General features: G+C 35.3%; 2 protein-coding genes and 1 pseudogene across 2 annotated transcripts in view; 2 read left to right on the top strand and 1 right to left on the bottom strand.

The window, feature by feature from the left end:
* The window catches only part of LOC109717808 (RNA-binding protein PNO1-like), a 5,321-nt gene extending 153 nt beyond the window's left edge, over window positions 1-5,168 (top strand). The window contains exons 1-2 of the mRNA XM_020243731.1: window positions 1-229; window positions 4,494-5,168. The exon at window positions 1-229 is cut by the window's left edge and continues 153 nt beyond it. Of these exons, the coding sequence (XP_020099320.1) occupies window positions 1-229; window positions 4,494-4,916 (652 nt within the window). The 3' untranslated portion in view covers window positions 4,917-5,168. The remainder of the gene's footprint in view (window positions 230-4,493) is intronic.
* LOC109717495 (DNA-directed RNA polymerase III subunit RPC3) lies at window positions 16,508-47,925 on the top strand. Its single transcript, XM_020243316.1, has 15 exons — window positions 16,508-16,715; window positions 16,795-16,942; window positions 17,041-17,150; window positions 18,262-18,349; window positions 18,506-18,651; window positions 19,700-19,849; window positions 24,838-24,948; window positions 26,538-26,643; window positions 29,169-29,315; window positions 29,417-29,454; window positions 29,539-29,631; window positions 43,591-43,674; window positions 45,112-45,261; window positions 46,739-46,847; window positions 47,784-47,925. Exons 1-14 carry the CDS (start codon window positions 16,647-16,649, stop codon window positions 46,838-46,840), a joined length of 1,542 nt encoding a protein of 513 aa, XP_020098905.1. The 5' UTR covers window positions 16,508-16,646; the 3' UTR covers window positions 46,841-46,847; window positions 47,784-47,925.
* On the bottom strand, window positions 57,683-65,474 carry LOC109717769 (annotated as a pseudogene).

The raw sequence follows: 72,089 nt of genomic DNA, 5'->3' as shown, positions 1-72,089 counted from the left end.
GGCCGCCGGAGCCCCTCCCCCATCCCCCGCCGCCGCCGCCGCCGCCGCCGCCGCTCCGCCGCGCCCGCACTTCGAGGCGCTGAAGCCGCACGAGATGTCGGACAGGAGGGTGCAGTTCCGGAAGGTTCCCGTGCCGCCGCACCGCTTCGCCCCGCTGAAGCGCTGCTGGATGGAGATCTACACCCCCGTCTACGACCAGATGAAGATCGACATCAGGATGAATCTTAAGGTTCGCTCGTTCTTCACCCTCTTTTCTCTCTTCGTTTTTTTTGTTTTCCTTTTAATTCAAGTCAATTTTCTCTTATGTGAATAAGATTAGGGTTACGAATATCCTGAGTTAATTTTTTTTTTCCCTTATATATGATGGAGTAAAGTTCTGTTATTCTTCTGCATCGCTTGCACGAAAGGAAGCTTTTTATTCAAATCGTATCTTTGTCTAGGTTTGTTCACCTTGACAGTGTGGGGATAGTTTTTTCTAAAAAAATTATTGTTTCTGAATTTTGTAATTTGAGATTATAAATTTAAACGCTCGCTTGTGTAATTCAGCTTTGCACCGAAAATATATTTATTTTGGAATCTTCCAGTGATTTCCTGAAAGAGAACATTAAATTTGAGATGTAATGGACTAAGGCTCGGCAACGGGAAAATGCTATTATATGCTCTGAGGGGCGTATTCTGGCTAAAGAGAACTGTTTTGTGCCCTATAAAATGCAGTATCTGGGTTTTGGATGCTCAAGTCGCACATCGACAGATATTAAACTAACTTGCAGTTAATCTTTATCTGGTTTTGTAGAACAAGATAAAATATTACATAGTAAACTACATGACTTTATCGGCGATCCTATGTTGCTTGCAATTTGGATTAGAATCATTAGATCATTAGACGCATCTAGTTTGGGCAATGAATTGATCCGTTAGACCCAGATCCGTTCTTGAGTTAGATGAATAAGGTTGAGATGAAATACTAAATGCGTAGTTGCGTACTAAGTTATTCTACTGTTCTTTGGCCAGTCAACCCTATGTTTTCATGTAAAAGATGTAATCTAGTGATTACTTGCATTAGAAGAAAGCTCATTTTGAGATCTTAACCACTTCCTTTGTTTCTTTTTGGAAGGAGGATCTCTTACTTTTTTCCGCATCCCACGGAGCAATATGCAGTGAAAGTTTGTAAAGGTTGTTTTTAAATATGTCACTTGAGATGATTGGTGATTGTCCGGGATTTAAGCTGAAACAGTTGATTGTGTAGCTTTCGTCAAAACTAAAGAACACATTCCTGTGATGTCCTGTGCTAAAGGGGAAGAGAAAAGGAGTGAGCGTATCACATAAGGTTGTAAAAAGATAATGTGAAAGCTGCATATGCTAGTTACTACATATCAGCTTTAATGTGTCAAGTGTACTGATTTATCATGTACATAAGCCCATGCCATTTAGCGTTTTCCGGAACATGAATAGTGTAAAGAGTATTCTGCCTCTATTTAATTGCTTATAACTTACAAAATACAATCTCTGGGTATGCAGTTGATGTATAATCCTAAATAGAATTTTGGTTGAAGGATTTCTTTATCCTTTAAAACAAGGCAAAATTGCAAACTAGCTGAACTCTTTCATTGTCTCCGTGTGGATGTGGTTCATAAATTTTGGATAAGATGAGTAGACTTGTTTAATTGTGGAGCTTTTTCTATCTTGAGTCTTGACTTGTTAAGTTGATTGAAATTTTGCAGAAATGTCAGTCCCATATTTGAGGTTAAAACTCTAAAACTGGCATCAAACTTGATAATAACTACTTGTACCAATAGATTGATCCATATGACGCTGAAGTAGATGCCTTTAACTAATATTTGAACACACGACAAAAACATTAGAAGAGCTTTGTCCTTGTTTTGCTTTTTTTTTTTCTCTCCCCCACAAGCCGTATGATTTTTTTTCCTCGAGAGGAATGGACAGGATGTTGCATGTAGTTCCATATATTAATCTTGTGCAGTATGATGTTAAGCACAATAGAACGCCACTTCAACCAACTTTTGTTTTGAGCATCTTATAGAAAATTAACTGGATATGCTGAAATTGTTGTTTCTTGCATTCACATTGTCCGTACTTGTCGCAACTCCTATCCTTTACAAGTTGTTTGTATGAGAGAAGTACTATATATTACAAGGGAATGTTAATTTCTCATGATTTCATTTGAAGGGTGTAGATTGTTCCATCATAATTGCATTGCTCAATTTCATGTTCATGTATTTCTTCTTCTCTATTTTTCACTCCTTTGTTATCTTTTTTTTTATTCAATCACCTACCAGCATAGGGGTTAATGCAATGCAATTAAATTTTCATTCACTATATCACGAGATTAAATCATCTGCTTCCTTTCTGCTGGAAGGTAAATATTGACTAATATTGTTTGGTTTTCTAAAGCTCAACTTTTTCTCTTGAATATTTTCTCATAGTATATTGTTCTTTTCATACAACAATAAGCAAATTGCAGTTGCCTTTTTTTTCCTTTCTAATGGATAGCTTTCTACTGAAGGTAATTATGATCTCTACCCTTGGCTGAACTGCTTAGAGAAATAACCTATGCTTTCTGTCCTCTCTATGCAATGTTGAGATCTTGATTATAGACTTGGAAACCAATTTGTCTTACCATATTGCATTGAAGAAAATCCTGTGTGCACAGAGGACATGCTTGCCTTATGGAATTATGATAACCAGTTCTCACAAATAAGAAAAGAATGGAAGTTTGATTAGTTTTGTTTCGACAAGGTAAAGGAGAGCTTAGTTTATAGAAGAGTTGGAGCCTTGTCTATAGAAGAGTTGTTTAAGCAAAGCCACTTTACTAGTGTCCTTTCGTTTATCATGGAATAAGATAGAAATTAAGAAACCAGATTGAAGAGTTATTTTCTTTGGATGGTTCTTTGGATGGAAGCATAGTATATAAAGAAGTGTTAACCTTGCTTCATAAAAACCTCGCTGATTTAAGGAGATATCAAGGTGGATTATGGCTTCTTAAAAAGCTATGTTTCAACTATGATTATGGATTGTAATATAAATTAGTGTGCCATAGGGGAAACAATTGTCTGCATTATTAGAGGTTCATTCTTTTTTATTATTGGTAATTTTTTTATATTGGATTTTTTCCTATCTGTTTTTTACAGTGCATCTTGTGTATGCAAAAATCTTAGTTTTGAGAGTTTTAGTTATCCTTCTATATAGTTTTCTTTTATATCTTGAAATTTCCTTATAAGGAGATTTGAAAGACAAGTCAATTATTAGTCCAAATAAATTTAGGTACCAAAAAGGATCTCATGGAGTTCTTGTTTAGATTTTTCTTTGACTTATTGGGAAATGGAAAGAACTGTCGTAGAGACTTTGGACTATCGGAGAAGGGAAGTGCCATTATTGACCTTCTGCTAGAAAGTCATTAACTTGATGCATAGGCCTGTGTCAGCTTATGCTCGTGGCACGTGGCACGGGGCGAGCATTTAACATCGTACTGCCATGCGGCATTAACCCATGCTGTGTATGTTGTAATCTTCTCGTAGTTTCAAGAAGTTTCTTTTGCACATTGTATTATCAAAACTCAAGGGCTCTCTGGTATGCTACATTGATTACTTGAGTACGTAGTTGACAAGGAATTTTTCATGTTTAACTCTCAAAACTGCTTATTTGTATCAAACAGTACATGAAATTCCTGTCTTCTTTTCTTATATCTTCTGAACTTGGTATGTTGTAATCTTCTCGTAGTTTCAAGAAGTTTCTTTTGCACATTGTATTATCAAAAAAACTCAACGGCTCTCTGGTATGCTACATTTCTGTTTTTCAATATTTTCCGACTTTTAGTTTCTATGTGATTAAATGTGCCAGCAGAATGTATAAATGCATACTTGTATGACTACCGAGTAAAAAATTTAGGCCCTGTTTTCTACCATTGCCGTTGTCTTTGTTTTTTGAAGCTCAAAGTCTATCTGATGGAGTGTACTGGTGGACAGCAGATTACTTGCAATCTAAGCATCTATAGGGTTTGTTTGGGAAGCGGCAACAAATAGAAGAAACAAAAACTCAAATTACATTTTTTTGCTCTTCTTTATTTTCTTGGAGAAGCTATTTGCATCCTGTTGAGGCGTGTCTCAAGCTAACCAACAATAAGTCCATCCGCTGATGCATTCAATCACACACCATTTGTGTTCTGAAAATCAAGAAAAGCACAACAATAATGAACGGGACCTTAATTAGTGACTCTTTTCGCTTCTTTGTTTGTTTCCAAGAAAAGCGGCTAATCAACTAGCAAAGTCCATCTGTTAGTGCATTCAATTTTGTTGAGTTTTGAGTTTGGGAAAGGCCCCAACCCCCAAAAAAATACACACACTGACAAACGAGGCATAATAGTTCCTGTTTAAGTGCTATTTTCGTCAATATTCTTCTCCTACTCGTACTTTTACATTCTTCCTTGTTTTGGCTCAACTTACATCTGTTCTGTCTTTCTTACAACCCTAATTCAGGCTCGAAAGGTGGAGATGAAGACCAGAAGGGACACCCCAGACGTGAGCAACCTACAGAAATGTGCCGACTTTGTCCACGCCTTTATGCTTGGATTCGACATTGCCGACGCCATTGCCCTCCTGCGCCTCGATGACCTCTACGTGGATTCCTTTGAGATTAAGGATGTGAAGACCCTTCGCGGCGAGCACCTCTCTCGCGCCATTGGTCGGCTTTCAGGCAAAGGTGGGAAGACAAAGTTCGCCATTGAGAATGCTACGAGAACACGAATTGTGATCGCGGATTCTAAGATCCACATTCTTGGATCATTTGTAAACATTAAGGTGGCTCGCGACTCTCTCTGTAGCCTTATATTGGGATCGCCTGCTGGGAAGGTGTATTCCAAGCTTAGAGCTGTCAGTGCTAGATTGGCTGAGAGGTATTGAATCTAACAACAATTTTTATTCCTTTTGTTTTTCTTTTCTTTTTTGGGTTTCTGAGAGAATAGTATGAGTGGCCAATTATTTATGCATCCTGTAGGATGTGATCTTTGCGAGTTTGCTGGTAGTAATTTTTGTCAACTCCTGAGCGAATTATTCAACAAGTGACTTTCTGTAGAATGTGTTGTGTTACTTGTTTTCTGAAGAACATTAATTATATCATCATTACTATGCATTGAAATATAGTTTTACTGGAAACCATGTTTGGTTTGCTTGTTTTTTAATTTTTGGTTTGTATCATATGGATAGGGAAGGGACGTATTGGAGAAGAGTTCTTATTTATGGGAGCTTTGGATGAGAATCGTAGCAATATATGTTTGATAGACTCATTTAGTTGTGTCGCTTTCTCATCTTAAAAAGTTAACAACCAAAAGGAAAATCCTGTCCCACTTACAAAATAATGCTGTTTTTTACAAATTATTTTGGTTATTACAATCAGGTAAAAATATATGATGCTTATCATAGCTATAGATCATTTAGGATTTAGCTATCCGAAATCTTTTATTAAGAAAATTAAAGGAATATGGCAGTGGCTGTTAGTTATTTTAATTGCTATATTATCTAAAAATTATTTTTAATTCAATCATTAGATTATCTGAAAAAGATGATTTGTCAAATCATTTTTGATAAGATAAATTTTTAGTCTTGTTTTCTCCAGAAGATGATATGGTATTTGGACAATTTCATTGTGTTTGCTAATTATATGAAATTCCGCAAAGTAATGTCATTAAGACATAAATTAAATTTAAGTACCTCAATTGAAATAAATTGAAGTTCGACAACCTAACTGAAAATTTTTTTAAAGTTCAGTGGCTATTGCTTAAATTTACTCAATAGCAAAAAAAACGCAAATACAACCTCAACTGTAGGTAATCATAGAAATTTTTATTATTATTGTATCACTTTCAACTATAAACTACCAAACAGACCAAATAATCATTTGATTGGATGTAGCAATAAATGCAGTGCAGATGGAGATGCATATAATTGAAATTGTAGTAATTATATTTATTTAGTTGAGTGTAGTTGAAAATGTTAAATCTATAAATAATGCGTGTGGTTGGAAACGGTATTTATGAATTTTATTATTATTATTATATGTGAGGTGGTAAGATTACCCCAAATGTAATTTTTTTTTATTTACAAAGGTGGTGGTTAGGCAGTTAAACTTATTTTTTGTTTAAAATTACTCCCCTTAAACATTGAAATTGGAACTGCAGCAAATTCATGCAACGTACCATAGTTGAGCTTTCTCCTACAGTTCTAACTGTATAGTTGGATGTTAACATAGCAATCTAAAAAATGAATTGGCTCCGCATGTAATTTGATTTACAATACTGCATAACTACCGTCAAATAACTCCGAAACTATAACTATTCTATCTCTAACTACACCTATTTCTAATAATATTGTATTTATAATGCTAAATTACAAAAAACCTCCTTGTAAATATTCATTTTTTTACTTTTCCTACATTTTGCTCCCTTAAAATTTCAAAAATATTTCAGGGATACGACATTAATGGAAAGAGCAAAATGATTAAATTACCTTTACTTCTTCTGTAATAAAAAATAAAATTTTAATATATTATATTTTTGTCATTTTGAAGGGCATTTTCAATATAAATTATAAAAAATTGATGGAATTAATGGAGAGAGCAAAATGACTAAATTACCTTTACTTCTTCTGTAAGAAAAAATAAATTTTTAATATATTTTTGTCATTTTGAAGGGCATTTTCAATATAAATTATAAGAAATTGATGGAATAATAATGAAATTTTGATAGAAGGGAGCTAAATGCAACAATTTAAAATGTTCAAAGGGTAAACTGTAAGTTTTTAAAAGTTAGAAAAGAAAAGGTAATTTAGNTTTTTGTCATTTTGAAGGGCATTTTCAATATAAATTATGAAATTTTGATAGAAGGGAGCTAAATGCAACAATTTAAAATGTTCAAAGGGTAAACTGTAAGTTTTTAAAAGTTAGAAAAGAAAAGTGAAAAAGAAAAAGTGAAAAAGTAGGTATATATATATATATATAAATTTTTTATAATTTAGCCTATTTATAACTACATAAAAATGTTGAAATAGCTTTTTCTTTCTTTCCAAGGAAGGAAACTCAGTAAAAGTTAACTCGACTCATAATTTATTCAACTAAACATAATCATTTCTAAGTAAATCAAATCGAACTCTTCTGTGAAGTGGAATGATTAATTGAACTCTAATTGATAGAGTGCTAGCTCACAAGTGTATCACTAAATCCATGCATCTTCTCAACTCATCAGTGATCTCGCCAAGTCAATCCATGCCCTACCATCCCACGAATCCGAGAAAACTGCAACAAAGAAATCAAAAATCAAAACTATAAAAAAAAAAATAGGTTAAAAAATCTATATATATTTTGTCTACTTTAAAATTTCAGAAATATTTTCAGGAGGTACGATGTTAACAGAAATGGCAAAATGATCAAATTATTCTTACTTTTTTATAAGAAAAAAAATAATTTCTAATATATTTTTGAAATTTTAAAAGATATTTTCAGTATAAATTACAAGAAATGAACGAAATAGTAATGGAATCCTGACGAAGGGGGCTAAATACAACAACTTAAAATATTGAGGGGTGAAATATAGGTTTTTAAAAGTTAGGGAGCAAAATTAAAAAAAAAGAAGATATTTATAAGAGAGTTTTCTGTAATTTAGTCAAAAAATAATACAAAAATTTATAGGAGTTTAATTGACTTGTTTAGATTTATTATTATTATTTTTTTTAGCTTTCAAAATATAAAAATAACGGCTTTAACAACGTAATTCAAAATTAGGCCTAAATTGATTTTAACACAAAATGATATCATCCACAGCGCTGTTTAGATGAAATTACTAATACAAAAGAAAAAAAAAAAAAGAAAAATACTAAATTTTGTGTTAGAAGAAACAAACTAGTGGATGCGAATTTCACGAATTTTTTACGATTTGGAATAATTAATTCCAGCAACTACAAGCAAATCCAATGATTTGGGATGGGATTTGTGAGGATTTCTTTTGGAAGTGGACAATAGAGTCCTTTACCCAATTCCACTGATTCGAAGTAAAAGAATATTTTCAAGTTAAAAAAATCAGATCGTTTGAATTTGCGAAATTCAATTCTTTTGCGTGATTGGGTACTATGAAGAAGGTTTGAGGAAAGAAGTTGTATTGCCTGAGAGATCGGAAGAGGGGGATGCGACGGCAGAGGAGATGGAAGAAGAAATTGGCGCCGTGGAGGACGACGACGACGCCGGTGCAGCCCAGCAGCAGCAACTCCAGCATCTTGTTTTTCTCCTTTCTCTTCTTTTCCTCTCCTCTTCCACCTAGAAGGACCCTACCAATGACTCAACAAGAGTCATATATAAGAAAGCTCTCTGGTTTACTAATTCTACGTAACTTTTTAATTGTAAACATAGATATTTGAAACTTTTATTTATCAGACAGTCTGAACGATAAATGATTCACCGCTTTTACGTAACTTATATATTTTTTTTTTCTATTCGAACTCCGAAAAATATATAGTATTAAACTTTACGAGTAATTTTAATATTTTTACGGAAGCTGTGAATGCTCTACCGCATTTAGAAAATAGTAATTCATTCACCGTTTTTTTTATAAATAGTTCTTTTGCCGAACTATCTTTGTAATTATAATGCTCTTTAATAAAAAAATTTAATAAGAGTTACAAGATATTAATTAGAATGAAATAGTGGTTATTCTTCAAAAATTTAGACAATGAGAGAACGATATTTTTAATACTCATATTTAACACTACCCTTCTTGACTAAGTTGCAGGCGTAGACATAATCGAAAACTAAATAAAGCTAGGAACTTGACGATACTCAAAAGTAAGAGCACATACGTTGATACTTATACTAAATTATATAAAATTTTATTTTTTGAAAAACTTAAACTACGAGAGAACCATAATTTTAATATTTATATTCAACATAAGTTACATTCTAATAGAGGAGGGGGTAAGAGAGAGAGAGAGAGAGAGAGAGCGGTACTTATCCGTTTCACTTATATTTTTCTTTTCCTTTTTTGTGGCTAGATGGGTTTATATTATTATATATCTAATCGTCTGTTATTACCTCTTTATTTGACCATAAGAATTTTATGTGGAAAATAATTTTCAATCAAATTAAAGTTTAGCAATTATTATTATTATTATCAATACTATTGTTTGGTTATTTAAAAGTTATTGGCTTTGGAACTGTATTTATCTTTGTATTTATTTTATTGAAATTTTTTAAACTAGTATATAAAAGAGTGAAATTTAGTTCTGTCACTTAGTTTATTATTATTTTATACACGTCACTCTCATAATAGACGTTGCCACCACCTCAGGAGGCTAGGATGAAGTCATTTATTAAAGAATTTTAAAAATGTAGAGCTACAAATAAAGTTAATTTAAGGTGAACAAATAAAGAATGTGGGCACTTAACGGCCAAAAATAATTTCACTCCCCTCCACTTTTCGTGAAATAATTTGTTCGATTGGGACTGTTTAATCTAATATATATATATTTATAATAAAATTAATTTTTAATATAATATTATATTAGAATAATACTTTTGAGACTGTATTACGACAAGTGATAATTGCAAAGTAAGAATTTTACCATCGAAGCTAATTTATTCAGATCTTAAAGTTTAAATTTAGCTCTATAATACGCCTAATTTTTTATATAAATTTATTTATTAAAATTTAAATTACACTCTAGATATGTTCTGATATATTTTACTAAAACAGTACGGTCAAAATTTAGTCCAAACTAAAAATTTAAATTTTAAATTGTCTAGACCTAGGCAGTGCACTTCTCTACTTTATTGTAATCCTAAATTTTAATAAAGTAAAAGGATAGTGGTGATGTGACTGGTTAACTGATAATGTACCAATTATGCACTGACTCAGCACCAACCCAAGATTTATTGTGTACATGCTCTATTTAGTTGGCCACTCAACTCTTTTTCTTTTTCTTTTTCTTTTTTTTTAAAATTTTAGTTGTACTTTGATTCGCGAAATTCTTAGTTTGATGTTAGTTGTGTTTGGTTCAAATATAAGTAAAAATTATTTATTTCAGTAATAAATATAAGCTCAGATATAATGTAAGTAGGAATTAAATTAATTTTGCGTTTTGATAAAAATTAGATTGTTTCTAGTGATAAAGTAACTAATGTTTGGATGGTTAGATTAGAATAAGAGGAATAAGAGATATAATTTTAAATTAAAAATATTTTATCTAATTAATTAACATCAAAATATTAATTAAAAATTATTTAATAAATCAATAAATTTATTAGCTATGAATATTGTATAAGATAATAAAAATATATTAATTAATTAATTAATTAATTATAAAAAATAATTTATCTTTTTAATTAGTTAATAAATTATTTTAATTATGGAACTAGTAAAAAGTTAATTAGATGATAAAAATATTAATGGTTGATCAATATAAATATTAGTTTATGAATAAACACATTAAATTATTAATAATTAATTAGCTAATTAATTATAAATAATAAATTAATTAATTATTTTATTATTTAAGTAATAGATAATGATTTAAATATATTAATTAGATAAATTAATGATTTAATACTATAATTAAAATTAAATTTAGACTTTAATTATCCTTATGCCCACTTGGAAACAAGTTTGTTACAAAAGAAAGGATGGAACAGTTCCAGACTTATACCGGATTATCAGCTTATTCCAGAAACTCAAGAACTACTATTTACGAGTACCAAAAATTACGTTTAGGAACGAACTAAACGCCTCCTCAAGGATTACATATGTAAAAAGATAACTTTCAAAGGTTATGCGCATATAAATATATAATTGTCACTAGGGGTGGCAATCCAGCTCGCTGTTCGGCTCGAAATGAGCTCGAGATCGAATCGCTCGTTTAGTAAACGAGCCGAACACGAACTGAATTTTTCTGGCTCATTTATAAACGAGCCGAACACAAGCTGGATCAGCTCACTCGTGTTCGCTTGATAACAGCTCGAATACATATATTTTATATTTATATAATTTATTTAATTTATATTTTTATATATAAATAAATAATTATATATAAATATATTTTTATTATTGATTTTTAGCAAATAAAATTTAAATGCTAGCTTAATTATAAAAAAACTCATTTATATGTAAAGTTTTAACTATTAGATCAAAGTCTAATGGATAAGATTTTATAAATTTATTTTTTATATATTCAATCTAATTTTTTTTAAATTTATTGTTCGTTGGCCAGCTCGTGAGCCAGCTCGTGTTCGGCTCGTTTATTAACGAGTCGAACACGAGCTGAATTTTTCAGCTCGATACTTTAATGAGCCAGCTTGCGTTTAAACAAGCCGAACACGAGCCGGCCCCAGCTCGCCCGTGTTCGGCTCGATACACCGCCTAGTCAGTAGGGATGTCAATGTAGGATACCCGAAATTTCATCCGAATTCGAACCCGAATGAAACGGATATATCCGATGCTAAATGAATATGGATTCAGATATGGATATTAAAAATAAAAATCCGACGGATATGGATTACGATATGGATTTTGACTGTACCCGACCCGAACCCAAACCCGACCCGAACCCGAATTTATTTTTGTATTATATATAATATATATATTAAAATTTGATGTTATACTTGAATTTGTATTTTAAAAATTTAGATTTAATATAATATATTTTGAAATATTGAAAAAAGAAATAATTGTTTCGGGTTCAAATTTTCGGATTTGGGTTCGGGTTCGGGTTCGGGTTCGGGTCTCGGGTTTGGAGTCGGATTCGGGTTTTGAAAATCCGCCCCGAATTCGACCCGTTGACATCTCTACTTGTCAGGAGCTCTCTTTCTAAGGTCCGCCAGCAAATCTTAGGATGTGTGGTTTTGGCCATTGGACCAAAAACATCTCTCAATTCATCTTTTTTTTTAAAAAAAATATTATAATTTTTTAAAAAATTTAAATATATTTATTATTTTATAATTATTCTTTATAAGTATTAAATTTTTTAATTAAAATATCAATTTAAATAGAAATAATTTATTATTTATATTTTAAAACTTTACATCTTTTTAAAAAGATTCTAAACAAATCATGTTATGCCATATGAAAAGGTAAAGANGCCTTCGCAGCCGTAGGGCCATGCTGAGCAAGAGGCTTCGTAGCTCCGGACAGGCACACCGTGGCCTGGCCCAGATTTGAAGCTGAGCTAGGCCGAGCCAACCTTTAAGCCATTTCGCCCTGCTGATGCGGACCGTGTTAGCCTAGCGCTGCCCGCATTACACCCCTAGGTAGATAGTAATAAATGTTATCAACGAGCCGAACACCAGCGAGCCTAAGGGGAGCAAAAAAGTAGGAAGAAAAGACGGGAGGTTTTATATACTGGACAGTCTTGCGTGGGGCAAAAAGGGTAGATAGCATTAGGGCGGTTAACGAACCGAACACTAGCAAGCATGAAATCGGGAGAACCAAATGATTCAGATCCACCAGTGTATTGTCAGATTAAGTGCCGCTAAATTTTCGCTTACAGGAGAAAATGATTTCGGCAGCATAGAGGGAAACCATCCAAGCCTCATTATATAGACTCTGAAGTAATGTAAACGGCATGAAGAAATCCTTCGTAAGCAACACAGTCACAAAATCAAGGCGGCGATGAAAGCAAACCAAATCGGCAACAAAAGGGATCAAAGGGATCAAAGGGATTGAATGGACGGGGACAGGATCAAAGAGACGGACGGAATCGTCCGGGGCATTAGAGGCAACAGATGGGATCGTAGATGGGATCGAAGAGTCAGGAGCGGGATCGAAGCGGCAGGGCGTAGACGGGATCGAATCGGCAAGGCATAGACGGGATCAAAGAAGCGAGGCTATAAAACAAACTATATAAGTGAAAAATCTATTCCCCCCACTACTCTTCGGCATAGTTTCTACCTTCACATATGCTATTTATATAGCATATGTTCCAAAAAGGAAAAAAGTTGGGTCTTTAAAATAAAAAAATGAAGAAGAAGAGAACTAATATGACATAATATGTGCATCAAATATGATAGTGGATAAATTATTGGAATATTCTCACATACTTTGCACATGATGCATCCAGAAACAAGATGAACAGCCTCTTTTCCTTCCTTCTCGCGTGCCATAACCACATTAGGAACCCACCAAACTTAAGTATGATTAGTTATGGTAGGAATACAAAGTGACTTCTGCATCAACAAATCTAAGCATGCAGTGAGCATCAATAGAGAGACCAAATATTTAACTTACATCTTAGAGCAAAAGCGATATAAAACAAAAATAATTTTACTTACAAATTTAGCGTTTAAAACTTGACTCGTATTTCAATTTCATCCTCATTTTGGTTTGCAAAATCTACTCCATGAAATTTGGCCCTGGTTTCACTTCATTCTTAAGAGAGAGAGAGAGAATTTTAAATTTATAATTTTAAATTTATTACAAAATTTATAATTTTAATTTTAAAATTAAAATTTATAATTTTTAAATTCCAAATTTCAAATTTGATATTTTATATTTTTCAAATTTAAAATTTGATATTTATAATTTTTTAAATTTTAATTCGATATTTTATAATTTTTAAATTTAAATTTGATCTTAAATTTAAAATGTAAAATTTAAAATTTACAATTTGAGATTTTAAATTTTATATTTTAAATTTAAATTTTGAAATTTAAAAATTAAAATTTAAAAGTTAAAAATTGAAATATGAAATTTAAAAATTCAAATTCAAATTTAATGAGAGGAGTAATATCATTATTTTTTATTTATAACTACAAACTATTTTTCTTATTCCATCTTATCCATCCAAATGCTATTTTTCTTATTCTCGGAAAAAATTTTCATCCAAACGTTATTTTTCTTATTCCCACGAACAATCCAATTTTCATCCACACGTAAAATTGGTTCAGTTCTTACTTATACCTGAACTTATACATATCCCTAAAATAAGTAGTTCTTATTTATACCCAAATCAAACGAAGCTTGAATTCTATACACTCAAATTGTAAATAAACACACGCCAATTAAAATGCAACAAAAACCACCATTCTTACAAATATCAGTTAAATAAGGTGAAAAAACAAGTTTAAACCTTTGCTGCAATTAAGACAATAATGTTTCTCTGATCGAGATAAGTACATATGCAACCTTTGAAAGTTATCAAGTTATATACATGTAGCCCCCGAAAGTTATTGTAGTGTCCCTAATGTTTGGCTGTTTGTGAGACTTCAGCATCTGTGACTTGTTAACACGTCTGGTGGTTGCCGGGACAAGTCGGAATCGTTTTGGCGCGAATTGGATGCAAAGCAGACTCAGCGCAGTGTGAGAGTGGAATTCTGACACTGAAATCTGTAAAGTGCAGGATTTCAGTATTCAGTACCGGTATCTCGGAGGAGTACAGGTATCCCAGAGGGATTACAGAACTGAATGTTCTCGGGTTTGCGCAGTTTGATGCTGAGTACCGGTACCTGTTGGTGAGTATCGGTTCTAGAACTAAGTACCGGTACTGTATCGGGCTAGTACCGGTACCCAGCGAGCGAGGTTGCAGAATGAGGGCCGAGTACCGGTATCCAAGTTGAGTACCGGTACTCCAGGTAGCAAAGTGAGTTGGTAAGGAGCCTTTTGGCCATTTTGCTGTGTCGTTCATTCCAACAGACTCTAACTTATTTATATGTGTTGGAAGCTTGGAGAAGCACAGATAGCTTCTCCTCTCTTTCTCTAGCTTCTTTCCTCATCTCATTGGGAACTTGAGGAACGAGCTGATGTTCCTTCTCATCATTTGGAGGTTCGTTCGTGTGCCGTGGTTGTTTCCAGTGGAACCCGTTTGAGGTCGAGCTAGCGTAGGATTTCTCCTATCGACTTCTAGCCGATCTTGGACGAGCGTTCGAGGTGGGTTAATATTTACCGAAATCATCGGATTTCCTTCTAAGTCATAGAGTTCTCAGCATGTATTTCTTGGTTGTTCATCATGTTTAGTAGCTCGAATTCATCAATTTGTATATCTTTTATGAAATCTGAATTTGGAGCCTTAATTTTAGAAGATTTGTTACATGTTGAACTGAGATTTGACTTAGAAGAAAACTCGTTAAACCTACACTGTCACTTTTCGAAAAGTTAATCGAATTAGCTTCGGAGCTGTTGTTCTTTTGTATCACCGCTGTTAGTGCGTAATGGATACTCAGATTAGTGTAGCTTGAGTTTACGCTCGTGCTGGGAGGCCGAGCTCGTTTTACAGTAGTGTTTGGACTGTTCCTTACTGTCGGGTACCGTCGAGCTTGACAGTGAACCCAGATGTTTAGAGCTTGTTTCAGATTGTACCGAGGGCACTTGAGTTTTGGTTATTAGACCAGTTGACCCATTTGCATTGACTATAGCTTGTGTAAGCCTGATTGAGCTCGACAGAGACACGCTTGTATACTCGGTTGGGTCGCGCCCATGGGTGCCGCTTCGGAGTGAGGCTTACTTGCATTGATGTCACAGCAGTCCTGTTTGGACAGTTTACTTGGACCGGCCACCCCAGTGGGTGGTGCGCGGTGTAGCTTGGATACAGGCTGAGCGGGTCCGTTTGGGCAGCCCTTGTGAGATTAGGTCAGTGTAATGCATGTCTATGTCTACAAATAGCCTGTGTTGGTTAGCGATAGTATAGTGGCATATAACTGTAGAGTCCTTTCCAGCTTCCCTTACTATCCTTTGCATATTTTTACTGTAAACTTAGTGGGTGGGCCATTGAGATCGGTGGCGGTACCCACTGAAAACTACTTTGTTTTGCAGTAGTTCTCACACCCAGTTGTTGCCACCCTTTTTACAGAGCCGTCCGCTGCTACTGCTGTTGTGGATTCTGACCGAGGCAAGCGAGTCGCTAGCTAGAGTCGTTCCTTCCCTGGTCGTTTGCTAGATGAGCACACTTCAGAGGTAGTTTTAAGGTTTTTATGTACATACCGTTATATTGTTGTACTCGCTGGGGCGAGGTTGTTTCGTGGCTTTTGTACGTACAGTGAACCCTTTATGTTTTATATATACATATTTTAGTTTAGCAGCTCTTTACTTTGGTTGTAGCTCCTATTTATTTTGCAGGTACAGCTATCGCTTCGTATACACGAAAAATTTCTATATATACGGCGGGTCTGTTGACGTGCCAAAAAAAAATATGGTAATTCGGGGCAGTACTGACAAGCCATTCTCTGCAGGACTTTGGGCCTTTAGGTCCGGGCTGTGTTAGCTCGGCCGGCAAGGCCTTGTGAGCCGTGTTTGTGTCTCTCCTCGGCGTGACACGGCTGACCTGGTTCGGCCCGATCCGTGTCGGACTGTCGGGCCCAAAGGGTACGCTCAGTATGGCCCGAAAGTACCGGCCAGGCCGGGCGGCACTGTGCTACAGCCCGGCCGGACGCCATGCCAGGTCGGGCGGCCGACGGGCCTCTCGGCCCATTTAACATCCCGATATCTACCCCTTCTGCCACGCTCGACTGTCCGGCTTATAAAACCTCCCGTCCCTTCTTCCCACCTCTACGCCCGCTCAAATAAACTAAAAAAAGACGCCGAGCCGACGGGCGGCGGCAGCATCATCACCAGCAGCAGCAACTGCTCCCGAGTCTCCAAACCGCTACCGAAAAACAAAGCCACGGAAGTGATGGTAGGCCAGAACGGCCTCAAGCTCGCAGTCCACCTCATCACCGCCCACTTAGGCGACCTCGTCGCTGTAATCCCTCCCCTCCTCTTCATCGCCGTCTTCTCTCAAACCCTAACCTACTCCTCTCACCCTTTCCTCCCCACCGCAGAAGGTATGCAGCTGCCTCCTCCACCGCGGCGCGCTCTCCCTCCAAGAAGTCGTCCGCTTCACAAAGCTCTCCATCTCCCAGGCCAAGAACTGCCTCCTCGTCCTCATCCAGCACAACTGCGTCCAGGCCTTCTCCGTCCTCCTACCAGGTCCCGCCCCCCCTCCAAAACCCTAGTTCCTCCAACTTCACAGAAAAGAAAAAGGAATTAGGGCTTGATGGTTTTTGGTGGTTTGATGTGTTTGATAGGGAGCACGACGAAGACGATGACTCAATACATCGCCCTCTTCGACAACATCCTCCACCGGATGCGCTTCCCCAAGTTCCTCATGGTCGTGAAGTACGACTTGGGTCATGAGGTCGGTGATCGGTATTCGCTTTGCGTTGTCTAATTGTTGCCCTTGTCGGTCGGTTCTTTGATGATAACTTGTGGGTGTGGGAGTTTATTTTGTGATCGCTATCGTGGAGACTGATGTAAGTTGATCATAATCATGATATTTCAGGATGGGTGCTTTTCACTCGCTAGGTAATTTGTGATGCTTCGGATAAGATGATATAGAAGATACGTGAATTGTGTTGTCCATAAAGTAATAAACCAATTATCACATTCTTTCTTGAGTACATAGAAGAGATATTCTGAACAGTATTTAGTTTCTCTGGTTCAAGAATATTTGAATAGGACGAACCGGCCTCCAGCTTCAGAACAAAACAATTAGAGTGAGGCTTGGTCAGCTGATACGCGTATTATGCATATGGGAGATCTTCCCATTGAGAAGATCCATCGACCTGAATAACTAAAGAAAATAGATAGAATGTGTATTATGCATATGGGAGATCTTCCCATTTAGAAGATCCATTAACCTTTGGCAAAGAGAAAAATCTCTATCTTCTTTCTTCTTTTTTTTTTTAGCTTATTCTAATATTTTCTTTATTTACTTAGTTAAATCAAGATATTCATGCATCCAAACATGCCCTTTTTTACTCAAGAAGCTTGCAGCATTATGGTTGATAAGGGTATGATCAAACGTCTAGGAAGGCATACTATATTTGGCTTCCAAGTCATTTTCCGCCCGGAATAAGTTAAATTACCTTGTAGGTGAAATATGCGATCCTAAGGAATCATGGTGCCAAGACCTTCTGAGGTGCTAAAACCCTACAATGCAATCGCTAAAGAAAAATCCTCGTAGTGCACATATTATCAGGGGATAAATTGTTCTGACATTGTTCCTATTGGGCTTGGTCTGCACTAGTGGCTCTCATGTTCACATTTTCAAAAGCCCAAAAGCTTGTTAACTCTTATGCTTGCAATGGCAGAGATTAGATTTTCTTTTTTCCTAACCTTTGTGCGACCAAAATCAAAAGTAAATTACATTACTCTTGATTAATTGTACATCTTTAAGATAGAGAGCCATCTGATTTCTTATGACTATGTAGTCGGTCTGCCTGTGAAAACTTGTGTGCTGATTGCAGGGTGAGGTTCTTCTCGAGGGATTGCTTCAAAATGGTAGGCTAACTTTTGACCAGCTTGTGGAGCGAACGCTCTCAAAAACAACCGAAGGTCTGAACTTATTGTTCTCTATGGAATCATCATTATCTAGTAGTTTTAATTTATCCTTAAGTTTTGGCTCCTTTCAAATATACAGCCAACCCAATGAGTCTAGTTTATAATAATAAATCTTGCTTGCGACTATCATGACAATCATGCCTTTCTTAGCCAGTGCATCTATAAGAGAAGAGATGCGTGCAAACTTCAACAATCTTGTGCATTCACATTATGTGGAGCGCTGTCCAAAGCCAGAGCCCTTTGTTGGACCAGATTCAGAAGATCAATCAACATTTGCAAGAAAACGTCGTGCCAAGGTAAGTTAAATGTGTCAAAACCTGTATGTTACAATAATATAATGCAGCTGTAAATACCAACCGTCTCTAGTGCAAGTGGCAAAGGGCTTGATGGTTGGTTTTCGAGGTCCCAAGTTCGAATTCTTATTGATTCACATTTTCAGTTAAGTTTATTTTTAAAAGAAATAAATGAAGCGGATAGCATGCTATCTTTCTCTCTCAAAAAAAAATAATGCAGCTGTAAATTGGAAATTATTAATTTTGACTTACAATACCACCATGTGATGTTATTTACCTTATTATTTTCTTGACCTCTAGTTCTTATTGCTTCATTAAGGGTACTATTGATTCACATTGTGCTATTTTAATGTGCTTTCAAGTAACTATTAACACCAACTTAATTGTCATTTCAAAATGCTTATTTGGGGATAACATTTATTTCTGCAATGCAGATTAATGCTTTTAGCATAAATGGTCTTTTTGACAATTAGTCTTTGGTAAATAAGCATGAGTTTCTTTAAGATTATAAATGAAAGAATTAAATAATATGACTAGAAGGAGTTGAACAATTAGCTCTCAACATGATGATAAGACTCTTTGACGGGTATTTTTACATGGCTTAACTTACATGCCTGGCTGTATTGCTCTGACACGTTAGTACCTTAGAGATCAGATAACCCTTAGGTTTACTTTTGGAATAGGTATATGATGGGAAGTGTACTGCAATAATTTGACTTATTTACTGATGACTTTATTGATTTTTGTGATGGGAATGTGTTACCAACTTGCAAATATAAGATATCACTGTGTTGCAGATAATAACCAAGCATATACTTAAGGATATAACATGACTCCAGCAATACATATATAGGATTGTTTTTAGCATAAATGACAGCTATATAAGCTATATGATCTGTATTGCATTGATGCATTAGTGCTTACCATATATTCAATCTTGTCATGCAAGACTCTTTAGAATACTTTATTTTGGTTTTGATCAACAACATTATTCACGCTTTTTCTAGTTGGTTTTGACATATTGGAGCTGATAAGTCGATTTATATTGCAGACTGTGCCAATCTTATCTCTGGAACAACAAGTAATGGTGGCTGCAACTCTTTCTAATGGTGAAAGATTTTCTGAAATTTCTAACGGTGGTAAAATGACAGTAGATACAGTTGTTGCAGATCACCATGTTGCTACTTTTTCTGGTGAGAAGGTTGGTGCTTTTAGCAACATAAACATGATTACTTTTGACATATTTGATCCTTATTCAAATAACTTCTTCTATTACTGAATAATGAGCCTCTGAATGGTGTTTTTGCTTCCTAAAGTTTTTGTTCCTTCTGTTCTGAAGTTCTGTGCAACACTAGTAATTTGCTGTGTCACGTTCTTTCTTTTTAAATTATCTGTTACTCATCAAATTAAATCCTTTTCATATTAATAAATGAGATGAAGCTGCAGCATTTGGTTGCTATGATAGATTTGCCTGTCAAAGAGATCAAATGTGATAAGTCGAATAATATAACTGGTCCATTAAGGAATCAAATTTGATCAAAAACTAGTTTAGCCTATACTCCGGAGCTAACCTTTTTGTCAGATGGCTCGGATCCTTTTCTAACTAAAATGCATGACCATTTCAGTTTCTAGTTGATTTTTGTGCATAGTTATGGATTGGCACCAACCTTTTTGTGTAGGAGTTTTTGGCTAAATTTCGAACTATTGTTCTGATGAACTTAAAAGAATTTTCTCCAAAGAAACAACAACGAAAGGATTAGGTTTTCAATCGAATCAAACTGAAGATCAGGGATTCCATATGGACTATTAATTTGCATGGCCATTGTATGTTTTTGCCTTCTCGAAATCTTACATGTGCAATAAATTTCTGGTTGCATAATTACTCCACGACCTATTGCTAGAATTTTTTTTGATTTATGTAGCCAAGTTATTAATAGAACTATTGATTTAGTAAGTATTGGCAAATGTTGTCATTATGAATGCGAGTATTCACAATCATACATCCTTCCTTGTACTAGTTCATCCTTCCTTGTACTACTTGTTATCTTTATTTGGTTATTGAGTTTATGCTTGTGCATATTTTAGTTATAAGCTGTACATAGCGAAATTGCTGATTTGTTATATAGCTAGGTTGGGGTGCTATTAATAGCATGAAAGCCTTGGTGCTATATGTTCAGGTATTTGATTCGACGATGAACACTTTTAAACATGATCTATAGTATTTGATTCTCTTAGGGACCAAATTTGTGATTTCTTCATCATTTACCTAGTGATCAAGTGGCCCAGAAATTGGCAATTTTAACGGCCTATATGAGGTGCTTTCTTGTTTAACGCTGTAGGACAATCCAATCAGTTGAAGTTTTGATTGAAATTTCTTTTAACAATCCAGATCAAGATCTCGACAGTGGTGATCATGGTGACGATAATGTGCTGGATTTTTTTTTTTTTTAATTTGTGGGTTTATTTATTTTATTTAGGATGCTTGGAGAGAGTGGGGGACCCATCTGACCTATGGCAAGGAGGAAACCAAAGGCTTAAAAAAAATCTGCCTATGGGTTTTGAATAGGTGATTCCCGCACTAATGGGTTGTCATTTCCTCACTCATTTTATGGCCACTTGATGAACTAAAAAATGATTTTCCAACAATATGAAATTTGGTTCCCACTAAGTTTAAATTTTCTAGATGATAGTTTGATCGAGTCCATCATCAATTCAGACCCTCTATCATTGAAAACAACTCCTATAATATCATCCTTATTCAACCCCTATTATATTGACAATAAAACCGGTATATTGGATAAAATGTGATACCAGCTGCAAATGGATCATTTGTGATTAACTTCCTAATAATTATGGTTCTGGCCTTCCACACTTTCACATTTCGGTGGCATCTGTTTGTGACTTCATCTATAAAGATAATTCATAAAGGATATTGTATTCAATTTTTCTATCAAAAATGCCATTATTATCTTGTACCTTTAGGTTAGGTTTTTTTCATATCTAGGCATAATAAAGTTCTTCTAAAGGTGAAGAAAATTTGGTGCTTACTTAAATCAATTTCCATGGAGGATATATTTAACATTTCATATACTAATGATTTATAACACTTAGGAAATAGTGTAATAATCTTTTACAATGTTGGGTCCAGTTGTCCGTTATTTTGCCAATCTAAGTGGGTTTTTGGTTTCCTAGTAAAGTGATGTTGTAGACAATGCAAATGTATGCCGTCTTTTGCAAACTTTGCTACAAGTACAGACTCTTGGGCTGTTAGTTTGAAAGATTGAAAGCTGGATTGTTAAGCATCCTTCACCTATCATTTGCAATAACATTACTTGGTGGCTTTTGTGTTTCCTTGGATTCATTCCTCAAATGCATAGCTGTGCTTGTGCTTGCTCCCACTTTACATGATTTATAACTTTTACCTTAAATTAATAAAATATGAAATCCTATCAGTAATGCATTCTAGTAAAGGATTTAAGTGTCGTGCCATAGGATCGCGCCAAGCATTTGCTGACACGGTATAACACGGTGCGTGTTGTATTGTGCCGATTTGTGCTATTCACTAAAATACCTGTGTGCTGACACACTATGGCGTGAGATATTTATTTTCTTTGGCACCAAAATATTTATTTGCTTATTATATTTATTTATTAATTTTTTTGCACTTTATTGATGTAGGTACTAGCTAATTTCAAAGAAAACATGGCTTGAGCTGTGCTATTGTCATAGGCAAGGATTTAAGTGCCGGCCGTGTCGGTGCGGCACGTACTGTGCCACCAAGAAAGGGGCACGGTACAGGGGGGGTCTTGGACCCACCCTCCGTGCCGCGGCACGCGGGGCCGTGCTGCACGAGACAGAGCGGCACGGTGATGCGTATCGCGGATGGCGCTGTGCAAATTTTTTTTTTTCTTTTTGTTTTTTTTTTGTTTTATTTTTTGGGGTACCCGAAGCATTCTGGATACCCTACAACCCCAAAAAATATTGCAAATCGAAGATTGATTTATTAGGCAAGTCACAAAAATTATAATTAAATTTTTTTTTTGTTTATCAATATAGGGCAAATTTTTAATTTACATATCCAATGGTCCAAGGTTTAAAGTGCCGTGGCACGGGGGCGTGCCACTGTCTGCCTGGCACGGTACGGCACCGGCACGCTTCCGTGCCGACACATGGTACGTTTACGTGCCGATGGATACGCATGACCTCCTACTGGCACACTTTGGCACGGACTTATTTTAGTTTTTTTAGTTGTAATAAACTCTTATAATATTATTTTGAAAGATTTATTCAAATAATTATGAATATTTGCTATGTATAGCTTACTATACTCATCAATTAACATACTTGTAAGCTTTCTTGTATGTAAAGTACAACTATATCTGATGTAGAATAGAAATTTTTACATGTTAGAGTTTTTAAAATGCAAAGACATCTTTTTTTTCCTTTTTTCTTTTGACCATATTACAGTCTTTCTTTTATAAACTACAAAAAAATAATTTTAAAATAATTTTTAAAAATTATTTTTTAATTAATTTTTTCAAAAAATTAGTAGATCTATCAAAAAAATTAAGCAATAAATTATATGACAAATAAATTAAATAAATTTAAGTATCAATTAATTTAATTTAACTTTTAATTTTACCAGTATTTTCAATCTTTTAATGCAAAAATAAAATTTTATGTTTGATGTGTCTTAAAATTTATTTATTGAGTTCGATTTTGTTTCCCTAATTTGGCAAAAGTTTCGCGGTGCGACAAATTTTGATAAAATAATTTGTGAAGAAAAAATGAATGTTTGTGGTGAAAGCGGAGGGATTGGAACTCATAGGAGTCGTATCATGCGATATCTTGTCGGTACAGTACAACATAGTGGGCATGGCCAGTGTCTATAGGTACTTAAATCCTTGGTTCTGAATTTTGATGGTATTTCTAACCATATATAAAGGGAAATCTTTAGTGAGGATTAGGGGTGTCAACAAGCGGTACACAAGCGAGCTGGGGCCGGCTCGTTAAAATATCGAGCCAAAAAATTCAGTTCGTGTTCGGCTTGTTAATAAACGAGCCGAATACGAGCTGGCTCAGGAACAACAAGTTAAAAGATTAGAAAGGATATATATAGGAAATAAATTTTTAAGATCTTACCCAGTATACTTTGATCTAATGGTTGAAACTTTACACATAAATGGACCTTTTTATAATTGAGTTGGAATTTATATTTAGGTTGGGATAAAAATCAAATAATAATCTGTATTATATATATAATTATTTATTTATATATATAAATATAAATTATATAAATTATATAAATATAAAATATATGTATCTGAGTTGTTATTGAGCCGAACATGAGCGAGCTGAGCCCAGCTCATGTTCGGCTCGTTTATTAAACGAGCTAACAAATTCAGCTCGTGTTTGGCTCGTTTACTAAACGAGTGATTTGATGTCTAGCTCATTTCGAGCCGAACACGAGCTTGCTCGCGCATAACGAGCTGGATTGCCACACCCTAGTGAGGATTACTGATTTTTTTTTGGCTTTTTTTTTTTTTTTGTGATTTAAGACTCTTAGACTGAAGATAAAGTAATTGTTGAGCTGTTATATACTGCTATAACTTTTTCCTTTGACACAATTTAGGACGCTCTGTCTGTTATTAAGGTAAGTTGGTTCTCAAGATCTTCTAAAGATTGTTCTATTTGATTCCAGCAACGTTTTGATTTTAATTTTCTTTCTGGCTTTTGTGGTAACCCATGAGTTGACTTTGACAAGTATTAAATTTTCGTGTGGATAACTTATGTGAGAGTTCTGTTGGGTAGCCTGTGGAGGTATTTGATAGGAAACGACTGTCTTGATCTGGATGCTTGCAATACATTGTAGTTCTTACAGATGTTTTTGGATTAAGGGTGTATTTTATGCCTATCACTAATTATTAATCTTTAACTTTTCTATTATTTATGGAGACTAGGCAGCTGAATCCTATCCCTTTGTCCCCTCTTCTGGTTAACAGAATCTAATATGGCAGTAGATGCTTTTGAAATCCTAAATTTTAATTTCTACCTAAGCTGATAATGGTTTATGTTTTGTGCTAGTGTCTTCTTCTCTTTGTTACCTTAATTTTCTACATTTTTAATGAGTAACATAGTCTTTTGTTGTTTCTTCAATAAATTGTTATTATGGCTGCAATACTTTAACAGCGCAAGTTCGAGGCTTTAGAGATGGATCAAGAGCTTCAATCTGCAATTACCGAGAATGAAGTCCTTTGGCGGGCAAACTATGAGAAGTTTATACAATGTCTGAAGAAAAAGGTAGAAGTCCTGAACTTCTTAAAATTGTGGCTGCAAAAAATACATTCACATTGTTTTGTACTAGTCTGTTGAAGTTTGTAATCTCTTTTTGTTATGGCTTTATATTCTCTTTACTTTCAATTACGAAATCCTTTGATCTCAACCTTACTTTTTCCATCCATGTGGAAGACCCAATGATTTTTGTCTAGTTACAGGGATATGCTAAGCATATTCTCTTAATTGCAGCAGCACGTGGTGAGGTTGATAATAGGCTTTCAACTTCTTTTAGCTAACTCTTTGACTTAATTTTTTTACCTACTATGCACATTTCTAGAAATAAAATGAAGCAGAATGAAGGGAAAAAAAAGCATACAGTTTGTTTAACTAGCTAATCTGAGGGGGCATTTGAATAGAGAAGTAATTGGAAGTGTTTGGTTAATAGAACCTTATACAATTGCGATGTATTAGTTTTTCCTAATTTTGATATGTTCCTTATATCCTCCATAGAGGAGAATAATTTGGCAGTGGAAGGGATCAGAGTTTCTCACATTGAGGAGGTAATAAGTATTTGGAATAAGGATGAACACTGTGTATGCAAAAAATGCTATATAATATGTGTCTGTCCTGATTTCTGCAGTGTTGGAATCTAAAGAAATCAAGATAAAACGAAAAAAATATCGTTGACACTGATGCCAAATGTAGGGTAATGGTCTACTAAGTTTTCTAATTTACTTAATGTGCATGTGATTACATTTGTTATTCCAGAAGAAAGAAGAATATATATTTTGAGTGATAAAATACTCCGAGAGCATTGGTAATAGTCTCTGATGATGGCAGTTGGTTAGTAGGAATAGTCGAATTACCTTTCTAACTATGAAGTAATATGCAGTGTTGGGTATTATAATCGAAATTCAAACTTTTGTTTTCCCTTTGTATATTAGTTGTATCTAATGCTTTATACAAAACTGACTCTGTTATCTCAGGTCTGACGGCCTAAGGTATTTATAATGCAATTTCCTCAAAACAAATTTTTAATAACCTTTTAGATTTTTTATACAAATCCTATGGTTTACATTCTGATTTTAGGGCCTCTATGGTTCAAATGTACAATTGTCTAAAAAGTGTGTAAATTACACCAATATCGACGATCAAGGACTCGCAACTATTTACATTTTATTAAGAGGGCCTGTCTCAGCTTAATGACATTTCTTGGCCCTTTTGTTAAATTTGCTCTTTGCCATCCTATAGAGTTACAGTGCACTTCCATTTTATAGTTTGTTGGCAATGCAAGTGTTGGAATTGTGCCAATACAATTCCATTCATAGTCCTTTAATACAAAGTATTTTGCCCAAAATCCTATTGACTGCTTACTAGTGGCTTTCTACCTTTTGGGTAAAGATTAACTTTTCTTTTTCTTTTTCATTTTCTTTTTTCCTCCTCTTTGGTGGTGTTTTGGGGATGGGCGGTAGGGTTATGCAATGAGAAGTTCTTAGTGTACTAGCACCTAGCACTTCGTTTCTTTCAATTTTTTGAGCTTTTTATTACATTTATATACTTGTTAACTTTTAGTATGCTTTTCGTATACTTTGTAACCTTTCTTCTATTTATAGGCTTGCGTTTTAAATGTGAGATCAAGGCTGGGTCTTGATGCTAGTACCATTTTGGAAGCAATGATTGAGACTATTGATCAGGAGAATGTTGAGAATAAAAACACAGGTAACATCCCATAAGTTAGGTTTGTACTTGCTAAATACTGGCGGGAATTCTGGGAAATTTAGTATGTACTAAATTGTTAGATTTATTAGAAACAACCTACTAGTTCTCATCCTAATTGTCATGTCCTATCCTTAGCTAAGTGGCATTGTGAAAAATCACATGTTTTCTTATCAATAAAGCATCCAAAAGCTTTTCAAATCTGGGAACATGTTTGCTACTCTGCTCGAAGTTTTCAAGCACAAACTAATTATATATCACTTGTTGATATTTTATGATGCAACCTTGATCATAACTACTTTTGTCACTATGTTTTGTGTTTTTCTACATGTGTTGTGTTACAAATGTATATATATATATATATATATATATATATATATATATATATATATATATATATATATATAGATGCTCGGCTAGTATGCTTATGGAAGCACGGAGGCCTCCGTGCTTCCAATTTGTTTTCGGTGTTGGGATTTTCGAATCGACGATCGGCTTCGTTAGACTTGATCTAGAGTATTTGAAGTATCTAGAAAATAAATTTTGCGATTTTTCGATATCATTTGCTAGTGTCGAAGGGGCTCAAAATCAACGGCTGAAAATAAAAATCTCACAAAATGTGATGATATGACATTAAAAATTTAGATCAAAGATATTGATCTTATTTTATACAGTATAAAGAATTTTCTATCAAAATTTCAAGTGATTTGGATATTTCTACACAGTTAAACTTGCAACTGGCTCACCATGGCCATTAAAATTATTGATTTGAGACCTTTGATCATTAGGCAAATGATATCGAAAAAACGCAAAATTTATTTTCTAGGTACTTCAAATACTCTAGATCAACTCTAACGGAGCGATCGTCGATTCGAAAGTCCGAACATCGAAAACAACTTGGAAGCACGGAGGCTCCGTGCTTCCATAACATACCAGCACAACTCTATATATATATATATATATATATATATTATATATATATATATACAGAATCCGCGTTACTATACTCTTATGAGTACGATCGCCCTCGTACTCATAAGTTGTTTTCGATGATAGAGCTTCCGAATCGTTGATCCACACCGTTAAACGTTATTTAGAGCATTTAAAACGTCTAAAAATCAAATTTGGTAATTTTTTGACAGCATTTACCTTACGATCAAAAGGTCACAAAATTGACAATTTTTAACGGCCGGTATGGGATACTTGCCGGTTTAACGGTATAAAAGAATCGGAATTGGTTGAATTTTTGATAGAAAATTCTATTCACTACATAGATAAAGATCAATAATTCCGATCTTAAATTGAAGGATCCGATCATCCATTTTTAAGACGTCGTTCGATTTTGACCGTTCATTTTATCCGATCATTCATTTTATCAAAAGGTCACAAAAATGATAGTAGCCCTGGCCTATATATATATATATAATGAAATTTTAGCATGAAATACATATAATTTTAGCATGTAATTTTAGCCTGAAATATTAACCATTCCATATGACTATCAATTTTTCTGCAGTTTTAAGCTATTTTCTTCTCTTTGTAGTGGTGTATTTGCAAATTAATTTGATTATAAAGGTACATAGATTTGACTGATAAATTTCATACAACACTCGCAACTAAATTTATTAAAATAAATAATTAACTTAAATTTTATAAATCTTTTTTTATTTTTTATTTTTTATTTTTAATGTCGGGGTTGGCGATCATTGTTGGAGCATAATCTACTTTCTTGTTCTTAATCTATTTCTGAATCAAAAGTACACATCTCTCTTACTAATACTTCATACATCACTAAAATGAATGTCATGTCGATTGCTGATGTTCTAACACATATGATGGTCTGTCACCATAGTCCATGATAATCTTACCTAAACCAAGATACTACTAAAACAGAGTGCACAAAACCTTGGCAATTCCATTCCTTGTAGTGTAAGCAAGTTATCTGTAATCCAATTATTATTATTTTGCTTTAAATCTGCTGTACACTTGTAGACAAAGCCTTTTATTTCACTGTCCTTCAAATGTTCTCTAAATTTGCTGTACTTCTGTTGGACAGATCTTTTGTTTTAAGTCAAAAATTCGCGGATGGTAGCATTGAAATTAACTTTAATGAAAACTGTTTGATGTGATCAACAACTTCTCAAAAGGCTGAATAAAAAAGTTTTCAGTTTTTGAGTTTTATCTTTCTCATGTCAAAAAACCGCGAAAGCAATTATTTATATTTTTCCTCCAATTAGTCAATGATTGGATAATTATAATATGGATGTTTAAAATACTGGAATGTTTCTTAATGTAAGGCAAGGGTTTGATAGTTTTATATGCATATACGAGTATGCGATTGGAAGATGTATAGTAGTTTCAGCAAGACAGCGTTGACACAATCATTTGTCATTGCTATGACCTGTGAGTTGATTCCATTCAATGCCGGAGTTCTAATGTTTTTTTTTTTCATTGTCTCCTGTCATATATCCCTAAAGACAAGTTATATTAATTTGAATAATTTGCATGGTGAGTTTTTATATATGCAGTTTTCGCATCAATGGGTAGCATCATTGAGAGGGTGAGAGAGAAGCCTGGAGGAATTTCCATGACACTAGAACATGTCAGAACAATCCTTGTTGACCAACTTCTCTGTCATTCTTCTACTGAGGATACCAACACATGGTACACCATTGGTAATTGGCATTATTGCAATATTACATAGTTTGGAGTCCTTTATTTTTCAATGTTGTTGACTTAAATCTTTTGAGATCACAATTTGTGTTGTTGAATGTAGATTTGAACGACATTATTGAAAACTCTCAGAATGAAGAGGTACTGGTTTTCCAATCTTTTGCCTTAAATACTTTTTTTTGTTTCCTTTGTTGACATATTTATGTTATGTCTTCTTTTTGTTAGGTAGAGACATTTATACGAGCAAGATATGGACTGGAGGCTTATAGGATATTTAGGTTGTTGATCAAGTGTGGACACCCAGTTGAGACAGAGCAGGTAAGAAATGAGCTACCTAAAGTGGTTATCTGATAAGTTGTGCTCTAGGCTCTTTTTAAGAAGAACAATTGTTTTTCCATAAAACTTATATTGTTGTGTTAGTAATATTGTAAATACACCAAGCCAATGTTCCAAAAGGAGGCCTAGGTGGCCTATGTGGTGCTGTCAATAAACCGAATTGCTTACACTGGATGCGGTTCTATATGCGTAGAGCCGGAGAGGTGGCCACTAGTGTTTAGAAAAGCCCAAGGTGCACCTAGGCGCAAAGGCCTGTTGGAGCCTAGGCGCAAGGCGCGGGCGTGCACCCGAGAGAGGTCAGGCGCACACTTTCATAAAATTTTGAAATAAGTAAATAATCAAGAAGTTACCACAAAATCATATTACCACAATAAATATTCTATAGTTATCCAAATAATATAGATAAAAGTAAAGAACAAATTACCTTTTTATCTCAAAATAAAGGCCAACATAAAGATAACTATTAATTCACAAACACATAGAAAAGTTAGATGTGAAAAGCATATAATTATAAGCACAAGATCATAAAAAAGTAATATGTATAAAAGTTAAAAGGTTTAAAGTTTCAAGCCAAAAATCATTAAAAAAGCATCATGATCATGTGAAAGATAAGTGTTCAAGACCCCAAGCCAAAATATGTCATATTACAATGTTAATTAGTTCTCAATCCCCATTCTTTAATCATCAACCATCATATTCATCACTTGATGAAGAATACTCCTCTCCCTCGTCAGATTTGTCGTCTTCAATGTCTTCTACTTCTTCATCTTCTGTGTTGAGAGTCTCATCAAAATCAGGCTCTTCATCATTTATAAATTTACTAATATTCCGCGATTGAGAAGATGAAGCTTTTGCCTTTCCTTTATCACTGTACTTGGTGGAACTACGTGATCTAGTATGATGGGTAGGCTGATGCACCCCTGCTGCTTTAGCTACCATATTCCATGTCAATGTGTCATCTTCCCAAACATCCTCATCTTCTCTCTCATTATCGTCGTCTTCATCCATTTTTCCAATCAACCTTTCATTACTGTCATCAATTTCACTCATTGAGATAGGATCGACAGTGTCACGTAATTTATAACGCCGCCTCAATGATCTATTGTACCTCACATACACCAAATCATTTAAGCGTTTTTGCGTGAGCCTATTCCTTTTCTTACTATGAAGCTGCAAAAAAAACGAACAACTTTATTAAATTAAGAACTTAAAACTATCAAATACTGAAATACCATAACTATACTTGTATAAGATGATTTAATATTGATAACTTATATGTTCAAATACACTCCAATTTCGCTTACAACCGGAAGCACTACTAGTGAGGCTTAGAACCCTAATTGCAAATTTTTGCAAGTTTGGTGTTGATGATCCAAACAATTTCCACCATTTAGCCGTCCATATAAATATTATATTAACAATAATTAATGATGTATTTATTAAAATGCATAATGCATAGATTTATAATATTACTATTCTATTAGTATTTAATAAGTACTAAGTAGTATAGAGTAATAGAACTAACATACCCGGTGACTTTGTTTTCTTTTGGCGAATTGCCATATTAGTTCCGAAAAGACCATGTGCTTCACGATATACACATAGTTGATCTCATATTTTATCTTGCTCTTGAGCACTTGAAACCAATCTTTGCAAAGCTTGATATAAACCGGTCATAATCTCCTCATCTCCGTAAATTTCTATATTTGAATAAAAAAATTTAGGGTTCAAGAAATGACCGGCTGCATGCAAAGGGCGATGAAGCTGGCATTGCCATCTATTATCAATGATCTTGAATACTTCACTATATTTCTCCTCCCTCTCTTTAAAAGACTTGGCAATTGCTTCCTTTGCTCTGTCCATAGCCTCGTAAATATAGCCCATTGCTGGCCTTTTTTCTCCATCAACTGGTCGAAGCACACGAACAAGAGGACCAAAAATTTTAAGAATATAAATAATGCTAGTCCAAAATGTGGGCATCAATACAATGCTAGCTGCATTTTTGCCTGCTTGTTCCTTTGCCCACTTACTTTTGGTCCAATCATTCGATGTGAACATCTTTCTAAAGTTGCTCTTATGCTTATGTAACCGTTGAAGGGTAAGAAAGGCCGTTGCAAATCTTGTTACAGCAGGCCTAAGCAACTCTCTTTGGGCCGTAAAACGCCTCATCATGTTGACCACGCCTGTGCAGGCATAAATAAAACCACTCAATGTTGTTGCCCTTTTCACTGTTCTATGCACCTCAGGCATCTTTCCAATGTCCGCAAGCATCAAATCAATGCAATGGGCTTCACAAGGTGACCAATATAAATTTGGTCGTTTTGCCTCCAATAATTTCCCTATTAAGATTTCACACATATTTCAAGTTAAAGAAATATTTCATATAAATTATAATAACGTAAAATTAAAGTATATACAACAAGGTTTAAAGTGCCGTGGCACGGGGGTGTGCCGTTACGTCCTTGGCACGGTACGGCACGGGCACGCTTGCGTGCCGACACGTGGCACGCTTGCATGTCGACAGATAAGCATGACCTCCTACTGGCACGTTTTGGCACGGACTTATTTTAGCTTTTTCGGTTCCAATAAACTCTTATAATATTATTATTTTGAAAGATTTAAACAAAATAATATGAATATTTACTATGTATATCTTACTATACTCATCAATTAACGTGCATGAAAGCTTTTTGTAAGTAAAATACAGCTATACCTGATGTAGAATAGAAATTAAAATATAATAATAAAATTCACAAGTACAATAATTATTTAAATTTACATCTTTACATAGAGATGACTGCTTAATTTCACATAGATCGTCGCGCTGGATCATATGGCATATTGTTATCTGCAGATACAAGATTTATTTGGCAATATTGATATAAGTATTGTTGGTATTATAAGAAATTCATATATTCCCAATATTACATCTATATTTTTTGTTTTTTTATTCTTTTTAAAAATATCTGCTCAAAAGTTGTTTAGGAAATCGATTTTTGTTCCTTTGATTCATCGAAAGTTTCGCGGTGCGACAAAATTTGATAAAATATTTTGTGAAAAGAAGATGGATGTCTGTGGTGAAAAGCGGAGGGGGGGGGGGGGGAGGCGGGCTCCAAACCCGAGAGGACAAAAAAAAAAAACCCAAAAAAAAAAGCCAAAAAGAAAAAAAAAAAAATTTGGCGGCACGCACGGTACGTGCCGCCGGCACGCACCTGCGTGCCGCTTTGTCTCGAGCGGCACGCAGGTGCGTGCCGTGAGACAGAGGGGGGGGTCTCGGACCCCTCCTGTACCGTGCCCCCTTCTGGGGGCATGGTACGGCACGGGCCGCACTTTAATCCTTGATATACAGGAACAAAATTAATATACTTTATACAAGATTTCTTACCAGTCAACACATTATTCGATGTACTATCAGTCACAACCTGAACGACATTTGCCTCTCCAATACGCTCCACCATGTTATCCAATAACTTGAACATTTCTTCTCCAGTTTTTGAGTAATTGGAGGCATCAATAGATTCGATAAACACAGTTCCCATTGGAGAATTTACAAGAAAGTTTATAAGGGTCCTTTGTCGCTTGTCCGTCCAGCCATCACACATTATACTACATCCTCCATGTGCCCATTCCTCCATGTGCCCATTCAATGAATTCTTCGTTTCTTGAACCTTCTTTTGAAGCAAAGGAATCCGTAACTCATACATAGAAGGTGGCTTAAAACCAGGACCATATTCTCCAACAGATTCGAGCGCCACATGAAAGCTATCATAATTAGCAGCATTGAAAGATATTCTTGCATCATAAAACCATCTAGCTAGTTCCTTACACCTTTTTTCTCTCAACTCTTTTCTACAAACTTCATTGATTGTAGTTTGTTTCATTTTTCCATCCTTTCTATCTTGAATTACCTTCTCTGCATTGGGAGTGAAATATAAGTCCATTGGTCCCTTTTGCCTTGGTTTTTTAAGTGCACTTTTACTACTACCAATACTACATCCGCTACTTTTGCTTTGAATTCCTTTTCGTTTGGCACTCAATTCCACGACATCATCTTCCTCTTCATTATCATCGAAGTGATCTACATCTTCAAAGTAGGGCATGAACTCATTTTGTTGTTTCTCCACCACTCTTTTCATCATAAAATCTTTTATTTCCTCCCTCACATGCGCGGACATGTCCCGCATGCTTTTGCATTTCGGAAACCTCCAACAATATGTTGCTTTGCTCGGTAAATCCCTCATCTTGTTACTTTTCCACAAAAATTACAAGTAAGATTATTTTTGACTTGCTTATCCGCTAAATGTACATACTTCCATGCAGGATCTCTTTCGGTTGCTTTCGAATCCATTCAAAAATGTTAAACTGTAATTCGGCAAATATGTATGATCATTTTTTATTTTCAAGGAGTTTTTTTACTTTTAAAAATGTTCATCTTATCAACTTATCAAGGTAAAATGTTGTTTTTTTTAAAAATAAAACAAAAATTCTACTTCAAAAAAAGGCATAAAAACATTGCTTAAAAAAAAGAAGAGAGAAATATACAAAAAAAACTAAGAGAGAAACTAGAGAAAGGACAAGGGAGAGACAAAAAAACCTTTGAAGAAGCAAAGAGGAAGTCTAAGAAGCAGGGAGGAAGTCCGAGAAGCAGCGGACAACCGGAGTGGGAGTGCTAGGGACAGCGGAGAGCCAGACAGGGGCGAGCGGGAGGAGCGGGCGAATAGGAGGAGAGGGCGAGCGGGAGGAGCGGGCGAGCGGGAGGTGAGGGCAAGCGAACAGAGGAGAGGGATTTAGTATAGGGTTTAGTTTAGGTTTTGGATTTTATTTTAAATATTTCAACCTGTTAGACCCATAAAAACTGGATCCAAATCCATTAAAAATGGATCCAAGCCCATTAAAAATGGATCGAAACCCTTTTCTGTTACTCTCTGAGGCGCGCCTTGTGGGCGCCTTGTGCCTTGGCGCCTAGGCTGCCTAGGCGTGCACCTTGGCCATGGCGCCCACCTAGAGGCTGCCTAGGCGCCGGCCTTGGAGCCTAGGCGCCTATGGCGCGCTTTTTTAATCAATGGTGGCCACATATGCGTACTGCCTTCTATTAGGCAGCCGTATAGGAGTCCGCATGCGTTTTTCGAGTCATGGGTCCATTAACGGTTCGGGTTTAGACTAAAAAGTGAAAGGAATCCCTTCTCCCTCTCGATTCCCCTTCCTATTTTCTCTCTTGAGCCTTGATCTAGTAGCAGCACCAAAGCAGCAGCTTCGGCGACCACAACGGCAGTGCTGAGCAGGAGTGGTGAATGGTAGGATCTCTCTGTGTTTGTGTGTGCGTGTGTGTATTGAAGGCCCGTCGGTTTCTGTTAGACCATTTGGTTGAAAAAACAAAATGCAAACACCTTCTTAATTATAGGCTATTTTGAAATAGGCCCCTCCACGTTTATATTGTAGGTTAAATGCCTTCAACTGCATCTATTTTTGAGTTAAGGAGGTGATTTAGAATTTAAATAGCCTACATTTTAGAGGTTATACATTTTTATCAATTTATAAGTGAAAGATTGGGTAAAGTTGTAAAGGCTGCCAATAGGGTTTCCATTGGATATATATAATGAGACAATTACAAAAGTACCTTATAGTACAAGTTGTTTTAAACTAGGCCCCTTACAAGTACAATTAGCAATAGTGCTAATCACATAAATACATAAATGATTAGATTCTAACATCTCCCCGCAATTTGAGCATCCAAGGTTGAATGTGAAGATAGATACGAGGTGCAGTAAAGTGAGCAGTAGACAAAGGTTTTGTGGAGATATTAGCCAACTATCTATCGGAAGGAATGTAAATTAAAGAGAGATCACCTAGTTGCATTTTCTCGCACAAAAAATGATGGTCTAGTTTGATATGCTTTGTCCGTGCATGTAATACCGAATTTGGCTGCTATTTATGTTGTACTGAGATTGTCGCAAAAGATAGTGAGAGGATGACGTAGTGACACACCAAGATCCCGAAGGAGATCCAAATGCTCTCAACAAGAGTGAATGCAACACTACGAAACTCAACTTTAGAGCTAGAACGAGAGATTGTCGGCTGTTTCTTAGCAGACCGCAAAATTAGATTGAAACTAAGAAAAACATAGAAATCAAAAGTTGAACGTCGAATGTTAGGACAACTAGCCCAATCAGCATTAGAGTAGGCGATAAGAGAAGTACAACGTGAAAAATGAAGGCTATAATTCATTGTCCTTATGATATAACGTAGAATACGCTTAACAGTCTGAAGGTGAGGGCCCCGAGATGCTTGTAGAAACTGAGCAACCAGATTCATGGCATATGAGGTATCCGGTCTAGTGAAGGTAAGGTGTTGGAGCACACCAACAATCTAGTGGTGGATATAGGGATCCTCAAGTAGGCGACCCTCATGAGAAGACAGCTGAGTCGTAGATGATAGCGGAGTAGAAACAGACTTGCTGGAAAGCATACCATGCCACTCAAGAAGCTGTTGAGCATATTTCTGTTGAGTCAGCCGAAGACCATGAGCTGAAGTAGTCACTTTCGCTCCAAAAAAAAGTGAAGAGGTCCCGAATCTTAGATAGCAAATTCTGTTTGGAGTGTGAACATTAAGGGGTTAAACATAGAGGACGAGCTGTCTATGATGATGATATCATCAACATATAGAAAGAGAATGAGAATTCCTTCTTTATTATCGAAGTTAAACACAGAAGGATTAGCCGAACTCCAGTAAATCCTAACTCAGATAAAAAAAAAAGATGTAAACGTTGAAACCAAGCTCGAGGTGCCTGCATAAATAGCCTTGTGAAGTCTGCAAATATGATTAGGAAATGAATGAAGAACAAGCTAAGGAGGTTGTTTCATATAAACTTCTTTGTTTGGAACACCATGAAGAAATGCATTGTTCACATCAAGTTGGCGAAGAGTCCAACCAGAAGATAAAGCAACAGAAATAACTATTCGAATAGTAGTAGGCTTCACGATAGGAGAAAAAGTCTTATCAAAATCGATCCCTAGTTGTTGCTTGAAGCCTTGTGTAACAAGATGAGTTTTCAAACGCTCTAACGAACCGTCTGCTTTCTGCCTTTTGCTTCATAAACCCATTTACATCCAATAAGATTAACAGAGGTTGGTGGTGAAACTAGGTCACAGGTAGAGTTAGAAGATCTTGGAATTCTTTTTGCATGGCCTGACACCAACCAGAATCCCAAAATGCTTTAGAAAAATTGTTAGGCTCAATTGGACGAGTAGATTGTGAAGAAGCCAAGAGAGAGGTGGAAGTATCCCGCTGCTTAGTCATGGATCGTGTGAGCATATCATGGGTTCTGAAGGATATAGGTAGGGGAGGTGTGATTGGTGGTTGGTGTTGAAGTGTTGGTTGGTAAAGTGGATGTAGAGGATACAGGGTCGACTTATAGTAATTGGGGGTTGAGTTGTGGTGAGGAAGGTAATTGTTCAATAGTAGAATATTTGGAAACATATTTTTTGGTGTACACTCGGAGCTATTTCTGACCAACAATGGTGGGTGCACTTTTAGTTTCGGTCAATGGACCAAAAAAAATATTGTTGATATTAGTGATCTCTATAGCTTCAGAAGCAAGTAAATTGGAAGTGGAGGAAGAATGAATAGTAAAAGAATTTTCAGAGGGAAGAAAACTAAAACTTGCAATGGCCTCAAGAGTTGAAAGATCATTTCCTAACAAAGGAGGGTTGGAAAATCTTGAAACATTTGAAAGTTAGAGCTATCAGTTTGAGAGAATTTAGCTAGGCAAGGAAAAGGAAAACACTCAATAAAAGTAACATGACGAGAGATAAAAACTTTATCGATCTGTGGATAAAAACATATGAAGCCCTTGTGTTTATTAGAAATGCCAAGGTAAACACAAGGTAGGGAACGGGGGGAGAGTTTGCGACTCGCAATGTCCTATAAGTCAGGATAACACAAGCATTCGAAAACTCTCACAAGTTGCAAGTCTGTCGGATTAAGACCAATAAAAGTTGATATGGTCACTTTTCTTTAAAAACAGAAGGCTAACGATTAGTAAGAAAAACAGCTTGCATAAGGACATCTGTCCAAAAATGAGGAGGCATACAAGAATAGAAAAGAATGGTTCTCACTACATTTATCAAAAGGGCAAATGCTTATATATTCCTGAGAAGTTCTCAACTTTCTGATTTATCCCTCTTAGGAGGCTAATATTTAAAATACCCTTTTTACGTTTCAAGTTATTTCAAATATACCCCTAGAGTTAAATTCTGTTAGTGAACTGTAGCAATAGCTGTTATCTTTGTGAACTTACAATTTTGCCCTTTCAAAGATACCTTTTTACCATCACCAACTTTTCATATTTGCCCTTTAGTTAGGGGCGAAAGAAGTATTTTGATTTTTGGTCTTTTCAAATATATCGCTCTACCATCACCAACTTTTCTTATTTGCCTTTAAGTTAAGGGCAAAAGGGGTATTTTGATTTTTTTTAACTCTGGTAGATATTTAACGCACGTTTAACTTGAGATAACTTACAGGTGGTAACTGTGGAGGTATTTTTGAAAATGGAGGAACATATCAGGGGTATATTGGAAATAAAAAAAAGTATGGGTAAATTAGATATTTTTGAAGTTTTGAGGGGTATACAGGCAATAATCCTGTCATCAAATGTCTGTGTTTGTGTTCAGCTACACCATTATGTTGTGGTGTCTGAGGTCAAGAAATACAATAAATAATACCAGTTTGACGAAAAAGAGATGAAAATTTCTTATTGACAAATTTTTTTCCCCCATCAGATTGAAAAAGCTTAATTTGATTATCAAAATTATTTTCAATCATAGCCTTAAATTCAACAAATTTATCAAAAACCTCATGTTTATGTTTCAAAAGATGTATTCACGAATAACGAGCAAAATCATCCACGAAATCAACATAATATTTACAATCACAGATAGAAGAAATATGTGATTGCCAAACATCAGAATGAATTAAATAAAATGGAGAAACAGACTGAGATTGTGATTTATTAAATGGAAGTTTAATATGTTTAATGACATTACAAGAATTTCAATGAGAAATCTTAACTTGAAATTCTCTTATTGTCTTTAACAAATTTGGATAATCTTTTATGCCATAAGTCACCATTTTAACTTTTGAGGCAACCAAAGCACATACAAAATTTTAGAAAAGAAAGCAAGTTTTTCTTAATTTGAGAACAACAAGAATGTTTGTGAGACGAAAGGATTTGGATGAAGTATTCAAAGTAGATTCACTTGTATGAGTAATAGGAAGCAAATGATCATTACTAACAAATATTTTATCTGTTCCTAAGTAAGATTTACAATGAAGTATTCAAAGTAGATTAACTTGTATGAGTAATAGGAAGCAAATGATCATCACCAACAAATATTTTATCTGTTCCTAAGTAAGATTTACAATTAGAAAGCATACCTGCATCCGAGGTCATATGATTGGATGCTCTAGTGTCAGTGTCAGGGTACCACGCCTCCTCAGAAGGCTCTTGAAGGCTTATGGTAGCAAAAGTTTGTGGTATGTCATCTACTCATCCGCAATAAAGGTATAGTTGAATCTCTGCCTATTGAACCGCTTACACTTCAGAGCAGTGTGATTGAATTTACCACAGATTCGACACTGAATCCCAATGCGAGGCATCATTGATTCAGGACGATACTGAGGAAGTTGTATAGATGGGTATTGTTGAGGATGCCTAGGTTGTGTAGGTGGAAAATGTTGATACGATGCTTCTCCATGGCTCCATGCTGTCCACGCCCAGGCTGTGGATGATGACCACCTCGCTGTCCTCGTCGTTCTTTAGATCTATCTTTTGACAACACAAGTGGGGGCACTGATGCGTGTCGTCAATACTTTGGTAGAGGATCGGCGTGCAACAGCATCAGAAAGCTAGGAGAAAAAGCAAAAGCTTGCTCGAAACGACCCCCTATAGGCCCTGAAAGGAGAAGAAAAGGGCCTCCCCTCGGTCACGCTTTTCATACAGGGCACTATAATCTCTGGAAGGGGATGTTGTACGGCTCACAGTGACGCTGCACTTCTATTTCCTTTTACAATAGAAGAGACGAAGTTGATCAAAAATTAGTTTGGTTCTGTGAGTATTCAATGCACTCATAAAACCGTGATGCTCTTTTGGGAGCCTAAGGAGAGCATTCATCACCTTCCTTAATGACTAGAAGTGCGTCTTTGATAGATTTGACCTTCTGCTATACTCTGACATAGTTATTAACCTATTCATAATGCTATGCAATTTTGCCTTAAGAGAAAAGGCAGTAGAGGTGGTCTTGTCAAAGAAGTAATTTTCAATGAAGACTCAGGCGTGGTGAGCTGATTTCGACAAACTAGATATCACCATCTGAAGAATAGAAAGGGATAATGTTGCATTGATCTGTGAGAGGATCATTGTACTAATCAGGATTGGGTGTTAGCTTTTTGTTGACCTCTACCATCTGAGATGGTGGTACACCTGTTCCATCAATATGTGAGGCTACTCCGAAGCCTTTCAACACATTGAGGAACACTTGTTTCTATACCAAGTATGTAGTGTTTGATATCTCTGTAGGGATAAGCGTATTGATATTCACCACAGGTAGAGAAACATATTAGCCACCATAAAAAATAAAGACGAAGAGTACAAGGAATAATTCTGTGGCAACAGCAATTAAAAAAGATAAGAGAACCCTCGAGAAAACCATCAAGTAATAACCACAGATCCAATGACCACAAAACTGTAGTTAGAGTTTTGAGAACGTAGATGAGTATAGACGGCTACAAGATAACTACCAGTAAAGGGAAAAAAGGGTGGCATACTGTAGCAATTAGCAGAGCATTGTAGCGGCAGTTTTGCAGAAAAATACTGTAGCAGCAGTACTATAGCGAAATATTGTAGCAGTGGTAAAACGATAATAGAGAGGAAGAAGAAAAACTAGTGACGGAAAGGAAGAAAGAAGGATGGTGGTTCTGTTGATTTTTCCTAAAGGGGTTTATGGCTCTGATACCATGAAAGATTGGGTAAAGCCGTAAAGGCCCCTTCTAGAGTTTCTATTGAATATATAGTGAACACAATTACAAAAAACACCTTATAGTACAAGTTATGTTAAATTAGACTCAGTAGAAGTAAAAGTACAACTGGCAATAGCGCTAATCATATAAATGCATAAATGATTAGACTCTTAACAATAAGTTGTAACCAAAGATAATACTTGAATATTTGATAAGATGTATTTGCAGATAATTTCTAAAATGTAAATTGTGTTTGATTGCTTTTATATATTTCAGCTTTGTTAGGAAGAATTTATATATATTTTTATTAACTATAAATATTCTGTACTATTTTAATAGTTGGATGGCATAGGTGCCCACATATTGTATATGCACTATATGTATATACGCTATGTGATGGGTAACCGCATGGATACAGTGTACCACCTTTTGGACATTATGCCGAGTTATAGTATCTATTTATTGGAAACACAAATAAGAAAATGTTTACTTTAAGCTGCAATCTCATATGCATATTAGTGTTTGTTGGTAAATTTGTTTCGCCGGAGGGGGATTGGAGGTGGGGGCTGAATAGGTCCTAATTTAAAATCTGTGTAAACTGTTTGCAAAACCATGATAAATAGATGAGTAATGCAGTATATAAAAATAAAGGGAGAGAGTGAGACAGAGGGTGGAAACATAAGCAAGATAAATGAACATAAATGGATAGTATCATAGTAAATGTAGAGGGAGACGGTGGTTGTGGGTACAGAGGGAGGAAGGCCGGGAGAGAGACTGTTAGATATTGCTCTAGCCTTCTTGCAGGTCAACTGGTGAACTTTCCAAATCAAGTCCTGGGCGCATTTGAATTTCATGGCACTGATTATTCTCTCAAAGTTCCTATATCAAGCAAATAAATAAAGGGAAAGAGTGGAAACATAAGGACGACAAATGAACATAAATGGAGAGTAAATGTAGACGGATGGAGAGAGGGAGGTGGGTGGTGTGGAGGGAGGGAGGCTGTGAGAGAGACTGTTGGATATTACCCTAGCCTTCTCCCAGGTCAACTGATAAAATTTCCAAATCAAGTCCTAGGCAGATTTGAATTCCATGGCGCTGATTATTCTCTCAAAGTTCCTAAAAAGGCACTGGTCAACATCTGGGTTATTCAATCAGTTCATCTAATATTTATTTAAATGTTTCGACTATGCTAAGATCAGTTGCTCATCAGGCAGTTAAATTAAAAGAAATAAAAACTAAGAAGGATGAATGTCATCCATCTTTCAGCTTTTGACGATGAATTTTCATTGTAGTCCATTCTGCTTGAGAGTATTACTAGTCTACATCATTCGTATATAATAAATTAGTCCTGTCTATTTGTTTGTAATCGACAAAATCAACAGGATATGGAACCTCTGTCGACAAAAATTAATGAGTTAGAATGCATTTTTCAATGCTTCAAGCAATAGTTAATTCATGATGTGATTAGGTGCCTATGGCATCAGCTGTACTACTATCTTTTGACTTTTTTTAATCAAGTTTATCTGTATTTTTGCCTTCAGTTTCTTGATTTATTATACTTAATATACTAGGCATTTAATGTACTTCATTATTTGTGAGTGGGGGACATCTATGTGATAGTCAACAGTAGCTAAGAGCTCTTCCCTGTGAAGCCTTCCTAAATACTAGATTCTTTTCAAGGAAATAGAAGTTTCTTTGTACTTGTGACTTGTGAGAGTATTTTCTGATCAGTCCGGTGTCACGAGAGGTTCATATTCGTTAGAATGCATAGGTAATTGCAATTTTTCTTAGACATCATATTTATCCTTCAGTTTTTCTGGTATATTAAATTCTAGTATTGTATCTTTTTATCTCATTGATCTGCTGAGTAATCCTGTAGGTTTGTTTCACTTTATCTTGCAAATAGAATGGAGGGATTGTTGTGAACGAATGCCATTTTTACCTTAAGAGAGTCTTTGTGCTCTGTTGCTTGGTAGCCAGTGTTTGAAAAGGCGCAAGGTGCAAAAAGGCGCAAAACTCTCTTGGTGCCTAGGCGCGAGGCGCACTGCGAGGCGCGCCCCTCACGAAGGCGAGGGACACATTTACTAAACTTAATTTAGTTTGATGTTCTACATTAAAAACTCCAAATAATCATACAAAAATAAAAATAACTATCAAAAGTAAAGAAAATACATGCAAACTTGAAAACTTTTGCAGCAGATTACTTTCTTTCCGCCTCAAGAAGGCGTGCGCCTCATGCTGGTTCTTGTCTTCTTGCTGTCGCTACTCCTGTTTTTGCTCCCGCTGCAACTTGAAAACTGCTGCAGCAGGTTGCTTTTTTGCTACAACGGCTGCTACTTGCTTGTTCCTGCTGCCAGCAATGGCTGATGTTGCTGCTGGATGCCCATGGACAGAGAGATAGGGGAACACGAGCAGGAGAGGAGAGGGGGGGAAGAATTGGAATTCACTAGGGTTTTTTGGGGTTTTTTTTTTAGGATCTTTTATTTATCTTATCGGGTTAAAATATAAAACTAAAATCCGAAACCCAACAATCCCGAAACTTGGATCCAAAAACCCTATACTATTAAATATTGCGAGGCGCGCGCCTCGCGCCTTGCCTGAGGCGCCTGCCTAAGGGCCTAGGCGTGCGCCTTAGCAATAGCACTGCGCCTTGCTATTGCTGAGGCGCTAAGGCCCGCGCCTCACGCCTAGGCGTTGAGGCGCGCACCTTAGGGGCGCCTAGGCGTTGAGGTGCGCGCCTCAGGCGTGCCTTTTCAAACTATCTTGGTAGCTGCAGTGGAACTTTAGGTTGACGCTTTTCAAATCTTGATGCTATTTTTCTCACTTATTATGTAGGTTATTCTTCCTTATATCATGAACATGAGGACTTCTTTATGTCTTGCCCTGCTTATGATTTCCTTCCTTTTGATCATTATATTCATCTTTCAGATTGTAGAAATTACATTTATTGAGAAGAAGAATGCTCAAGAAATTTTGTACAAACTCTGGAAGGACGAATACTTGGAAATGGAGGTAAGGGACATATTAAGTTTCGAACTTCGATTCACTGCTACTTTTTCAGTTCCCTTCACTACTACATTTCTGAGCTAGGAAAATTACATAGAACATTAATCTTTTGTCTCATTTGCCATAGAATTGTGCTTCCTAATGTTGTTACATTCGTATGAATAAATTACCCTCTGCTTTATGGACTGTCTTCTCTTGACAGCTACTTCCTACATTGTGTTCACTTAGAGGCTCTACAAATGGTAGCGGTAGTATCTTTTCATACTCCTTATTAACAAATATACTTATTATGTCTCTTGAGTAAATGATTGAGATATGCTGGACTAGATATTCATCATCCTAACTGGCCCTTGGGTATCAAAAGAGAGGAAAGACTTGTGTCGTTTGCTAAGGTCTAGGCACAGTATGTACTGGCCCAATTTGGCATGTCCATGGCAAGTTAGCATGTATTTGCCTGGCCGTGTTTTCTTTGCTGCCGTGGAATCAGCTTGATATGTTTGATGTACGGAAGTATCAAGGTCCCGATGATCATTTGGACAGTCACTGCTTACTATTATGTGATGAGCATTCTATGTATTTCTGGCAAAAGAATTGTCTTGAAGGAAGGATTGCTCTGCTGGTTGGTATAGTGGACACGTGCCAACAGTGCCAAATGTCGGCAGTACTGTGGCATGACATGTGCCATTCCAGGGCCCAATCAAGATGACGGCCAATAAATGAATCAGCAACTCTAGAACTTCCGGAATATGTTGTTTTATTTAATTTGAGGGTGTGCGAAGAAATCATGGTATAGTGATTTTGGAATAGATTTAGTTAAGAATGAGGGTTTGTTTTGATTGGAAATGGTGAGACCTGAGCAGATTACTTTTCTTCTTTCAACTGAATCATGTTTTTCCATACAATCCTGATTTGCTGATACAAGTAAATTTAGTGCAAATTTGCTTAGGATTTTTTTCTCTATAGTTTCAGGTCAATGAAGGGTTAATTTGCTTTATTGCAGCACTTGGGATGTAGAAAAATGATTGCCACAAACTGTTTAAAATGGATTACCTATTTTATCATTTGCTGCCTAATAGTTTCTTATCCTGTTGTTCTAGTTTTTTTCCAGTGGAAATTTGTGGAATGGGTAAGTTATGGCAATTGCTAAGTCTTGTGATTCAGTTTGCGCTAGTGATAACTGTATTGAAAGTTATTATCTGTAGCCAATGCTTATTTTTCATTGTTCTTTATTTTATGCAGTGACACACTTTACAGTGGTGATCAAAGAGTTTGTTGTCAATTGCATGTTGCAAAAGAAATATCTTACTGTTGCATAAAGACCCTTCGATGTCTGCTTTTGCTACAGAAGAAGATTGCTAAATCTTTTGTTTCGGCTGCTTTGCACAATTTGATATTGGGGAGTCGGAAATTGTTGACTTTTGAAATGTTGACTGTTTCTTGCAGAAAGTTGTTATGCATGGATCAGGCCAGACACAGCTTTTCTTGTGGAAATTGAACAAGAGGGTGCTTAGGGAACATATCATAGATGATATGTATCATGCTTCTTTGAATTTGAGTCAGAAGATATCTCAGATTGCTCAGCAGCAGCGTGAGGTCCATTTTATTACCTTATAATCTTTTCCTTCTTTTTCGTAGTTATTTTTGTGTACTATGTTCAACATAGCCTTGGCACTTGTGCTTGTTCTTAAATAATTATCCTTACTTCTAGTTTCATAGAAGTGAGCGAGCTACATCCCTCATAAGTTGATTTCTCTTTTTTTTTTTCTTAATCAAAATAAATTGTTTCACGCTTGTTGCTAGCGATTTTAAATGTTGCATTTTTCTTGTCAGTTACCATGACGAGTAGCATAAAAAATATTCTTGTTAGTTTTAGCAGTTATGTTGGACATTGAAATGCTTGTCTTGCTCTACATTTTGGTTGCTCATTATGTGTATGGCTAGCCTAAATTACCTATGTAAGACTGATCCCAATTCTATGGAACCATCATTTGTCTGTTAGTTAGAAACACAGAATTCTGGTATTCTATAATATGTTTCTTCTATTTTAGTTGTGTTTTTTTTTTTTTTTTCATAATCTCCTATGTAGCCTTGTCATTTTAATATTGCATGTGTGCCATTCAAGTTAGTTTTCTGCTAATAATGTCAAACCGGTCCTCATGTTGAACCTTCCATTTTTGTCTTCTCATCCTCCCACCATCTCCTTAATGGTCATGGTCAAGATCTGATGATTTCCACTATCATCATTCTTTTATCCTTTTCTTATTGATGGGATTTTCTCCTATTTTTCATCGTCCATACTCTTCATTCAATTTAGAGTGCATGTAATATGGCAATAGACCATGTCCTATTTTCTCTTTAATCTCTCTTAATTGATAATTCTTCCATCCTGTCATACTCGTCCGTCGTTTTCTCCTCCATTGCCACTAAGTAGCTGTTTTGATCCACTACCACCTTTTTCTTTTTTTTTTTGCATATAAAAAAAAGCCTAATAGTCTTAATTTAAAGAGAATAGAAGAGCAAAGAGGGATGGAAGGGTCGAAACACTTTCTGAAGTTGCTGCTTATAACTGAAATCTTTTATGCAGATTATATAAGTTAGTATATATTATAGAAATTAGAAATCTGAAACAACAAGCTTCCTTGTAGTTTTATTATAAAGAATGTAATTATGCATATGTGAGATTAAAAGTTTTCAGTGGCAATTATGTGAAAAAACTACTCTCGGAGGTTCTCTTGTTTATCTTTATTATGATTTTGAGATATTTGTGGATGTCTGGATAAATGACTGCCAGTGATCCATGATGAATATTACTCTATTAGAGTACTTGCAAAATGAAACAAAGGACACCTTGATGTATTATCTTAGGGTATTTTATATTAAAAAAAACATCTATGTTGTTGACTGCTTGTTCTTGTATTATGAGTGTTCACTTCTCCTAGGATTGTTTTCAGTGGGTTTTCCTTTTTGATTCTGTAGTACGGTGTATACTTGATTTTTCATTTTGCGGCAGAGCGTAATTAGCTATTAAATGGCTTTGCATTTACTTCGTCACATCTCTATCATTCATCAGGTTTCCCCGCATGGTGACAAGAAATATCAAAGGGTAAAGTACATATTGCAATCGTCCCTCTATAAACTTGATGACGCCCTCATGCTCTTCCAATTTTTATGAAATTCAGGTAACTGTTAATTGGATAATATTTTTGAAATGTTGAATGATTGTTAAGAAAAAAGGGCACAAAATCCCTTATTTGTTGAACAAGTATGATGTGCGCTTGCTGTTGAACTTCGAATTACTGTGGTTGTTCATGTGAAGGACTAAAATGCAAAGAAGACTCGAAAATCCTATATAATAATCCTGTAGCAAAAAATAACATTAATCAGGAAAAAGGTTCCTTTTGTTAAAATCAACAAAAGCAAAAAAAAATTAGGGTTTTTTTTTTTTTGCATTTGGACCCTCAAAACATTTTTTTTTAACAAACAGCTTCAGCGATGTTATATTGGCATAAATGACCCTCTCCTTGCTACGCAAGCACCATGTTGGATAGGTTAAGCTGAACATGGTGATTGGATCACTGTGTTCATATCCACACTTTAGTACTTTTTTTTTGAGTTAGGGGCGATGGGAATTAAAGTAATATGGTGAAAAACACAAAATGGAACAGGTATTTCAGTTACCGTGTTTAAATATGGTGATCGGATCACCGTGTTCAACTTAAAAACGCCCACATAGCCCTACCTTGTCTATCATGGTGCTCGCATGGTGTGAGAGTGCTATTTCTGCAAATATAAATTTATTGGGTTTATTTATAAAAAACAAGTTTTGAGAGGGCTAAATGCAAAAAAAAACAGCCCCAAAAATTAAAGTAAACAGTATGAAGAAAGTTTGGTGAAGGATTGTTGATATTTTTGGATTTGCGAGTTCAGAAGAGAAAATTTAGTTTTGGTTGGATGTCAAAGTAAATTAAATGCTTCATTTCTTGTTTAATGCTTCTTATATAGATCATATCTAGATACTTCAGTTATTATTATTAATATATATTTTCTAGTTTAATGCTTCTTGTATAGATACATATCTAGATACTTCAGTTATTATTATATTTTCTTGTTTTCAGATGAACTATTGAGTGCAGCTATTCCTGATGGCAGAAAACAAACTTTGGCTAATTTCAGTTCTCTTTTGCAAGCTACCTTGTAAATTTTAAATCTCAGATTTTCCTTCGTTTGGTATTAGGGAGTGCATTTTGACATTTCATTTTCGGTGGTTTATTTAACTGTTAAATAATCTGTAGGCAAGAATAATATATTTGTTGATTTAGGATATCCTTAGAGTCTTCTGGTTTAGATAAAGAAACCAGAAAAATCTACAGATATCCTAAATCAACAAATATATTATTCTTGCCTACAGATCTGGTTTCTTTATCCAAATGTGATTGTATTAGCAGACGCTATTTCGGTTCAACTTTGCTTATTTAATTATTCTTCTCAGTTCACTTTCGAATCGTATCTTGCGCTTTATTCAGTTCATAGCTCGTGCTTATAGAAGAGCAGATTACTAGTTATTTCATCGCATCTGCATTTAATCTGGTCGAATTGACCTGCGATCTGCATCCAAATCCTATTAGAGTTGTAGGTAAATGATCCATGGCAGCCCACTACATATCATAGTTCCAACTCTTGACTGTCGGACTCTTTTGATTTCTGGTTGTGTGGGAGAAGTGTTGTGCAAGTTGTTTCTGAAGTTAAAGGAATCTTTGCAATGTTATGTCAGATCCTGTCATGTTGGATTTAGGATTTTTTACCTGATGTCACCGATTTGGCCGAGCTTTAGAAACAGCATAAATAGAGAGGCATTATTCAAACATCTAGCAAATGGAAGTGTCCGAAGTTTATGGTTTTGAGTTTCGAAGATGGGAGCGCATGAGATCACCAATCCTCTTCTTTATCTTGGATTGGCGTAGTACCTATTGGACATTAGGTTTTACGTTCAATTTGTCAACTGTTTGCCAGATATATGCTGTGTTCTAAACCTGTTACTAGGCTTCTTAAGATGTTGAGAGATGTAAGGATCACTTTGCCCCTCTATGCTGTTCCTTGTCACAAGTTATGCTGGACCTTAAATATCTGAACTGTTATCAATCTGTGTATTTTCAGTGAAATTTGAGGCAAATCCAACATAACTTTGTGCCGAGATTGCTTTGGTTTTTAGAGTCCTTTTGAGTGTAGCATCTACAGAAATAAATCAGGCTTGAAAAATTACAGGGAAACATCATTATATTGAAGTGGTATCTTTATATATTTCTGAACCGAACTGTGTTTTAGATCCAAAGATCACCATGTAGGCATGGTATATTTCAATTTGAGTGCTAACTAAGAGGTGCAAACCCTACTCTTTGATACAAAAGATCATACTCCCAAGAGTAGCCCTTCCGCAAACTGTTGCCGATTATTGAGCCGTCGCTTGCGCCTATCGGCCGAGCCAAAAAGACACTATTACAAGTCTGAAAGAACTCGGCATAAAATTCGTGTATTGCGTGAAACGCGAATTTGGGCACATAGGTGAATCTGGTCCCTGTATCCAAAATCACCCCTCCTGTATCATTTTGGACATCATATTTCCAAGCATCCTTGGGGATCTCCAGTAGCTTATCGTCTATAAACAAGAACGAAACCTCGACGGAGAAGAATAAGTCTGCGAACTGGCTCTATATGCTGCATTCGGTTTCGATCGAAGTTAGATCCACCATGTTATCCAAACACTAACAGATTTTGCCCTAGTTTAGCCTTGTTATTGGAGAGGGAATAAGAGAATATGGATCCAAATTCAGGTGCTATCTGCGCAATGAAAGAAGGGTGAGTGGGAGATAGTCCTAGGATTCCATCACCATCAGTAAGATTAGTGAAAGCTGGGGAGCTGCAACCAATCATCACAGCCTTGAACTTGAAGTCTAGCCCTTCTGATGACCTAAATGTCAGTCTCTCTAGCCCAAAATCCTGCAGCCTGAGGTCCCGTCGACGTATTCATGCGTGTAGTTACGAGTCGAGGGAGTAAAGGTGTTAGAAAGAGAGTAATGGAAGATGCGATAGTTTGATTTATCATGATCAGTTCGATAATAAGGTTCGCGATCGCAGTACACCCAAGAGGTGTTGCTACCCGTATCGGGTATTAGGAAACGAGTTTGAGGGGGTTCGCCGATCCGGACTCGTACTAGGTGAATTTCCGATGAGCCCGTGCTGACAGAGATTATCGGGATCCCGGTTGCTCCGTCGTTTGATCTGTAATAATCATTTTTGTGTTGTAAAGGGATTTGCAAAGTTCTTTGAGAAGATGCAGGGATAAAACTGCACAGAATAAATAAAGTAAATGAATTGTAGAGGAGGTATGAGGTCATTTATAAAGAAGAAGAAGAAGAGAGTGGTGAAACTGATGAAAAAATCAAGTACTTGGAGAGAATGCAAGTGTTGTCCTAATAGTTGTAAAAAGATGCGGTGAGTTGTAGTTTTTTCAAGAAGCACTCTTTCAATGTGAGCTTCTTTTGGGGTGTGTTTTCATCTTCATGACTTTTCTCCCCATGCAGTAAGTGTGAAGAAAAGAAGTTGGTTATAAATTTTTTTATTTTTTTATTTTTTTATTTTTTTATTTCAAGTCTGAGCCTTTGCCACAAGCATGAGTTGATGGGCAGTTGGTTGGGAGTTACAAATATTGATGAGCAAAGCCTCACAATTAGGGTGGCAAATTTGATATAACCTGACCCGCTTGATCGGCCAATTTAGGCTTTTGAGTAATAGTTGGATTCAGGCTAAAATTCCCTCTTAAAAAACATCTTGTGCCTTGAGCTTCAACCAAACTTAGAAATAAACTTGACTGAAAATGTTAATCAATTAGAATTCGAATTTGTGGCCTCGGATACCAATCACCAAACTCTTTGCTTCTTTTTTTAATAATAATTGGATTCAGATTAAGTGGGTGTTTGGCCTCTCTTAGAATAATTAATTTATTTTTTTTAGGCTACAAATTCTTTTAATATAAACTAACAATTAATTTTTTTATTTGGAATTTCTTTCTCCGAACNCTCTCTATATATATATATATATATAGAGAGAGAGAGAGAGATATATATATATATATATATAGAGAGAGAGAGAGAGAGATATATATATATATATATCACTCTCTCTCTCTCTCAGGCCGATGATATGATAGTTATCATAGCTCCAGAACTATAATAGCTTAAAAGATGGTAATCTAGATGGGAAACTAGTAAAAGTGGGCAATCTAATACAATGAGTTGGCTGGTGGATGAGTTGGGATCCCCTGGTTATAGTAGGATTCGTCCCTAGTGATAGTAGAATTGGCGTGTACGAAAGGAGATTGCCGGCTTTTGAGCTATCATGGTTCACAAATCGTGATAGCTATCGTGTCATTATATATATAGAGAGAGAGAGAGAGAGAGAGAGAGAGAGTCCGGTTTCTATACTATCAATAGTATCGAGGTCTTGAGGTTATCGGGTTTTCTGCCGTTAGATCTACCTTTTGATCATTTTCACTTGTTAGATTATATTACAGGTGTGAGGGTCTTCATGCATTTTTACTTTATTGTTGACAATAAACTTTCAATTAATTTTTTTTTGTTTGAGTAGGTCATATAAGAAATACTCTAATATCAAGAATTTTGATATCAAAATATTTTTAGTGCTAGGTATGTGAGTTAATTAAATAAAATTTTAAAAAATAAATCTTGAAATTGAATTAGTGAAGCTGCCCACGTATTGCGGCGGGCTAATACTATAGAAGATAAAAGATTGGCAAAGTTAAAATTAAAAATTTTTTTGACTTGACATAAGATATCAATAGATACAAATTGAAAACATAAAATAAATATGTACAAATGTAATAAAAGTTACAACAATAAATAAATTATAATAACAATAATAAAAGAAGTGGTAGCAGAGTTGCTATTCCATACGTACCTTGATCGCCCTGTCAGATCGAAGAGGCAATTCCCGTTCTCCGCATCGCCTCCACCGCTATTGCCGGTGTCGAGCCTCTCCTTGATCACGACCACATTGATGCCGTATGGATCCCCCCACACCCACCGCTTCTTTCCCCTCATTGACTCCAAATCCATCGCACTCCACCTCGCCGCGCTACCGCGATCCTCGGAATCCTAATTTCAATCCTCACACACGCCGCGCCACCGCGATCCTTTGAATCCTAATTTCATTCCTCACACAATTTTAAAAAAAATAGCAAAAGAGATCAAGAAAAAAACAAAAAATTGAACCCTTCTTGTGCACAAAAACAAGCAAAAAGAAAAAAATATGATAAAAAAGAGTACGAAAAAATCTTATTTTACTTTTTCTTAAAGCAATTTGTTTAAATGAAAATGGATCATGTGAATTTATTAATTAGAAAGTGGGTGAGTAGGAAGACAAAGCATTAGACAGAGATTGGGTGGGAAGGCGAAGCATTAGGGAGTGAGAAGTGGATTGAAGAAGAAATTGCCATGTGGCAAACTCTATGACAAATAATATATAGGTATAGAAGATACGCATTACAACTATGTAAAATTTAAATGCCAAAAAGCATAATGAGATTTAATTATTATACTTAATCGACTATAGATCTTTAATTGTACGATTTTTTTTAAAAAATGTTAAATTATTATGTGATTCAAATATTAAACATTGATTATTTAATTAATCTTAAATTATTATACTTAGTTAAATTAGTGCTAGGAATAAAAATAGTATTTAAAGAATATTGGATGATTATTTGACAAAATGTTAACCTTACAGGTGCATTTATTTTGCGCTATCTCTTTAAAATTTCCAGTAATTCAATAGGAATAAGAAAATATAAGAGCGTTTGGTTAAACTCACTAAGTAATTTAGTTGATAATATTAGATTTACATAGAAATGAGATTTATTCCAAAATATTAATCTTATTTTTTTGAAAGAGGATAGTTATTCTTATATTAATGGATTAGGGAAAGTACAATATGTCTAATATTTTTTTTTCTCCCTAGCTGCCAGCTAGTTTGTATTGTTCTTCTTCACACTCTAATCTTATATCTCTTTCTAAACTTATCTTTCTTTCTCTAAATTTCAACTCTTTTTTCCTTTCTAAACTGAACCCTCCCTCTCCCTCTCTTTTTAAAATGTCAACTCTCTCGCTCCCTCTTACTACGACTCTATCTCTCTTTCTATTTTTTTTTAATTATGCTCTCTCTCTCTTTAACCTGTATCTCTCTCCCTTTTTTTAAAAGATGTTAAAATTTTTGATAGTATCATACAAAATTAATTAACGAAACAAATACATTAATTATATATTTTTTATAATCTTAAATAATATGGTCGTACGAACCAAATACTGGAATATCACAATTTTAATAATAGGATGAGTAGGAATAAGATTTTTAAGTATCTTTTTATTTCTAATAATCTTTCATAGTGCGAACCAAACATGCTCTAAGTGTATCTGTGAATATTTTTTATTTTTAGAGAGGTATTGATGATATTTTCAAGTTTAAAGTAATATTCATAAAATTATTGTCTTTTAGAGGGGTATTAATGAAATTATTTCTGAAAAAAAAAACCTACAATTCCACTGATAGTAGAATTTTAATATAAAATCAATTCAAGGGTCGATAGAGTTACGGCAATTGTATGTACAAGTGCCTGGATATGAGCTTCAAATTGTTTTTTCTTTCTAATGGTATATAACAAATAAGAACTAAAATGAAACAATATAAAGAGTTTAGAACTTTAAATATTGAACTTAAACATATGACTAGTAAAGTAAAACCTGGCTAAAAGTTTGGAGATTAGTTGTGCTATATATTTACGTTTTCCACTTGATGAATTAATCAACTCAAATTGGGTCAAACTCAAAAGTATCATAACAAAAGTTTACAAAAATAGTTAGATCATCCCCTAGGCGAGATATTAACAGTCATATTTTTCTTAGAATATGATGCTAGATTGCTAGTCACCTTATTTGGCAAATTATTAAAAATGATCTGCTTAAAATAAAAATTAAAGTTTGGTGATTTAAATTAAAATTCCGCGGCCAAAGTTCGGTGACCGTGCTTTATTCTAACAAGTGAAAAAGGAAGATGTTTTTTTTTTTTTATTGTTGAGAGATAGGTAGCAAGCACGCGCTATCTGCTTCGTTTATTTTATTTAAAAATAAATTTAGCTAAAAATATGAAAAAAAAGGTGTTACCAAGTTTTAACGCAGTAGGATTTGTTGCTGATGTGAAATTGTCCAACCTCTTTCTTTAATTGTTTTCACCCTAGTGAAATGTTGCAGGTAACAGTGATAAGTGCAACATAGGATTCTCTTGGTAATGCAAATGCCCCTAATAAATAATTGTGTTGACTGCATTATTGGTCCCCAACCTTACGGACAGTTTTTATTCTGGTCACAATTTTTTTTTTTCTGTAAATAAATTTTTAATTTTTATGAAAATGCTACTTGTACGTAGGGCTGGCAAACGAGCGAGCCGGCTCGCGTTCGACTCGTGTTCGGCTCGATATTTGGCTCGCTCGAGCTCGACTCGAAATTAAATGAGCCGAGCTTGAACAAAATAAAAGGCTCGAAATTCATTTCAAGCCGAGCTTGAGTATTACTCGGCTCGTTCGAATTAGGCTCGAAAAGCTCGAAAGCTCGAAAATATATATATAGGCTTTAATTTAATTTGGGTCATTATTGTTGGCCTATAAAATAAACCCAACAAGTACAATCGTGCAATTGAGCCCAACTCTAAATTTACATAACATACTCTCTCTTTCAGACTTTCACTGTTGCACATAACCCTAAAACATGATAACATTCAAATTCCCAAATCTCTAATTTTTTTTCCCTCTCTCTCTCTCTCTCTCTCTCTGACCCTCACCCAGTCAGGCAGTCACCCTAGCTCACATTTCTTACAATTATTTTGTATTTTGAACTATTGAACATGTTGCATCAAATTATAGATAATGTTCTATAAAAATTAAACTATTGATTATATAATGTTGAGAATTTCAATCGGCTCGTTTAGAGCTCGAGCTCGGCTCGACTCGAAATTAGGCTCGCTCGAGCTCGGCTCGAATTAATTTCAAGCCGAGCTTGAGCCTAGATTTAGGCTCGAAATTAATTTCAAGCCGAATTTGAGCTGACATAAGCTCGCTCGAGCTCGGCTCGTTTCCACCCCTACTTGTACGTTTCTATCAGGGACGGACATTTTACAACTTGGCATCCAAAACTTCACAAAATCCAAATAGATCTTAGTAAAAAAAATTTCTTTTTTAGTAAAGTAAAATTTCATCTATCCAAAGATTAGGGTGTATATCTTATATCCCGAACTAGAATATATGGATAGTATTGTTGTACAGATAATTGTATCATTGGTCCTTAACTATTACTTATTTTTTAGTCTGGTGCCTAAATTCTTCTCGCATATTGTATCAAGTCCAATTTTATCATCCCTAATGCCGTCCTTCATGCATATAACCATTTTGACCTAACGCAACTGCTTCTTTTAGAGCATTTGATATTATTGACTTTGAGCCGGATGTACTGAGTTCTTTCTAAAATTTTACAAAATTGGCGCCGATATTAATCAAGAGCTACCGCACTATAACTGTGATCTATAAAAATAAATATAACTTTATTAGAATCAATGCGACATATTTTAGCAGAACTAATAAAACTTTGGTGGAGAAATCAACTAAAATAGAAAGTCAATCCTGCCCCTGTGGTTCCATTAATTAGGGTTGTTGCGCATGTTATCCCATCAATTTTACATTAAAAAAAAAAAAAGTTAGCAAAGCCCGTAGAAGTCATCTTCCGAAAACCCTAACCAATTATAAGATTTTTTTTTTTCAAAAAAAGAAATGCAGTATTTACTTAATTAATACAAACGCGCATGCAATAAAGCGTATCCTCTATGTCCGATCAGGAAAAAAAATATAATAAAAACATTTTTTAAAAATAATAATAAAATATATGAATCTTAAATTTTTTTTTAATTAGTTAAGAATAACATATCATCAGTAATATGTGTATTTATATTCTAAGGCAGCGTTTGGTTAGGGGATAGGAATAGGAATAGGTTATTATCCCTCTTTATATCCAAACGCTAATTTTTTACTTGAGAATAGTAGTTCTCGGTTATCCCCACCAACACCTTCATTTTTTATATAAAACTATCTAAAATTATTCTTATTCCCAAAAACAACCAAATTTTCATTCAAACAGTATTTTTTTTATCCCCATACTTGTATCTATTCCTGTAATAACTAGTTCTTACTTATACCTGAATCAAACGGTACCTAAAATTTTTTCTTGCGAGAACAGCAGCCAGATGTGATGTTAGATCCATTACTTCCTGCTCTGTTCTCGACATACGCGTCCATCTTGCTAATGACTGCGAGTCTTTTTAGGGAGCAATTGTTCTACCAAACAAATGTGTTCGATGACAAAAATTTAGGTACCATCGTACGGTGTTGTGTCCAAAATTTATCGACATGATATGATGCATATCGGATAGTATCGATATACGTCGATCATAAAGAATATATAAAAATAATTATCTATATATCTCTTCAAATTTTAAAAATATCTCATTTATTTTTATTTTTTTTTCTTTTTAATAATACACTCCTTATATATTTCTCCGTTATTCTAAAATACGCCTACAGTTACCATCCGTTAAATTAATTTAGCTTAAACTTAAGTTAAATATCTACCACAATTTAAAAAAATTAAAATGTCAATTTTGCACTCAATTCTATTGATGGTAAAAGATCTTTTTCGCTATTAAGTTTTTAATCTTTGGATGAGAAATTGTAGGATTAGGATGATATTAGTCCTTTAGGGTTGAATGGTCCCCCTAGGGTTGAGTTGTCTCCACTAGGTTATAATATTTAATTCAAAGGTTCTGAGATATTTACACTGTTTTTTCTCTTATTACACTGTTTGAAATGTAAACTGCGTCCTTTAAAATGAAAGTTGAACTCTTTAAACTAAAGTTGCAAAGAGAGATATTTACACCATTTTTTTTCTTAAAGTGTGCAGTTTACATCTCAAAGAGTGTAACAAGAGAAAAAAAAGTGTAAATATCTCTCAAAGAGTATAATTTTTGTTTAAATAGTGTAATTTTCATTTTAAATGGTGCAGTTTATATTTCAAATAGTGCAACTTACGTACATAATAGTGTAAGTTATTTTAAAATAATACAATTTAATTTTAACAATGCAACTTTATCTTCTTCTTTCTTCTTCTCTGGTTTTCTTCATTATTCTCTAGTTTTGACCTTTAGTTAATTTTTTTTTTTATTTTAAACAAATAAAAGTGCTAATCCAGAAATACTCCTGTGCACCCCTCGCCCTCTTCGCCTACGACACCGCCGAGGCTGCGCTCTCACCGCCAGGGTAGGCGGGTGGGCCACGTGCCCTCTCCTTTGCTGGCGAGCTTTTTGGCGTCAAGATGTGCTTCCTCTTTATCGTTGGCGGCGGCGGTGGGGACGCAGGTTCCCAAAAGTAGATTTGGTGGGTGCAAAATCTGCTATAGTAGAAATAGAGGAAGAAGGTGGAGGAAGAGAACGCGTTGCCGTCCTCATTAATTACCATTGGAAAGAACCGTGGAGGCGGTAGAGGAGGGTCGGAGAGAAGAAAAAAAGAAGATAGCGGCACGGTCTCGGTAGGGTCGAAGGCGAGGAGGGCAGGGGTGCGTGCGTGGTCGAGGGCGAGAGGGTGTGCGAGGCAGAGGCGAAACGGGCCACTTCCGTCTCCGCGAATATATAAAAAAAGAACGAAAAACAGAAGAGAAAAGAAAATAATTTTAATTAATTTGCTAAAAATTCGGACCGAATCTGTAAAACTAAAAAAGAGGGGCTAATTTTATAAAAGTTTAAAACTTTTGAATTTTTTATACAAATTAGCTTAATTTTCAACAAAATACAGTCAAATAATAATAATAATAATAATAATAATAAGGCTCAAATCTCTTTGGAAGCAAGGAAATATTCTGCTGTATCACGTTGATCGATTCGATTTGACGTAAAGCAAGAGACACAAAACCCTAAAAACATTGGGATTTTACACGTCATCATTTCCCCTTTTGACAAATGGAAACGACTCCCGAGTCCCGAGTCCCGAGTCCCGAGTCTCAGCACATAAATAAATACAATATAAAATACAATGAGACGTCGCTGCCCCGCTGATGCGCTGCTCCCCATCCCTTCCACATATCACGTGAGTCGGCTGGCAGCCTGGCACCATTTACCCATTTACGATTACGAGGGCCCCACCGTAGATCCTATTATTATTATTATTATTATTATTATTATTAATTAATACAATCACCAATTCACACATACAAGTACAACTTTTCTTTAGAGGAGAGCAAAAAAAAAAAAAAAATTGAGATTTAAAAATCTGGGCACGGAGCGGGAGTAGAGTGAGGCGGGACGGGGAGCTAATTTACTTGAAGAAGAAAACAAAAAAAAAAAAAAAAACGAAAAAAGAAAAAGAAAAGAATGAATCAGAGCCGTCGAATAATATTTAATTTAATTTAGGCGCATTTGGAGCGTTTGAATCTGAGCCGTCGATTCTTGAGATCGAACTCCCAGAGGTGCTCCTGCTGCAGGATGTTGCCGATGGTGGAGGGGCCGGGCCACGGCGCGGACGTGATCCCGACGCACTTCACGCCGTCCGCCACGTCGATCACGTAGCTCTTCGCGGGCGGCTCCAGCCGCGCCCCGCCCGCGAAATGCACCACCAATTTAGGCAGCAGTAATGCCGACGACCCCGCCGATGCGGTCCAATTGTAGCAGTACTCGAAGGGATCGACGCTGACCCTCGGCAAATTCTGGAGCCGCCGGCTGAGCGCCGCCGCCACGGCCTTGTACGCCGGGTCGGCCAGCACGGTGAGGCTGGTGCCGGAGTCGAGGATGGTGCCGCCGCCCCTCGCGACGTCCCACGCGCTGTCGGGGATTCGGAGGGACTCGCCGTCGACGGACACGGACGACACCGACACGCCGTAGAAGGGCTGCAGGCGCGGCTCGAGGAGGAGCGGGGTCTGGCGCGGCGGCGGGGATTGGGAGCGGGAAGGGGAGTCGTCGGAGAGGGCGGGGTTGGGGCCGAAGGTGAGGAAGCTGGAGGCGTTGCGCGGGCTGAGGTGGTCGACGAGGCAGTAGGAGAAGCGGCCGCCGAAGCGGGCGGCGGCGCGGGCGGCGAAGGAGACGTTGCTGTAGCCGAGGCCGAGGACGCCGTCCGACGCGCGGAAGCTCGACCCCGCCGACGACGTCGTGCAGCCCACGATCAGCCCCCGCAGCTTCGCCCGCTCGCCGCCCGCCAGCGTGATCGTCGCCGACTCGCTCGCGAACACGCCCTTTGCCGACGACCCGTCCGAGTACCTGATATGAAATCATGATTCAATGAATTACCAACACCACACATGCACTGCTCTGTCAGCTGGTTAACCATGCAAATTAATCCTTAATATAACGATGATGATGATCATCGTCAACATTCTGGAAATGAACTCGTCGACAACAACAATTACTTACTTATTTTGTGAGCGGCAATTTTGCGAATTCTCTATACTCCATTAAAAATCGTATTAATTGATCCTAAGTCTCCGTACATTTTTTTCCGAAAACAAACAAAAAAAAATGCATGTTATACATCCCGAAAAAGGAAATATACATCTGACGGACGGAAATGGTTAAGAAAATAGATCTAATTATGAAAATCTCAATAGTACTAAACGGTTAGCGCTATCTAGTTTTCGACAGTTGGATGAAAGAATGTACGGTTAGAATGATAGTGATTTTTAGGGTTGAGTGGGTCGTTGGTTGAATACGATAATCTAACAAGTAAAAATGATTAATGAGTAGATTTAACGGTAAAAAATTTGATAGTATCAAGAGTTTGGTACTATTGATATTATAGCAGTCGAACTTTCTCTCTCTATATGTTGAGAGAGAAATGGTCATAGGGGTGAATTTAGCAGCAAAAAATTTGGTAGCACCAAGTACTTCATGCTATCGATAGCATTGTAATCAGAGACTATATATAGAGAGAGAGAGAGAGAGAGAGGATTATTATATTCTTATGAATATAGAGTCATTTGTACTCATAAGTTGTTGTCGATGTTGGGGTTTTCGAATCAACGATCCACACCGTTAAACATGATCTAGAGTATTTAAAACTTTTAAAAAATAAATTTTATAATTTTTCGAAATTATTATAAAGTCCATCAAGCGGGTATAAAATGAACGGTAAAAATTGAACGACATCCTAAAAATGAATGATCAGATCCTTCAATTTAATATCGGAGTTATTAATTTTTATTTAGATAGTGAATAGAATTTTCTATCAAAAATTCAATCTATTCCAATTCTTTTACACCGTTAAACTAGCAAATATTCCATACCGATCGTTAAAAATTGTCAATTTTGTGAGCTTTTGATCGTAAGGTAAATTATATCGAAAGATTATAAAATTTAATTTCTAGAAGTTTTAAATACTCTAGATAATATTTAACGGTATAGATCGTCGATTCGGAAGCTCTATCATCAAAAATAATTTATGAGTACGAGGGCGATCATACTCATAAGAGTATAGTAGTCGGACTATATATATATAGGTAATTATCCCTATATATATATATATATATATATATAGTAGAGCTATTATGTTATTGAAAGTATAAAAAAATTGATGCTTTCGATTTTTTAGTCCTTGAATAAAAAATTATATGGTCGGGATGATAATGGTTTCCTTAGGGTTGAATGTTCCTAGGTTTGAGTGGTCTTTCCGGATAATAATATTAATCCAAATGTCAGAAATAGTTGAAGGGGTTGGGTTGAATGGTTCCCCTAGGTTTGAGTGGTCTTCTAGAATAATAATATTAATTCAAAGGTCAGAAATAGTCAAAGAGGTTGATCCAAGGCCCAAAGAGTTAGAAGCACGAATTTCCTTATAAATAGGGTCCGGTTCGGCTACTATACTCTTATGAGTACAATCGCTCTTGTACTCATAAGTTGTTTTCGATGATAAAACTTCCGAATCGACAATCCATATCGTTAAATATTATTTAGAACATTTAAAACTTCTACAAATCAAAGTTCATAATTTTTCGACATAATTTGATCAGAAGATTACAAAATTGACAATTTTTAACGGCCGGTATGGAATACTTGATAATTTAACAGTGTAAAAGAATTAGAATAGGTTGAATTTTTTACAAAAAATTCTATTCACTATTTAGATAAAGATCAATAACTCTGATCTTAAATTGAAGGATCCGATCATCCATTTTTAAGATGCCGTTCGATTTTGACCGTTCATTTTATATCCGCTTGATGAACTTTATTATGATTTCGAAAAATTACGAAATTTATTTTCTATAAGTTTCAAATACTCTAAATCATATTTAACGGAGTGGATCGTCGATTCGGAAGCCCAATTATCAAAAACAACTTATGAATACGAAAGACTCTATTCTGATAAAAGTAAAATGACCTACTCTCTCTCTCTCTCTCTCTCTCTCTCTATATATATATATATATATATAAAATTTTTAATTAAATCTCCAGTATTTATTCGTTATATTTTAATAACTAAATTTCTTCTATCAACATATTTGATAATTCAGATAAATTTTTTCACACGAGAAACAAATACTGCCCCACGGCAATTTGCATCAAAGTCAATGAACTTTTTTTGCGGAAAAAATGTGATTGAAACAAGCAATACGAATTAAGGAATTAAATACATAAATTTAATGATTAGGAATCAAATAAAAGATTAGGTAGAGATTAAGGACCAATTGCATAATTAGCTTTCTTTTTCCAAGAAAATACAAACACAACTATAAAATCTTGATCGCAGTTCCCTTTCACCTTGTATCACAAAGAATAGTTTTGGGAGGTTCAATATTACATACATGCTTTTTATTTTATTTTATTTTATTTTATTTTTTTTTTCTTTTGGCAGCTTTGGGTTTTTAATATCAACTTTACTGCCAAAACAGTTCAGCAAATTGACTCATTTTTTACAGAACGCATTCAGTTGGGACTATGGTGACAGAGTTATTAGAGATTTTGCAAGAAGTTTTTCAAATTATTACAGTAAAGCCGTACTTTTCAAGAGGATCATCTATCTTAAATTACTCTAATTCTAGCACTACCCAAAATGATATAACCGAATTAAAAAATTTAATCCTATTTTATCTTATATATATGTAATTTTTTAAATAATAGCCACTATGCCTGTCATAGTGTATGCTATAGCGAATTTTATGTGCTACAACTACGGCTTAATCTCTAAGCCGAAATTTAACAAATCGGGTTCAGAATAGCCGCTTTAGTGGCATAGGGCCCGCTAAAGCGGGCGCTGTAACGCGATCGAAAAGCGAATGCTACGAGTCCAAAACTTAAAAAGTGCAAACGGTTTAAACATTTAATAAGGCCGGTTTCTCAAATGGATTACAAGAATATCTCCAAAAGAATGTCTTCCTGGTGGATAAAATTTTAATTATTTACCTAAGATATCTTTTTTGACATTCATTTACGAATTGCTTAGATTATTAATAGATTATAGATTTTCGAGTTTTATATAGCCGCCTTAAAAAACTTAGTTGCATTATACGTTATATATAGGACTATTTTAAATTTTGGAGTGTCACAATTAAAGTTGGTTCAAATCTTGGACTATTCCAAATCTTAGGGTGTGTCAAAAATACAGGGGAAGGGAATGAGTATCTCGCATTATTGGTTACATATTATTGTACAAAAAATTAAAAAACTAATTCTCCACACACCCGAAATATTTTCTCACCTCCTTATTTCAATCTGATACTATATTACTATACAGAACCAAATGTGGTAATATAGTATTAGTTTAATCCAATTCACTAGAATCAAGTTTTTTATCATGTTGCAATAATTAGAAATGTTGCAATGTTTGAACCAAACACAGTCGAATAGTATTTATGCAGCTTCATTAGAAGTTAATCAATTTATTTAGTGAGAGGTATAACCACTTTTACCAAGTCACCGAGAATAGAACCACATTAATGCCTAATCTTTTTAATATTTATTTATTTCAGCAACAATTAATGTAAATAATAACAACAAATAAGAAAACAAATAGTACTTTCCCAAGCTGGTCCAAAAACATCATTAATTTAGCCTAATCTATATGGTTGGTTCGTGGTCAGGTGCATATTTTGTAATTGGTCGCATCAAATACGAGGTTACGCCAATAATTAGAATCTAAATGCTTTGTATTTTATTATTTATTGTTGTTAGAGTTTGGGCCCAATAGTTAGATGACAACTCTAATTGGAACCTAAGATTGAGCATTTAATCAATACGAGAAATAATACATCATATTCTACAAAGGAAACTGAGGTCCTCACCAACAATCGACCAAACACTATTAATGTGCTTATAAATCTATATGATAGCATGAGAGAGAAGAAAATTATATAAAAAATTTTCTAATAAATATACAATATAAGCAGTCGTTTATCAGTTGCTTTTAAAATTCTTGTATGATCCTCGCAAGGAATCATTTGTACACTATTGTCATGTTGGCGCCTAACTCATGGAGCTATAATACCACTTGTCCGATTGTTGATGCTAACTATCAATTAAACAAATTCGGACAGTTAGAAACATGCAACCAATTCACTTAGAACGTACAGGCACAACGCCTACAAATCTTGATTATGATTCGATCTAACAAATCTTATGTTATTTCGAACATGACTCAACCTAACTCGACCTCATGTTATTGTAAACGTAACTCAGTCCAATCTAATCTCCTGCCACATAGTGGGATGACGGTACATTCAAGCCAACATCCTCTTTTTTATATCAAACTTTTACTCATTTTTACTTTGAAGTGGTCTTTAGACAAAAAATTTTTTTTTTTTTCAATACTAAGAAAACATATAAAATGATGATAAAGATTGAGAGTGAGATTGAAGCCATAAAACAACGGCCGTACCAAATTTTTGCACAAAGGTTTTTCACATTTATTTAGCTATAGAAATAAAAATATAATTTGGTCAAATAAAGAGAAGTTCATTCCTAGCACTACCAGTAGTATAGATCTGATGAAAAGTTTCACAAAAAAAAAATATCAAAAACACGCCATTGATCACATAAGTCTCAAGAAAAATAAAGATAAAAAATATAATAGTGAACAGTGAAATATTTGCAATTTTATGGTACATTAGTAACTTGGTAAAAAAATATATTATACCTTTGAATTAGTAGATCAAAATATATTATTAATGAACATATGATATGAAAATATAACTTAGTAAAGAAAAATAGGAAAAAAAAAAAGAGTAGGCATTTAAAGCAGTTCAGAGCTTCAGAAAAGCCCCACCATCCAAATACGGCGGAATCAATGCGACCACCTAATACTAAACAACACACACAGTATGAGTGTATGACCCAACCAACCCAACTCCCCACTCCCACTCCCACTCCCCTCCCCAACAATTACCTAACCATCTCTCATCTCTCTCTCTCTCTACTAAAGAGGAGTCATCTTCTACCCAGTGGGGAAAGAAACTGGGGCACGCCATTTAACTCCACTTGCTTAAATTAGAAAACCCCCGCAACCAAAAAAAAAACAAGCCAAATAGTATTAGAAGAGAAACGGATTTTGCTACACTAGTGATTGTTTGTGTTGATGCGTAGATCAACATTCGAGGTTGTAAACAACATGATGATATCATGACATGCAGAGACATTCTTGTTCGAATCTCCCCAAACTTCTCGCGGTACTAAGGCCTATATATATGCAAAACGGAATTTGAACAAAAATAGATAAAATTATACTTCTCTCTCTAATTTTTGAAAAATATATAGGACTCATTTATAATATGCAGGATCCGAAATGGGTTAGATATATATTTGCGTAATCTTAAATAGTTTATTTATTTTCTTGTAATAAAAATCCAGGTAGATGCATTACCCGTAGTCGTAGGCGCAGGGGGTGGTCGGGGTGGGGCACGTGGCGAGGGAGAAGGGCAGCGACGTCTTGCACATCTCCGACGAGCACCGGATCGGGTCCCACGACGACGACTTCTCCGGCCGGAAAACCCTAGCGCCGGCGCCGGCGCCGTCGCCGCCGTGGGAAAGGTGGTGGCGGCGGCGGCGGCGGCGGCGGAGGCGGCACTTGACCCAGGTGAGGTCGCTCCCGGTGTCGGCGACGAGCACGAAGCGCTGCGCCGGGGTGCCCACGCGGAACCGCACGAAGTACTGCCCCGTCCCCGTGTACGCCCCCGAGCTCAGCGGCATCGCGAACGCCGACTCCGGCCCCTCCGCCGCCGCCGGCGCCGCCGCCGGGGCCTCGCACGCCCTCCGCCGCCGCGCCATCGCCGCCGCGATCACGCCTTGCCGGAGCTGGTCGCTCCGCGCGATCGCGCGGAGGCGGTCGATCCGCGACGCGGCGGCGGCGATCGGCGCCGCCGAGAGCTCGAGGCGGAGGGAACGGGCGAGGTCGCCATGGGAGGAGGAGGCGACGACGACGACGACGACGACGACGAGGAGGAGGACGACGACGACGAAGGAGAAGAAGGGGCGGGAATGGCGCATTGGTGGGAATTAGGGATGAGATCGATTAAGGCGCAGAGGAGAGGGGATTGGGGATTTTGGGGGGGTAAAATGGGAATGCGATGCTACTACTACAACTGTATCATCTCTCTCTCTCTCTCTCTCTCCCTGGTGTGTATATATGTTATGTGTGGGTTTTTTTTTTTTTTTTTTTTTTGGTTCGAGGCAACTTAACGTTGCCTTATCTTTTTGTTATTTTTGTTTTTCATTTCTCGGGTGGGGGGTGTATATATAATTATCCGCTGTACACTCGCTGGTTGGGCTTGTCCTTTGCCAAAACGACGCGCTTCTTTTTGTCTCCCAATTATGGTGTTTTTAGAAACTTAAAAAATGCATAATAATGCAACAGAACCGGAAGTTTATTCAGTTTTTTTTTTTTTGTACGAAATAAATTTAACTGTAAACGTGAAATAGCTAGATTTCGAATTTAGAACCTCATATATCAACCATCAAATATTTTGCCATTTATGTTATAGACAGTCGGTGAACTCTGAAAACTCTTACCGGCAAAAATGCATATTATTTCTTAATAATATTATGCGTTGCACATATCCATCAAAATTAAAAAAATGTATTATATTTTCTAAATAATTAATTTTGCCATCTATTTCTTCAATATAATTATTATTATTATATTAACTAAGAAGGTAAAAATAGTTTTTTTAAAAAAATTGAGAGTTTTGTGACAAAATCGATATATAGACAGACATATATTTAGCCATCTTTATATATAAATAGTAGTCTAAAATTCGAAATATCATATTTATTACTAAAACAACGTGACAAAATTAATAAATTTCACAACCAATTTCTTATAGTTGTACCGCTAATTTCAAATTTACATTTTCAAAGCATATAATTTTTTTTTATGGGCCCTTTATGTGTCGTAAAATATATTTGGCTAGCTAGATTTTGATTTTATAACATTACCAATCAATAATGGATGTGGTGCTGGAGAGAAACTTATACACCAGGTTCAGGCAATAATTTCTTAACAAAAGGATGAATCATTTGCTAAAAGCTAAAGCTTATTTTAATCTCTGTGTGAAGAAACGCTCATGTGTTTAGGCATGCGCGCATGTGATTCAGTATCAGCTTAAATTGGTCGTAATGGGCTTCGGATCGTAATACGGATCCGATACACAAAAGTGTTATTGTCTTAAGACTATTTTCAGGTTGCTTATCCAACTTTTGCATGTCATAATTCTATAATAAAGTGTAAAAATAAATTTTTTTCAAAACAAAAAGCATTGTACAACTTGTTAAATTATATAAAACAATTATATTCTCCACAAACTTAAAGTTTAAGTTTAAGTTTTTGAAGAATAACAGTTATTTTCTACTATTTAATATGGTATCAAAGCAGTAGCTGACTCACGTCAAACTGCTAACGTTATTAATTTTTTTCCATTTAATTTAAGTTTATGTAATGGGTCTAGCGAGAAGTCTCAAACACAAATATGAAAGAGGATGTTAAATATATATAAAATTATTTAAATATTATTTTTACCGGCTTAATTTTTTGCAAAATAATGATCATTTTATATAATTTAACATATAGAACCTTATTGGCGTTTGTTCAAGTCTAAGTCGTCAAAATAAACTATATCCCTAAAATCAGAAGCTCTTATTGAAACCTTCCATGCTCATTAGTTCACTGAAAACTATTGAGAAATATTGGATATAAAACCTAATGTGAGTTTCTTATATGTAACAAAGCTGTACTTGTGAACGCATAGGGAGCGTTTGGATTGATGAATATGTAGATCTAACGTAAGTCAAGTATAGTGGTATTTGAGTTTTTCTAAAATGTGATTATATTACCGACCTTTCCTAGAGCAAGTGGCAAAGGGCTTGATGGTTGGTACCCGAAACCCAAGTTCGAATCCTAGTTGATTCACATTTCCAGCTAAGTTTATTTCTAAATGAAATAAACGAAGCGGGTAGCGTGCTACCTATCTCTCAAAAAAATAAAGAAAAGAAATGTGATTATATTTTTGTTGTTTGTTTTAACGTAACTCGTACAGTCTGAAAATTAAATTCAATTACTTCTTCTGATTGTTTTGATGTAACTTGATGCTGGTAAAAATTAATTTTTTGAGTTTCGTTGTTTGTTTTGATGTAAGCAAGTGGATTCCGTTATCTCCTAAATTTAGTGATAAATTTACCGCTATAAAATTTAATCTATTAGATAATTAAATTTTTTATTATTATATAAAGGTAATTCTAATTATTATAAATAAGATAATTCTAATCTATTATAAAGAAAGTAGAGTTTATATTTTACTATTTAATAAATATTTTAGAGGAATTGAGAGTGGCGGAAGTCGAGTTCGATACTTTAGAAGAGGAAATCGAGAGTAGGTAAGAGTTATATTATATTTTTGACTTACATCAAAATAAATAACGAAAGTGATGGAACTTGAGTTCTATCACTCCATATACATCAAAACAAATGGACTCTTAGGGCATGTTTATTTCACAGAAACTTGACTTTGGGTTGAAGTGGACTTTGAATTGAGGTGGAGTTCGGTGAAAACTATTTATTTTTCGTTGTTTGTTTTGTAGTTATGGAAGCGGAGTTTCATTAGTTCTGCTGTTTGTTTGGTAGAAAGTGTATGCTGTAAAACTATAATTTATATATAAATAATAAATAATTTAATAAATAAAAATAATATAATTATATTTTATATAATTAAAATTTAATTTAAAACAACTAAATTATTTTTTTATACATAAATTATAATAATACAACAATAAAACCATGAAGTAAAAAAAATTAATACTTGATTAATCAATTTTTATCATATTTTAGATATGTCAACCGAATAAAAAAATAATTAATACCATAATTAAATATAATTATCTGTATCTAGTATATTATTTTATTATTTTTTCTTCACCCTCCTTCACCGTAATTGATTTCGGCCCACAATGGGCCGAAGTCAATTATGCCATTTCGGGTTAACTCGAGTTTCGGCCGTAACTATTTTACGGCGAACCAAACAACGGAAATGATAGTTTACGACGTAAACAATTTCCCCCCTCTCCACTTCCCCCTCACTTCCATCCAAACAAACACTCCCGCCGTTTGGTTCGGAGTTAAGTAAAAACTTGTTATTTCAGGGATAGAGTTAAGTTCAGGGTTAAGATGGGGCTAGAGTAATTATGTGTTTGGTTGAGAATTGGGTTTAGTCTAGATATAGGTAAAATAGTGTTTGGTTGGACTAGGTGGAATAAGAAGGATACTGGGTAAAATAGTATTTTGTTTGGTTGGAATAGTGGGGTAAGGTGGGGTCAACTAACTCCACCCCAAATGGGCTATCCCGGAATAGCCCATTTGGGATGGAATTAGCTAACCCCACCACTCAAATTGGATGTTTGGAAATAACTTCGGGGTTAAGGGGTTATTCCACCTTTTAACCCCGAACCAAATGGGTGTTAGTGTCAAAATGATGTCCAGTAAAATACGGTAAATGCTTTCAACTCTTTCACAGTGCCGTCCTTATCTATTAATTGTTGTTGCATCCAACATTTATAAGACCATATCTAGCACAGTTAGCTAGGAGCTTGATAGTTGATATCTGAGATCTCAAGTTAAAATTTAATTATTTTATATTATTTAGCTCAATTTTTTTATGAAAAAAAAGTTAACGAAGTGCGTATCATACTCTCTTTCTCTTTCTTTGAAAGAAAACAAAAAAAAAAGAAAAGAAAAAGAAGAAAAAGAACAATCCATCATGACATTTTTATAATACACGCATTACAGATGAAATATTAGGGTACCGTTTGGTTTGGGTATAAGCAAGAACTAGCTATTACAGGGATAGGTACAAGTATGAGGATAAGAAAAATAGTGTTTGGATGAAAATTGGGTTGTTCTCGAGGATAAGAACAATTTTAGGTAGTTTTATATAGAAAATGGAGGTGTTGGTGGGGATAACCGAGAACTACTATTCTCGAGTAAAAAATTAGCGTTTGGATATAAAGGGAGGGGGAAAAGGGCCTATTTCTATTCCTATCTCCTAACCAAACGCTGCCTAAGAGTTGTGCTTCATTTTCCGATTCGGAAGTGCTACATACTCCTCCCATCCGATGGTGGAGGTCAGTTCGGCGAGCCTATTCGGTCCCGAGTCAAGTGAAAAAAAAAAAAAACTTTCGCTGTATCAATTAAACCAAACGCATTGGCTACAAAAATTTTCCAGGTACGTGGCGGATTCTTATATGTTATTTTTTTAAAAAAAATAAATAATTATCTATATACCTTTCAAAACTTCAGAAATATTTTATTTACCTCTATTTTTTTTTCTTTTCAATATACCCTTCATATATTTCTCCGTTATTTCAAAATATCCCTGCAGTTCCCACATGTTAAGTTAACTTGGGTTAAACGTGAGTTGAATATCTACTAGAGTTAAAAAAAATAAAATACCTCTTTTATCCTTAATTTAAGGGCAAATAAAAAATATTGGTGATGGTAGAAGGGTATATTTGAAAAAACAAAAAATCAAAATATTTTTTGTACCTCTAACTTAAAAGACAAATAAGAAAAGTCGGTGATGGTAGAAGGATATATTTGAAAGAACAAAATATTTTCAATATTAGCCTTATAAGAAAGATAAATCAGAAAGTCGAAAATTTTTAGATGTATATAAGCAATTGCCCCCCAAAAAAAAATACTGTGNCTCTAACTTAAAAGACAAATAAGAAAAGTCGGTGATGGTAGAAGGATATATTTGAAAGAACAAAATAGTAATTTTATAAAGATAACATCTATTTTAACATTTCATTAACAGAATTTAACTCTAGGAATATATTTGAAATAGATTGGAACGTAAAAAAAATATTTTCAATATTAGCCTTATAAGAAAGATAAATCAGAAAGTCGAAAATTTTTAGATGTATATAAGCAATTGCCCCCCAAAAAAAAATACTGTGTATCATTCCTCTTTGATGTTGGGTGTATAGTAATTCTATGTGATAGGACGGAAAAGCTTAATGAATTTTGGTCCATCAATTTCTATAAATAATTATTGAATATAAAGTATTTAAATTATATTCTCTGACTGTTTAAGTTTTTAGAAAAAAAAAAAAATTTATATCATTGTATATGGTAAGTTTTTATTAACTTTCTATACAACTTGTATTGGGAATTTGGGATTATGTTGCTAGGAATTTGTATATTTTAATTAATAGACTAGTAATGAATTTCATCGTTTGAAAATAAAAATACCTTCTAACTCTTGGTATCTAATATGCTTATTAGTTGGAAATATACAATGATTTCACGTACTTTTTACAACTATGTAAACTGAGTTACATAACGCATAGTCATAATTTGAATATATCTTGAATGAAAATCGTGAAAGAGAGATTGGTGGTTGGTACCCGAGACCCAAGTTCGAATCCTAGTTGATTCATATTTTCAGCTAAGTTTATTTCTAAATAAAGTAAAAGAAGCGGATAATATAGTATCTATCTCTCAAAAAAAAAAAAAAAGAAAAAGAAAGAAAATCGTGAAAGGGAGGGCCCCTAAGAATACATAATCTATAGATTTTGACCTCTTGTTCAAGTTGCAGGAATACAATTACAAACTATGTTAACATCTCAGATTCCTGAGCCTATTAATTAATTTCAACCCAATCACACGATTAATTAATTAATCATGCATCCACAAGCAGGCGAGTGGGGCAGCTGGAATGAACTAATTAATTCGGAGTAGAAGGGAAAAAAAAAAGAAAAAAGAAAAAAGAATTTGCCTCCTCAGCTGCACATGACGATGCTCGAGGGATCAGAGGATTCGCGTTCAACCCCGCGTTATGTAAAAAGAAGAAGAAAATAATTAAGAATGTGGAGGAAACATCGACGACGCGATTTGGGGAAGAATAATTTTGTTTGCTTAATTATAGTTGTTGGTGGGTTATGACTTATGAGAGGAGTCCAGCAGTAGAGAGATATGGATACAGAGCAGGGGATGGATTCGGCGCCGCATGCAGGGAGGGAGGAGTTTCAAGTTTCAACTGATAGACGGGACACGCTAACGTGCGCAGGAAACTTATCTCCCACGTTGCCCTAGCTAGCTACTCTCACGCCAACTTTTATGCCTTTTGTGCTTTATCTCTACTACGGGGGCTTCATTTGGTTCGGATATAAATAAAAGGGGCAATTGCTTATATTCTTGTGAAAAATTTTTGACTTTCCGATTTATCTTTCTTAGAAGGCTAATATTGAAAATAACGTTTTTACGTTTCAATATATTTCTAATATACACTATAGTTAAAATCTGTTAATAAACTCTATTATTTCTGTAAAATTACTATTTGACCCTTTCAAATATGCCCTTACACCATCACCGACTTTCTTATTTGCCCTTAAAATCAGGGCCACAAAAAATATTTTGACTTTTGGTCTTCTCAAATATATCCATATACAGTCACAAACATTTTTTATTTGCCCTTAAGTTAAGGGCAAAATTGACATTTTAATTTTTTTTAACTGTGTTAGATATTTAACTCAGGTTTAACCCAAATTAACTTAACAGGAGATAACTGTCAGGATATTTTGCAATAACGTTGGAACATATGAGGGGTATTTTAGAAAGAAAAAAAAAGTAGGAGTAAATCGGATATTTTCAAACGTATGAGGGGTATATAGACAATTATCTCTAAATAAAAATTATCTAGTTTAGGAAATCCAGTTGCTATCCTTTTAGGAGGATAGGGACCTTCGTCCTATCAAATTGTTTTTGATGATAGAGATCCTGAATTAGTGATCGGAACCGTTAA

Source organism: Ananas comosus, linkage group 11 (genome assembly GCF_001540865.1).
Source record: "Ananas comosus cultivar F153 linkage group 11, ASM154086v1, whole genome shotgun sequence".
In the NCBI taxonomy this organism is placed as follows: domain Eukaryota; kingdom Viridiplantae; phylum Streptophyta; class Magnoliopsida; order Poales; family Bromeliaceae; genus Ananas; species Ananas comosus.
Note: the sequence above shows the minus strand (reverse complement) of the source record. Positions and strands in the feature narration are given on the sequence as shown.

Bases quoted from the DNA above. Each gene is read 5' to 3' on its own strand.
- LOC109717495 (XM_020243316.1), top strand. From the start codon at position 16,647: ATGGTAGGCCAGAACGGCCTCAAGCTCGCAGTCCACCTCATCACCGCC. The intron at 18,350-18,505 runs GTCTGAACTTAT...TGCCTTTCTTAG, and splicing joins GCTCTCAAAAACAACCGAAG to CCAGTGCATCTATAAGAGAA. The intron at 29,632-43,590 runs GTAAGAAATGAG...TTCATCTTTCAG, and splicing joins ACCCAGTTGAGACAGAGCAG to ATTGTAGAAATTACATTTAT.